Source organism: Saccopteryx leptura, chromosome 6 (assembly GCF_036850995.1).
Source record: "Saccopteryx leptura isolate mSacLep1 chromosome 6, mSacLep1_pri_phased_curated, whole genome shotgun sequence".
NCBI lineage: Eukaryota > Metazoa > Chordata > Mammalia > Chiroptera > Emballonuridae > Saccopteryx > Saccopteryx leptura.
In genome coordinates this window covers 114,008,722-114,080,810 of record NC_089508.1, presented here as the reverse complement: position 1 = coordinate 114,080,810, position 72,089 = coordinate 114,008,722, and the positions used below count along the sequence as shown (strand labels likewise).

Sequence of the window (72,089 nt, the reverse complement as noted above, 5' to 3'; positions counted from 1 at the left end):
TCCTTTGCTACTGTTATTCTCCATCTTCTCCCCCCCTTTCTTTTTGTTGTTGTCACAGTTTAAATTTGGTTTTATTGTGTTCTTCTTGGAGCTTTTACTTGTGGCTCTGTTTTTTTTTTTGTTCTTTGTATCTGATTGGAGAACCCCCTTTAGTAATTCCTGGAGTGGGGGTTTTCTGATGATAAATTTCCTCATCTTTTATGTATCTGTGAATGTTTTTATTTCTCCTTCATATTTGAAGGATTGCTTTGATGGGTATAATATTTGTGGCTGAAAGTTCCTCTCTTTCAGGACTTTTCATATTGGAGTCCACTCTCTTCTAGCTTGTAGAGTTTCTGCTGAGAAACCTGATGATAATCTAATGGGCCTTCCTTTATATGTTGTATTCTTCTTTTCCCTGGATGCCTTGAGAATTTTTTCTTTGCCATTGGTTTGTGCCAATTTCATTATGATGTGCCTTGGAGTAGGTTTGTTGGGGTTAAGAAAACTTGGAGTTCTGTTTGCTTCATGAATTTGAGGCTTTAGTTCTTTCCACAGGCTTGGGAAGTTCTCATCTATTATTTGTTTGAGTATGTTCTCCATTCCATTTTCTCTCTCTTCTCCCTCTGATATACCTATTATTCTTATGTTATTCTTTCTGATGGAGTCAGATAATTCTTGTAGGGCTATCTCACTTTTTTTAATTTTTGAGTCTCTTTCTTCTTCTCTCTGTTGTGCCTCAAGTTGCTTGTCTTCTATTTCACTAATTCTCTCTTCTATCTGGCCTGTTCTATTAGCTAAGCTTGTTTCCTCGTTTTTCACCTCGTGAATTGAGTTTTTCATCTCTGTTTGATTTGTTTTTATAGTTTCAATTTCCTTGGACATATATTCTTTGTGTTCATTGAGTTGTTTTCTGAGCTCCCTAAATTGCCTTTCTGTGTTTTCTTGTATATCTCGGAGGATTCTTAGGATTTCTATCTTGAATTCTCTGTCATTTAGCTCCAAGGTTTCCAATATATTAAATTTTTTCTCCATAGATTTTTTCTCATCTAGCTGTGTTACCTCTCTTTCTTTTGTATCCATGATATTCGATTTTCTCTTCCTTAATGGCATCTGAGGGTGGTTTTGTTGATAGTATTAATGAGATTTAATAAAAAATAAAAAGTTAAAAACATAAAAAATCAAAGAGTTGTTTTTTTTAAAAAAAAATTAATAATGAAATAAAGAAAAATAAAATAAAATAAAAATTTTAAAAAAAAGGAAATTATTCTTCCCCTCCTTTTTTCTCTCCTCTCCTCTCCTTTCTTTCTTGAGAATATCTTGTGGTGAACTGTGAATTATAACAAACAATGCCTGTAATGGAGGGCCTGAATTGGGGAAAAGTAATAAAGGGGCAAAAAAAAGAAAAAAAAAAAAGAAAAAAGAAGGGGGTATGGACCCACAAAAAGCTAATAAGGAAAAAATTTGCATGAAGAATAAAATGATTTGCTTTTAGGTGTTGATGAGAGTTATGATGAGAGGGATAAGAGGAAAACAGAAAAATGGGAGGACAAATTAAAAAATTACTATTGTATTTAGTGGATCAAGAACTAGATAAAATGGAGAGCCAGGGATGGGAGCACTGCTAGTGAGTTAAAAAGGTGAAGTAAAAACCCCCCAAAATGCCACAAACATAAGTTTGAGTCCCAGATAAGATAATTTGTTTGTTATTGAAGTTTGAATGAGAGGAGATGTAAAGGAGAAAGGAAGAAACTAATATAGAGGGAGAAAAGAAAGAGAGAGAGAAAAAAAGAGGGAACCACTAAAAGAAGAAAAAAGAAAAAAGAGGAGAGAGAGAGAGAGAGAGAGTTAAGGGTTTTGGAGTGCAACCCTCATAGATAGAAAGGAAGAGGAGAGAAAAGATAATGGGAGATGTAACACTTATGGGTAGTGTAGTTCAAGGAGAGGAGAGAGTAAGACCGGCAGAGAGTTAAACAACCAAATTGGAGGAGGAAAAAAAATATCAAGAATGAAGATAAGAGAAACAAATGAACAAATATAATAAAATGGGATAGGTTATAAAGTCTGCAGATTATTCTTGATTTTGAGAGGTTATCTTCTTGCTTTTTCTTTTCTCTCCCTCTTCCTGGTCGGTGACTCTGTACCCCGGGTTCTGCCCCTTTGGCATGCTCAGATAGAGGTTTGCAGTTGATAAGTCTCTATGGCGATGTCATGTATTGTGCTTTAGTCTCGTTGGCAGTCGAGGCTCATTAACATTTATAGGCTCTGCCAGTGAGAGAGTCCGTGTTCCTGGAGCCTTTCTTTTAGTCTTTCCTTCCTCAATTAGTAGACTGATAATCCAGCTATGGGGTTGCTGCTGCCTCTGCCTGGATAGTAAGAGGCTCAAAGAGCTGGCAACTCCCCCCTCTATTTCCACTCAGCACAGGGCTCTGGGTAAGGCTCAGTCAGTCAGAGCTGCTAGCATAATCAGGCGGGGTTTCCGCCCACTCAAAGACCTCTGGCTTTGCCACTCTGTCTGGTAACACAGGCGGGCGCCCACTTCCGGGGCGCTTGGAGGAATCTCTCGCTCACTATCTGCACACGCAGACCAGGATATGAGGCCGGCCGTGTTTCCTCTTAGTGAATCCCCTACCTGCACGTAAAAGTTCCACAGTTGGAATTAGTTCTTGCTCCCTCCCATGTGAGGCTTTCTCAGAGCGCTGGGGCTGCCCAGAGATTCCGTTTTCGGCCCACAGAAAGGCCTCTGTCTTTCTTTGTTTGGGTTTGGCACTAGTGTTAGCTTGTATTGCCTGGGTTGCCACAAGATCAGTTTTTCCTCGGCTTGGATCTCCATGCCACAGCCTGGCTCAGCCCTTTGTGCCGCGGCCTGGATCTATTCACCCCCTTTGCCCGCCTCAGTTTCTATATTCACGGATCTCAGAGAAAGCCGCCCTGTTTAGGTTAGTGAGGAAGGCGGAGCATTTCTTACTCCCTATTTCCTTCGGGGTTTGGTTATATATTTAGCCAATTTTTCACTCGACCATACCTTCGGGTGTATTGCGAAACATCTGGAGGCTCCAAGGATAGGTTTTTCTGTTTCTGATTGAAGATATTGTTGAGTTTTGGGGGAGATTTATCGGTATCGCTTCCTACCCCGCCATTACTCTCCAGAATTTTCTTGAAATGAAAAACGTCGAGCATCCTGAGTTAGCTAACACTGAGTGGCTCCTGAAGTTCTACTGTCTCGTGGACATGACTGAATATCTGAACCAGCTCAATGTGAAAATGCAAGGCGTTGGAAATACAATCTTATCCCTTCAACAAGCAGTGTTTGCATTTGAAAACAAGCTGGAACTCTTCATTGCTGACAGTGAAATAGGTAGTTCGTTTACTACACTTTGAAAAACTGAAAGAGTTTAAAGATGCATGCACAGCAAGTGACCCTGCTCAACATCTTGATCTCCAGCAGCTAGCAGGCTTCACATCTAATCTCCTGCAGTCATTCAAAGCGCGCTTTGGAGAATTTTGTGAGCTCACTCATCTTTTTAAGTTCATCACCCATCCACACGAGTGTGCAATGGACAGCACCGACCTGAGTTACATCCCTGGTGTCTCCGTCAGAGATTTTGAGCTACAAGTCACTGAGTGAAGATTTGGAAAGACTTGCATGACAGCAAGCAGAATTGGTGAGCAAACACAAGTGGGGAGAAATGAAAAAACTTCAACCCGTGGACCAGCTGATTGTCAAAACTTGGAATGTGCTGCCCGTCACATACCACACACTGCAGCATGTGAGTATTGCTGTACTGACAATGTTTGGCTCTACTTATGCATGTGAGCAGTCTTTCTCGCATCTAAAGAACGTTAACACCAACCTATGATCTCATTTAACGGATGGAAGTCTCAATGCCTGCATGAAGCTTAACCTCACCATGTATCAACCGGACTACAAAGCCATCAGCAAAACCATGCAGCACCAGAAGTCTCATTAATGGTAAGAAGTACTTTATTCATCATTGGTTAGCAATAGCATAACAACGTTATTAAAAAGAATTCAGAGACTTTTTGTACTTTAAAAGTGTTGGTCTTACATAAAATGCACACATTTACTTTTATTTAGTGTTAAACATATTGCATGGCTTTCACGGAATTACATTTTAAAATATGTGGCATCCATGGCTCTCTCAGACAAAAAGGTTTCCGACCCCTGATCTAGAACCTCTTTGAAAATGCTGAACAAAGAGAAAACTTGCGTTTAATACCCAGTAACATAAAGAGTAACACAAAAGTCACTACAAATGTTACTTATTTTTTACTTATTTATCCCATTAATACAAATAAAATTGAATTCATACTATAGATAATTATGTATCGTTCTTAGTTATGTATCACTCATGAACATCTCCCTAAGTTATTAAATATTTATTCAAAGTAAAAATCTTTAAATAATTGAATAGCATTATTAGATTGGGTATCTGAAGGGACATATAACTTGCCTTTCCAGTTCATACAGTATCAGGCCATATGGAGCCAAATCCTAACGAGTTAAAAAATAATGTCTATAATCTGATAATCAGGGTGCTGATTAAACCAGTGACTACATTGTTCCCTGGATTGGCTCATTTGGAGAGGAAATGAGTTGGGTTTTTTTAAGTGTAGTATAATAGAAAAACATTATATATATATTGTTTTTGTCCTGGTTCCTGGCATAGAGCTCCTAAAACACTTATAGTTTCCTAAGTGATAAGAACACTGGGAGCCTCTCTTATTCTAATATTTGATTTGAACTCGTCCCTTACACAAGGCTTCTAAACCTTGTGAATTCCTAAGTGGTAAGAACCCTACAGGCACCTTTATTCTAGTGTGTTGACTCCCATGAGCTGCTGAATAGCTCCTGGGTGGGAGCGGGTCACCAGAAAGACCAAACCATGATTAAAAACTTGGAATTTTCAACATCACTTTTATCTTACAAAAAGAGGAGAAGGGCTGGAAATGAAGTTAATTGATCACAGTTATAGGATATATTATTGATAGATCATCATTTTTATTGGTAAGTATTATTTCATTGCATGACTATACCATATTTTATCAATCCATTTATCAGTTGATGTTATGTCTTTATTTTCATTCATACCAAAATATTTCCTAATTTTCTATATTAATATTAATTTCTTTTTTTTTTTTTTTTTTTTTTGCATTTTTCTGAAGCTGGAAACAGGGAGAGACAGTCAGACAGACTCCCGCATGCGCCCGACCGGGATCCACCCGGCACGCCCACCAGGGGCGATGCTCTGCCCACCAGGGGGCGATGCTCTGCCCATCCTGGGCGTCGCCATGTTGCGACCAGAGCCACTCTAGCGCCTGAGGCAGAGGCCACAGAGCCATCCCCAGCGCCCGGGCCATCTTTGCTCCAATGGAGCCTTGGCTGCGGGAGGGGAAGAGAGAGACAGAGAGGAAGGCGCGGCGGAGGGGTGGAGAAGCAAATGGGCGCTTCTCCTATGTGCCCTGGCCGGGAATCGAACCCGGGTCCTCCGCACGCTAGGCCGATGCTCTACCGCTGAGCCAACCGGCCAGGGCTTATTAATATTAATTTCTAATATATAATTTCTTCTTGGACCCATTAATTATTTCAAAGTAGACTTTTCAAGTTCAACAAGTTTGTGACTTTCCCAAATTTTGATCTGATTTCTCTGTTTTTCTCTTCTCTGACATAACTTTGGAGTATAAATTGTTCTGTGCTCTGATCCAATTAAATTTTACACCATTGTAGGAGTAGCCTTTAAAGCCATTCTATGGGATTTGTTCTGACCTCAGAGGGTTGTTCTTAGCTATATTGTTCCCTGGTAATGATTCTCTCTTATAATCTTGATAGGTCATAGTTTAACTCAGTGATTTTCAACCAGTGTGTCATGGAGTCATACAGGTGTGCCACAAGAATTTTGAAAATATGCAATATCTGACTGTTTAGTCAGGTACATGAACCTCTTTTCCCTTATATTGTCAAATAAAAAAGACAACAACTGCCTGATGAGGCAGTGGCACAGTGGATAGAGTGTCGGACTGGGAAGCAGAGAACCCAGATTTGAAACCCAAGGTTGCCGGCTTCAGCGCGGGGTCACTCACTCTGCTATAGCCCCCTAGTCAAGGCACATATGAGAAAGCAATCAATGAACAACTAAGATGCTGCTATGAAGAAATGATGCTTCTCATATCTCTCCCTTTCTTTCTCTCTGTTCCTATCTGACACTCTCTCTGTCTCTATCAAAAAAAAAAAAAAGAATTCTACTTGCTTGATCAGGTGGTGGTGCAGTGGATAGAGTGTTGACTGTTGACCTGGAACGCCGGCTTGAGCAAGAGGTCACTGGCTCAGCTGAAGCCCCCTCAATCCTTCAAGGCACATATGAGAAAGCAATCAATGAACAACTAAGGAGCTGGAACAAAGAATTGATGCTTCTCATCTCTCTCCCTTCCTGTCTGTCTTCCTTTTCTGTCTCTCATTTTCTGTCTCTGTCACCAAAACAAAAAAACCAAACAAAAAAAAAAATCAAGACAACAATCAACACAGCAATAGCTGTCAGAATAAAAATTGTATCTATTTTTTTTTGTCAGAGTTGCAAAAATATATTTTTTGATGAGCCACAAAATTTTAGTAATTCATATATGTGTGCCATGAGATAAAAAAGGTTGAAAATCACTGGTTAGCCTTGATCTCATTGAGCTACCAGCTTGCTCTTAATTGCTTATATTGCTTATATCTCCACTGTATTTGCGAATGCCCATAGGCTTGGATGTCCCCATACTTGTTTCTAATACAGTCAATTCCTTTGAGAGTAAGCTTCAGTACATTCTGTTCTCATGGCATCTTTTCCCTCAAGCAAATTTTGTCCACTGTTCCCAAGCAAAGGGCAGGACAGTATCCAGCTTTTTTTGAGTAACATCCCTGTTTTATGAGCAGGGTGCTGAGTGGAATTAGTATCACCTGTTCTCCCCAGCTTGCTTCTCCTCTGCAGAAACTTCAACTCCTGAAAAGTTGGAGTGAGGGTCATTTGACCCCAGTACTATTGGCCTGTGGTGCCTGAGGTAGATAGAGTCTCAGCCCTGTGAATGAGCACATAGCGGAATAAAAAACCCTGAGACATCTTGGTCAAAACCACTTGGAATTTAGCCTCTGTGAAACAGAGCACAGAAGATGAGAAATGCTGGTGACATGCTTTCCTGGTGACATACAACAGCCATTCACAGATGCTAACAAAGAAGGAGCCATGTCTCCTCGCTCACATCTTCTAAAGTACAGATTCTGTCATGCTGACCTGGAGAAGCAGAGAGAGAAGATCATAGCGCAAGACTAACAGACTAGCAGTTCTAACACGATTTAGTAGATTTTCATGATTAAATGTTTCTTCATCTAGATCTATTCCCTTGTCACAATTTTCATAGATTTTAAGTGGTTGTTTTTTTTTTATTTACTTTTTATTATTTTTTCATCAGCTAGAGTGTTTTTCATTGGGGAGCAGGTCTGCAGATCTACTCTTGATGCCATTCATAATTAAGTCTTTCTAGAAATATTTGTTGAAGATTAAAACTAGAATATATTTTATATGATTTGACTTGCCTTAGATTATTTGGATGACATCATTCTTCATTGACATTTCTGCCATGTATGCTTGGAAAGAGTAAGTTTAATGCTCAAACACAGTGTATTTCTTGTTCTCATAGTATACTTAGCATAGTTAAATTATCCTTTTATGATTTAGATTTATTTAGTTTTTCTACTTTGACAATGTTATTGAAAGTCTTTTATTTTTTAAGGCATGCATCAAGTCTAGTTATCTGTGGAGGGCCAGTTTGAATGAACACAAATATATTCTGCTGTTAATTCTAAATGTGTGTTTATCTTTTTTCATGATTTAGATTCTCTTTCATGTGTCAGTTCAACAGCCACACTGTATGAAGAAACTATTCTTTATGTGTCATATTATTTCAATTCTGAGGAAAAAACCCTACATTTCTTTTTCTTGTTTTAGCAAGAAAGAGAGAGAGACAGACAACAGGTATGGACAGACAAGAAGGGAGTGAGATTAGAAGCATCAAATCATAGTTGCGGCACCTTAGTTGTTCATTAATTGCTTTCTCATATGTGCCTTGATGCGGGGAGTCCAGCCAAGCCAGTGACCCCTTGCTCAAGCCAGTGATGCTGGGCTTCAAGTCAGTGACCTTTGTGCTCAAGCCAGAAACCTCGAGGTTTGAACGTGGGTCCTCAACATCCCAAACTGATGCTCTATCCACTGTGCCACTGCCCTGTCAGGCAGAAAATATACATTTTCTGACAGTTAATTCCCAGAAGAATGTAAGTTAGGATTTTCTAGGTAAACATTTATTGCTTCATTTCTTTTTCTCCAAAGTGGAGATAATTGTTCAATGTTATTGTGAAGATTAAATTAATACATGCAAGATATATAAAAGGAGTGCCTGGCAGATAGTATGCACTCAATAAATATCAAATTTTGCTGTAATTATTGTTGTTATTGTTCTGAACTAAGATAGCTTGGCAATGAAATGCACATTTTCTAATAAAATATTGTTGTCAATATGAATTGATTTTAAAAGATGAAGAGAGCTTCATTTTCTTTTCACTCTAAACATTAGTTAAGTTTCCTGAGAGAATAGAGATAAAAATTAGCATTAGCTCATATTCTTTTCCTCACAAAGAATGATTTTTGGTAAACTCACTCACTGAATTAAAAACTCACTTAAATTCACAGGACTGTAGTTATTTTTTAATTTCAATTCACATAATGAGGTAGTTGTTCATTTTTTTTAACTGCCATTGCTTAGCTTTGGAGCACAGTTAAAACTTCTTTTACCACCCTGGCCAGTTGGTTCAGCTGTCTAGTGTCAGCCAGGCGTGTGGAAGTCCCAGGTTCAATTCCCAGCAGGGACACACAGGAGAAGCACCCACCTGATTCTCCACCCTTCCCCCTCTCCTTCCTCTCTGTCTCTCTCTTCCCCTCCCACAGCCAAGGCTCCATTGGAGCAAAGTTGGCCTGGGTGCTGAGGATGGCTCCATGGCCTCCACCTCAGGTGCTAGAATGTCTCTGGCCGCAAGGAAGCAATGCCCCAGATGAGCATAGCATCACCCCCTGGTGGGCATGCCGGGTGGATCCCGGTCAGGGGCATGCAAGCATCTGTCTGAATACTTCCCACTTCTAGCTTCAGAAAAATAAAAAATAAAAATAAAAAAGCAAACAAAACTTCTTTTACCAATACCACTTTTTTCCGTTTCTGAGGTAAAACAATCTTAAATCAAAAGACTTATTTGTTTGAGTTTATAGAATAGACTGAAATTATTTAAGAGTCACAGTCTTTTTTGTACTTAGTATTAGAAAAAAATATTCAGAAAAAAACTCACTATTACAAAGTGACAATGCGGACATCAAAGATGATGAAAATTTTGATAATACTCAACTTTGATACTGGATTTTACATAAGATACTTCTACCCTCATTTCCTTTTGCACAACTACTAGCTATTTGCCAATATAGATAAGTTATAAACTGAGGGGGTATTTGTTTAATAAAAAAGTATGATTTCATGGGACAATAGATTTCAATAAACATTGACATTTATGTGCAAGCAATGTATTAACATTTTCAAGATTATAATAGTGATGTAAAAAAAATCACTATGGTTATGGAGAGAAAACCTGAAATATATTTCATGATCCAATTATGAATTATAATAAGTGATCACATAGTTATACTAATTTTTAAAAAGTAAAATTAGATTCAGGCCCTAGCCAGTTAGTTGGCTCAGTGATACATTTCAAACTGGTGTGTGGAAGTCCCAGGGTTGAGTCCTGGGCAGGGCACACAGGAGAAGTGCACATTAGCTTCTCCACCCTACCCCCTCTCTTTTCTCTCTATCTCTCTCTTGCCCTCCTGCAGCCAAGGCTCCACTGAAGCAGAGTTGGCCTGGGCACTGAGGATGGCTCTATGGCCTCCACCTCAGATGCTAGAATGGTTCTGGTTGTAATGGAGCAATGCCCCAGATGGGCAAAGCATCGCCACCTTATGGGCATGCCAGGTGGATCCTGGTCCCACACATGAGGGAGTCTGTCTCTGCCTCCCCACTTCTAGCTTCAGAAAAATACAAAAAATAAAAAATGAAATGAAATGAAATGAGGTTCAAACAGAACATAGAAAACATTTTAGGGGTAAGTTTACCAGCATTTTAAGAAAATCTCAAGTCTAAAAAGCAACCTACTTATTACAAAGGAAGTTACAAAAACGTCACTTTGAATTGTGAAATACTATCTTCTTTCAAAAATTTCATGAAGCTCAATTGACAAAAATCATTACAGACTGAAATTCTTTAGATGCGGATCCTTGGGGAAACAGAGACTGTGGCAAACTTACATACTAAGTTCTTAATGAAAGATAAAAATCTCAGAGCAGCAAGGTTGAATGAAAAAAGGAAATAAAGTAAGAAATGATGGAAAGCAAATACATGGTATATGTTCCCAAGTTGGCCAGAGCTTAACAAGAAAATGTGGCTGCTTCTTCCTCACAGTACAGATGGAACCACTGGGCTGTGGAACAGTTCATCAAGGACAGGAAGAAATAAAACTCTGCTAGTTTCTTCTCATCTTCATATCTCATCCCATCCCCCAATTATGTTTATAATATTTGTTATGTTCTCCTTTGACCACCTACTACAGAAGCCAAGTTTTTGTCCCATATTAGAATAATTCATCATAACCCAGAAGTGAAAGAGGACATTAGCTTCTCTGAGCCTGATATGGTCAGACATTCTGCAGATGCCCGGCCATCACTAGAAGTGTGGCTGAGAGCCAGCAGTGATGGGAGGTAACACAATAAAGGTAGTAACCAGCAGGTCTCAAAGAAACCGCCAAGGCTATGGGAGAAGATGAATTAAGAAAACTGAAGTGTCTCAACTGGGTCAGCTATATGAAATTGTACAGAAATTAACTTAAATAATTATAGATGTAGCAATTTAACAAACACTTTGCTGACTTGCCGTGTGTTGCATATAATGTTGAATTTTAGTAAAATCAAAAATAATTAATGCCAAGCCTTGGCCTCAACATGAATTCGTTCTGAATCCAGTTCTGATGATGGTTGGTTGAAGTAGGGTTCATGTATGGTGTTGTATAAAAAACATTTTATTGAACTCACATTTGGGGAAGCTTAGGCTTTGCTGTAAGATTTATTTGAAGTTGAAACAGAAGGTTGTTCACAAGTTCCCAATGTCTTATCTCCATCTGTCCCACCACAGAAAAAGATGCAGTCTATTCTTCAATAAACCTAGCATAAAGATCAAAGTTCAGATATTCTGCAACTTGGTTTACCTCATATCAAAGCTTAGTCCTGTCCTGGTGCTGCTCAAAGCCTGTACTTGGGAGATGGTCCAGTTGCCAGCCCATGCAGCATGGCTGCAAACATGACTAGTACATTTCTCTCAGCACAAAGGCAGAGAGGAGGGGGCAGAAAGGGTAAATAATGGTCAGATCTCTGTTAAGCCCATGTTGATGTTTTCAGGCTGGGAAGGACTAACTTTCCTTAAGCTAACCATCAATTTCTTTAAAATTTTGTGAGCTTGCATTCTTTGGTCCCACTAAACAATCAGCTGCTTCTTCTAGCCTAGATTGACATGACAAGCCTCTGTGGTCACCATTCTGGCCCATTGGATGTGCCTTAAAGTGGAACACAGAAGCACCTCCCCCAAGCACCTGACTGACAGTGCCTTGGGGAGCTTTTTCCTAAATGACTAAAAGTTGAGTCTGAAGGCTCTGAGGGCATAATGGATTCCTGAAATGTGCTATTGGGCCTGTAAATACTTCAGCCTTCTAGCAAGCTATGCTAAATAGAATGTTGATGCTACTTATTGAAGCAGGTTTTCCAAGTTTTAATAAATATAATGCCGAATTCTCTTTGCTCTCTTTCCCCATCAATATATAGCTACCTGCCTATGTTAACATTCTCCCCTGAGACCCTTAGGCCCTTTGTAGTATTACAAAAGTAAACAGATGAAGGTCTCATCTTCTGTAGTTGCTTCTTGCTGTCAAGGGGCAAAATCCTGCCTACTTCCAGGGCCAGAGACTCTTCCTATCTGATAAAGAAAGAAGAGCATGAAAAGGAAAAAGAGACTTTACATGAGGTGGAGGAGTTTGCAAAGCCCAAGTCAGTCTGTTGCTGTCTTTAGAAGGTGACATATTCAATGTCTAGAGGTAGGTGATTCTAGACAAGCTGTCATTCATGTTGCATTCTAGAGCTGACAAATTTGACAAGGTTAAAAACATGGTCCAAACATAAGAAAAACCAATAGCAATTAAAGGTCTAGTGAAAGGAAAATATTGGGTGATAGAGGAAAATTTTACAGTGTTCCAGGTTAGGTTGAAACAGGAGCTCCCCTGCAAGCAGGGTTTTGCTATTCGAACTAGTTGGGCAGAAAAGGGAAAGCAGTTCCAAGGGAAGCTGATGGTCCACTTTACACTTCACCGACTCAACCATCTAGTCCCGACCAAAGTCAGTCCAGCCAAACTGCTGAGTCTCATTTCAGGAAACAGCAATGCAGACGGGCATCTCAGGTGAGGTCTCTACCATGTGAATAAGCAGTCATAAGCAAATACCTTATGAAAACAGAAAAAATACAAAGGTTAATGAACACAGCAAGCCATAACCCAGTTTCTGAGTCTGTAAGACTATCTGTTGAGAAACCTTCCAGAGGCAAGGTTTTATTCTTTTATTTTTTTCTGTAATTAAAGCAAGCTGTTGAAATCTAATCGATTCTTCCCTGGAGTTTGAACATCTCTGCTGATGTTATCAGGTTCTTAGGAAAAGTCTGTGCGGTGTCTACAGACACAGCATTACAAAAAAGTTTTAGTTGAAAAGCAAATTTTGAAGACAATTAACTGAACTAAAATTTAATATTTATATTTGAGCATTATGATTTCTATTGAGGCACAATATTTCTCCTTAAAATCACTCTCATTTTTATTAAAGGGATTCTATTAAGTCCTGTTTAGATTTGGCCTGATTATTTGCATAAACAAAGCAAGAATAGTAATTATCTACAGGCAGTCCCTGGATTATATACAAGATGGGTTATAAACAAATTCTTAAGTTGAATTTGCATGTAAGTTGGAACAGGTGCATTGACTTATTAAATGCAACTTGGATAGATGTTTGTCTTAACATAGTATTTACTTTTACCTCTCTGTGCATATAAATACTTTTACATTTTCAAAAACCACCTTAAACTGTCTTGGATGGTGCAGAAGACGACGGACTTGTTGGAGAGGGTGGGACTGGTGTTAGAGTCAGGGTCTGATTCCACTGCTGGAGCCAGTTTCTGGAAGAAGGCATCAGGAAGGTTTGTACAGAGCTTTTCTTTTTCTCATCATAAGGGGTCTTGTAGCATCTCAGGCCTTTGGTAACTGTATGGTAAACTTTGGTGAACTTCTCTGTATTAGGATCTTGCTCCTCTAACTTTGCCATTTCTGCTTCAATGAGATAAAAAGCCTCAGCTAACTCTTTTGTAAAAACTTTTTCAGTCCTAGAGTTTCTAGGTCACTTTTTTCTTCCCTAAAACTATCACCTGCTGCTCTAGTTCTATAAAGTTTCTATTGGTTAGTTCTTTTCCTTGGGAGTTGAGTGACTCTATGATATTATTTTCACTCTGTCCAACTGCAGTTGATTCCCAAGAGCCCTTATAATGCTCCATTTGTAAGAAGCAGTTATAAGTAGGATGTTTGTGACTTGGAGATTTACTGTACAGAGGCTTTTTAAAATCTGCTTTGCTGTAATCTGGTGAGGAATCTTTAGATTGAGCTTTTACTTAGACACTCTGGGTAAAAAAAGTCAAGATGCATAGTTGTCCTTTGTCTTTGCCTGTAATAACTATAGGTTCTGGTAGATTCCTCAAGACCTTGAGGTCCCCAGAAGCGTCGTGAGGTTCCTTTCTTGTCATCTTTCAGGACAGAAACCTTTGTTCCTTACCTGGAATTTGTCACAAGCCACATGAGTAAGCAAGGTATCAGGCCATTTAGTGTGGATCATTACCAGCTTCAAAAGACAATCTGAATTCCTTAAACCTTTCTTGTGTATCCAGAGTTCAAGTATGTCCTTCCAGACATGGCATTTCAGTCAAAGTCTTGTTTAAGAAACCCATAATTGGAAACTGACTTGTGTGCTGTATTCAAAGAGAACAGATTCTTTTTAATTTTTATTTATTTTTTAAATTTTTATTTATTTATTTATTTTTTACAGAGACAGAGAGTGAGTTAGAGAGAGAAATAGACAGGGACAAACAGACAGGAATGGAGAGAGATGAGAAGCACCAATCATTAGTTTTTCATTGCGCGTTGCAACACCTTAGTTGTTCATTGATTGCTTTCTCATATGTGCCTTGACTGTGGGCCTTCAGCAGACCGAGTAAACCCTTGCTGGAGCCAGCGACCTTGGGTTCAAGCTGGTGGGCTTTTTCTCAAACCAGATCAGCCCGCAATCAAGCTGGCGACCTCGGGGTCTCGAACCCGGGTCCTCTGCATCCCAGTCCGACGCTCTATCCACTGCACACCGCCTGGTCAGGCCAAAGAGAACAGATTCTTAATGGATTTATGCAAGCAAACATATTGACGTGACACACTTATTAAGAATTCTTCAACTCTAAATAATAATAACAACAATAATAAACCTTGGAGAACCAGCTTCTGTAAGAAGCATCCTCATTTGATTTAGCTTAAATTGTTAGAAGGCTAAAGTATTCACAGGCTCAATTGCACATTTCAGGAATCCATAAATCATACTACAAAAGCCTAAGCTTCTGTAAATGCAAGTTCAATAAAATTCATTTTATACAACATCATATACAAACCTCACTTCAGCTGATATCAGAACCAGATTCAGAACTAATATAGAAAAGGCTCACATATTTTTGAAAATGATAGGCATCAAAACAAGTTAGTACTGAGCAATACCAGAAGCCATAACAAAAATATCATTCGGGTCATAGTGATGTTAGAAAAGTAGAATATCTAGGTGTCAAAGAGGAGAAGGCAATTAATATAATTCAAAGAGGGTGTGTATAAATTTTCCAAATTGAAAAGTATAATAAGTAACACAAAGTATTCCTGGTCAATCTGAGTTCTAGTCTCAATTTTGTTATGTTAGGTTTTAGTCTTAGGACCTCAGGGAAAGAATTATTCTCTCATAGACTCTTTGCCTTTCTTGGATTAGAAGAAATCTAAAGTCAATCTAGCCCCAAAAAATTAAATTTCTTTCTGTTTTAGAAATAACCTTTTTGTAATTTATGGTTTTGATTTGCATCTACTGCCACCATACTGCACATTTTTATTTTTCCCACTTACATTACCTTTGAAAATATGGTAATTTATCAAAAGAAGATGTTTTTTCTTTCTTTTTTTTTCAGTGTTGCAACTAATCACTTTTTATTATAACCATTCCTTGCTGTGAGTCTCTAATTCTGTATCAGCTTTTCTGCCTTGGAGCAGGGAATTTACCATTTGCCTACCTGACCTTTGACCAATGTCTATATGAGTTCCTAAAATACTCCTCAAATAAACTGTGCTTTCCTTCATTGCCTTGTTTGGTCTTCTTATAGGTGATCTTTTACTCTTTTATCTCTTTGTCTTTCAAATTCTAATTTCAGCTCTTGCACAGCACTTCAGGAAAGAGGGTTTATTTCTCCTTTGAGAAGTTGCTGTCTTGATGATGACTGAGTTGTATTTAGATTAGTAGTTATTACAAATAATGTTAAAATAAGGTAGTATCTATATAGGGTGAGATGATTTGGTTTACTGACAACTTGATTTTTTTCTTGTCTCTCAAAGGTAAAAGGACCTGGTTTTAAAATAAAGCTATATATGACGTCCATGATAAAAAGTCAACACAAAATTTCTACGTATGATATTTAGCTACAAAGTCTTTGAATTTAGCAAGACTGGCATATGTGTTCAGCATCATCAAGCTATAACGGGCATCTGTGGTCTGGAAATGAATTGCTTCTGAAGACCATAAGGTGTCTGACAACTGATGTACAAGAACATTTTTTAGTTCACATTTGGTGAATTATTTTATGAAATTCACTCAGTGATTGATTGAATCTCTCTTGGCAGGAGAAAAAGTGAATACTGAATTATAATGTGCAGTTTCTCTGAGCTGCTTCTTTTGGAAGTTATTTGCTTTTATATGGCATTTAATTATGAAACTTAGGAGTTGAAACCTTAGGGTATTTAAATGAAAATTCTTGATGTTAGTTTTCTTAATGTATTCAAACAAAGAACAATAGGATTTTAACAGTGTGTGTGTGTGTGTGTGTGTGCGTGTGTGTGTATGTGTGTGTGTGTGTGTATAAGTCATAACAATAAAATACCTCATTACATTAGATATCTAGCTTCTGGAGTTAGATATTGCTAGATGCACCCTAGCATATAGTAGGTTTTGATATATACTGATACAACTTTGATATAGCCATTATGAATAATAGTATTCTGGTTCCTCAAAAAACTAAAAATAAAACTATTTATATGATTCAGCAATCTCACTTCAGAGCATATACAGGTAGAGGTAAAAGTAAATTTACAGTTGTGAGTAGGTATAATACAGTTTATTCTTATATTATCAATTTATTAATTAATATATTATTTTTTATTATTAACTTACTTTGGTCCACCCCCAAGCTGAAAGGAAATGAAATGAATATCTCAATGAAATATAGGTACTTCCGTGTTCACTGCAACATTATTCACAATAGCCAAATATGGAAAGAACCTAAATGTCCTTCCGTGGGTAAATGAATAAAGGAAATGTTCTCTACACCACAGAATATTATTCAGCCATTCAAAAAGGGAAATTTTACAATATACAGCAACATGGATAAAATATTTTAGCCTTGTGGTAAACAAAATAAGCCATTTGTAATTAGATCAATACTGCATGTTTCTACTTATATGAGGCATTTAAAATAGTCAAAATTCACGGAAGCAGAGAGTGGATCTGTGTGTGGCACAACACTCAGCCACCCTGGAGGTGCCTTGTCTTTCTGGTTTCTTTCTCATCATCTTAATCACATCACTGCATACAGGTGACTTCATCACTAGCAGATGAACTCAGCCAGAAGCATGAAGAAACACTCCAAAAAGCAGATGGGTTACATGGCAACCACGACCCTCTCCTTGCAAACCCATTCCCATAACTATTTTCCAGTTCACAACATCTCCCTCTCCTATGAAAAACAAAAACCAATATGAAATTTAGGAACTCCAGAATTTGTTTTTTTATTTTTTCATTCTACTTTTCCTCCCTGAGATCAACATATTATAAGCACATTGTTGCTTGCATCCTTAAATGCACACAGTACTAACTCTTACAACTTGGGAGGGATCTGCTCAAGTGTGTAAGCATGTTCTTGTATCTTCTCTTTTCTTTCTCCCTATCCTTCTCTGTTATAGTCTGTCCCAGCAGATACCATCACATCAGGATTCCTGCCCAACTACAGAACAGATGCCAGGATTCTCAGTTTGAAAAGAAAGAAATAAAATTTTTTTTGTAGATGACATAAAAATATGAAAAAATCAACAAAAATACTTCTTGGAATAATAAGCAATTATAACAAGGTTGCAAGATACAAGCTTACTACCCAAAAGTAAAACACTTTCCTATATATCAGCAATGAACAAGTAGAATTTGAAAATAAAAATACAATTCCTTTTTCACTAGGACCTCCAAAATAGAAAAACTAAGGTATCGATCTATCAAAATGTGTACAAGATCTATGTGAAAAAAAAAACCTGTGATGAACAAAATTAATGAACTAAATAAATGAAGAGATAGTCCTTGATTATGGGTTGAAAAACTCAATATTGTTAAGTTGACAGTCTAACATTGGCAAGCTGATTATAATAAAGTTTATATGGAGAGACAGAAAGATTCAAAACAGCCAACACAATATTGAAGGAGAATTGAGTTGGAAGACTGACATCACTTGACTTCAAGACTTACTATAAAGCTACAGTATCAAGACAGTGTGATGTTCATATAAGGATAGACAAATAGATTAATGGAACAAAAATAGCCTAGAAATACATTTACATAACTATAGTCAACTGATCTTTGACAAAGGAGCAAAGGCAGTACAATGGAGCAAGGCAATCTTTTCTATGAATGGTATTAAGCAACTGAACAGCTATATGTAAAGAATTAATCTAGGCAGAGACCATACAGGCATCACAAAAATTAACTCGAAGCAGATTACATACCTATATATAAAACACTATGAAACTTCAAGAAAATAACATGAAATTTAGATGACCTTAGGTATGGCAATGACTTTTTAGATGCAATATTAAAACCATGAATCATAAAAGAAATAATTGATGAACTGAACTTCATTAAAATTAAAATTTTCTGCTCTTCAAAAGATAATATCAGGAAATTCAGAAACAAGTCACAGAGTGGGAGGAAATATTTGTAAAAGACACATCTGACAAAGAACAGTTATTTAAAATATTTAAAAAAACTTCAAAAGGTAAGATTTTCTTCTTTTTAATGGCCCCATAGTATTCCATTGTATATATGTACCACTGCTTTTTAATCCACTCGTCCACTGACGGACACTTGTGAACAGTTGTGTTCACCTATTGTGAACAATGCTGCCATAAACATGGAGGTGCATTTCTCCTTTTGAAACAGTGCTATGGTGTTCTTGGGGTATACAAAATAAGCAAGCAAACATATTGACGAAAGTGGGATAGCTGGATCAAAGGGCAGTTTGATTTTTAATTTTTTGAGGATTCTCTATACTGCTTTCCACAGTGGCTGCACCAGTCTGCATTCCCATCAACAGTGCAGGAGGGTTCCCTTTTCTCCACATCCTGGCCAGCACTTACTCTGTGTTGTTTTGTTGATGAGCGCCATTCTCACTGGTGTGAGGTTATATCTCATTGTGGTTTTAATTTGCATTTCTCTAATGATTAGTGATGTTGAGCATTTTTTCATATGCCTATTGGCCATCTGTATGTCTTCTCTGGAGAAGTGTCTATTCATTTCTTTTGCTCATTTTTTATTGGATTGTTTATCTTCCTGTGTTGAGTTTTACAAGTTCTTTATAAATTTTGGTTATTAACCCCTTACCAGAAGTATTGTCAAATATGTTCTCCCATTGTATAGTTTGTCTTTTTATTCTGTTCTTATTGTCTCTAGCTGTGCAAAAGCTTTTTAGTTTGATATATTCTTATTTGTTTATCCTGTCTTTTATTTCACTTGCCAGTGGAGATAAATCAGCAAATATATAGCTGCTAGAGATGTCAGAGAGCTTACATGGAAACTATTATGTTAAGTGAAATAAGCCAGGCAGAGAAAGAAAATATCATATGACCTCACTCATTTGAGGAATCCAAGGAACAATGAGAACTGAGGAATGGAATTGAGACAGAGGAGGGATCAAAGGGACCAGAGGAAAAGAAAATAGAGGAAAAGGGGATGATAGGATGGAATAAACCTGAAGGGAAGGGGGGGAGGGCACTATGGGGAGGAGGGCAAGGGAGATGTTGAATATGGGGGAGGAGGGATGCATTTGGGGCAACACTAGAATCTATGTAAACACAATAAATTAAAATCAATAAAAAATTTTAAAAAAAAACTCTTAAAGTTCAACAATAAGAAGATCTGATTAAATAATGAGCCAAACATCAAAGTAGATATAGAGCTGTCAAGCAGGTATATAAAGAAAATGCTCCACATCAAATGTCATCAGGGAAATGCATATTAAAACAATTGAGATACAACTGCAAACTTATTAGAATGACTTAATTCTGGAACACTGACAACAACAAATTCTGGTGGAGATGTGGAGGAACAGAAATACTTATTCACTGTGGGTGGGAATGCAAAACGGAATAGTTACTCTGGAATGCATTTGGCAGTTTCAAACAAAACTAAACATACTTTTTCTGTATGATCCAGTAATCCTATTTTGGAGCTGAAAATTTATGTCCAAAGAAAATAACCTTCACACAAATGTTTATAGAAGCTTTATTTATAATTACTGAAATAGGTAGCAGCTAAGACATCCTTCAGTAAGTAAATGGGTAAATAAACTGTGATACATTCTAGACAATGGAATATTATTCAGTTCTAAAAAAGAAATGAGCTGTCAAGCACTGAAAAAACATAGAGGAGTCTTGCATGCATAATACTAAGAAGAAGGAGCCGACCTGAAAAGTCTACATTATAATTTTAACTATAAGGCATTCAAAAAAAGGCAAAACTATTATTATGATGATATATTGTTCAAGCCCACATAATGTACAATACCAAGCATAAACCAAGGAAACTGTGGACTTCAAGTTATTATGATTTGTCTGTGTAGTTTGTCAACTGCAATAAATATACCATTCTGGGGTATATCTGTTTTATAAAATCATTGCACTGTGCATTTTTCTTTGTTTATTATATTCCAGGTATTTACTTGAAAAATTATTATGCTTGCATGGTAGTTGAGAAAGCAGGTTCTATTAGTCAAATAAACCTATTCTATAGTTTACTTGCAATTTGTGTAATCTTGGGCAAATCACTTATTCTTTTCTTTTTAGTCTCCTTATATTAAAAATGTGCACCTACTATTTAAAGTAGTTAGGAGGAAAAAAATGTGAAAGTTCATGAAAGATTCTAAGAACCAGAAAGTAAATTATATATTTAAATATTATTATAAATATGCTAATTGTGCCATATGTATATATTTATATATTTTTTAATTTTTCTTTTATTAATTTTTTTAGAGAGGGAGGAGCAGGAAAGCATTAACTTCCATATGTGCCTTGACCAGGCAAGTCCATGGTTTTGAACCGGCGACCTCAGCGTTCCAGGTTGACACTTTATCCACTGCACCACCACAGGTCAGGCTATATTTATATTTTAATGAAAAAATATACAATCTCCATAGCAATTTTTCTTTTTATTTATTTACTATTGTTATTTTTTGTTTATCTTAATAAGTTATAATCTTATTTTTAAGACTTTATTTTTCTTTTGCAATTATGTACATAAAAATCTGGTATTAAAATATACATAGTTTATGAGAGTGCTGTGAGGAAAAGACCCTTTATTAGACCAAATAACACTCTTTATTTCCTTTTGCAGACATAATACTAAATTCTCTGTAACAACCTAGAGGATAATGTTGTGTCATTTTTAGTTTTTATACCTGGGGGATTAAGCTATATTATCTTTATAAAATCCATCTTTCCTACTTATAAACAATTGACTGGCTTGCTATCCTACAGCAAAACCAAATGTTCTTAGCATATTATGTATTATTTATGACTACTGTGGAGATTGGGCCATTAGCATTAAATTAGAAGAAAATAAAATACCAATGTCAAGCTTCAGAACAATAAATTGGTTCTGAGAGTTAAGGAATATGACAGAGCAAAAACAGGAGAGTTTGATGATGCATGCCCTACCCCACCCCTAAATCCTGGAGACTACATCCTGGGTAAGAATTCAAGTTAATTTTATATAGAGTGACCATATAATGTTTTCAACTAAACTGGGATATTCTTGAGGATAAAGTGAGATGTCATTCTTAAGTTTGCAAGGATATCAAGAGTAAGTGAAGATTTCTCTTGGCTAACTAGATGTTGGGCCATCTTAGTTAAAAGGTTGTCTTTGAAGAGAAATTTAACCACTGGGTTGAGTTGGGGAGTGGATTATGCTTGTGGCAGGAAAAACTGCAGCCTAAACTCTGATTGGGTCTGAAAACTTAAGGGGTTCCAGATCAGGCAGCACAGATGGTTCCTACTCCAGCTCACATAGTCCAGCTACAGGTACCATCTCACTTGATGTTACATTTTAACGAGTTCATGAGTCTTTGTGCTTTTTAAAAGACAAAATAGAAATAACTTTGAAACAACAGGCTCCTCCACTCATACTATGCACATTTCTCTCACACTTTTGACAAGATCTTTCAACTATTTATTTCTGTGTCTCTCTGATTTTTCTTTTAAGTCTTTTGACAGTACAGATTATGTCACATTTACCTCTGTACCCAAACAAACAGTCCAGCCCCCCAATGGCAGGTAAACACTGAAGCTTTATTAAGTACTTGATTAACATTTGAATAAAGCTTTGTACTTACAAAGCACTTTCACACCCATTTATTCCAAATAAGAATCTTACAAATAAAGTAGATGTTTGACAAACATGTTTGAGTTGACTTTTTGTTATCTATTCAGAGTAATGCAAAAGCTTTGCTAAGTTTATGGTTAAGTCTCTATTATAATATATAAAGTGAGAATTTAAAAACTAGTTTATTTACTCACTATTATTTTAATGAAATAGATGAAAAAGTCATTCAGAATCATACATGTCTGGTAGAATGACCATCTCAATGACAATGATTGATATATTTGTTCAACATATTTGAAAGTGTTATAGCACAACAGGGAAAGAACACCCAAATTTAGTGAACTCCATTGTTGATCTTAAAGTTTTATACATGATTGTTTAGCTCATTCCAAAAACATCAAAATTCATTGCTGGCCACTGATCAATGCATTCACCCTCAACTGAGAACTTTACAAGACCTCCTAAACTTTATCGTCGCATTTAATGTACTTTAGCTGACAACATCCCAGTGGGAACTGCTGTCCTAACTGTTTCCATTGTTTGCTTTGGAATATTGGTTTTCTTATGTGTCCTCAGTGGAAGCTGAGCTTTCAAACTTTTAGATTTCTTTCTGCATATAATTTCCAATCAACCATATAAGTGGATAGAGAAACGTAACTTATTTAACCTAAGACATCTTTATTAAGTTCTAAAATTTTATTTTATACTTCATTTCTAGCTTATTTTTCTGTTATGTAGGAAAAATTTAAAAGGCTTAGCAGAGAAGTGATTTAGCCATACACATAGCTTTAAGCTTGTCCTCAATATATGTGGTTTCATTCTTAGCTTCTCAGTTATATTTGCCCTGGTATAGCCCAACTGAAACTGATATAATTTGATGGGTGGAGCAAAAGTAAGTTTGCAATTGTTCATATGGAAACTAATACAAAAATTAATAATAATAATATGATAATTAACCATGTTTCATATACTCACAACTGTAAACTTACATTTGCTTTACTCTATAGAACAGATAATAATCAAATAAATGTATTTGATTCTGCTTATACTACAACTAAAAATAGTTTCCAGATCAGAAACATTAAATTCTATAATTTGTATGTCAATTTAAGATAATATACTCAAAGCCAAGTTCTTAAAAATAAAACTTGAAAATTAAAACACAGTATTAGCCCTGGCTTGATAGCTCAATTGGTTTAAAGCATCACCCAGATGGTCAGAGGTTGCTGGTTCCATCCTTGGTTAAGGCACTTACAGAAACAAATTGATGTTCCTGTCTGTCGTCTCTCCCTTCTTCTCTTTCTAAAATTAATAAATAAATTAGAAAAATACAATGTCATTTACTGATGACTTTAGTAAATATTGAAGATAATCTTAAAAAAATGTATTCATTAACTATTGCAATAAAATTACAAAAAAATCCTGAATTAATGCATTACATAGTATTCTTTGACATCTACACTGTTTGCATTTTTTCTTTAACTGTCAGAATTTTGTAACCTTGTATGACACCACACCACTTTTCTGTTTTACTCTTCCCATTAAGAAATTTCTATTATGCAGTTTGTCATATATATCATTATCTGAAATACATTTTGATCAATTTCTCTTTATGCTAGAAAATTGGTTGATCAGTTCAGGGAAACCAAAGATGTTAAAAAATCCCACAGATATAAATGAGTATATGTAGGCCATACTATAGCTTCCCTTTCTATACTCAAAGCTAATGGTTTCTGAATCTGCCAGACATAGTCATGGAGGTTTCCTTTGACTCCCCTCCCATTGAGATGGACCATAAATATGAATCTGAGCATATTTAAAAATACAGCAGCTGGATAAAATAGAAAGTGTTTCCTTGCAGACCAACTGTGGGTCTATGCATCTAGATTTTTGATACCTTTTAATATAAAATAGTCATAATAATATATGCATATTTCTTCAATATATAAAAACATACAAATTAAATAACATATATGCTGAAATTATTTCTTTAATTTAGTTACTATTTGGTTAATATTCACTATGTGTTTTACATATCTTGTTATTTTGTTTTTAAATCAGGCATTTGCAAAACATGGTAAAACATGCGGATTTGCCTCTTAGTGCCAATGAAAATTTAGCAAGATATTTACAAAAACAAAGCTGTGCAGCAAACACTGACAGAAAATAGACATGACTAATCAGCCAGCTATACTAGACATTTTTAAAGCTCACTGAGTTAATCAGTTCCATTTTAGTACAAGTTGCAAAAAGACACACTGATTCATTGAACTTACCCTAGCTGAAATAATACCCAGGGAATGCTTTAACAAGAATCAGCAAGAAAAGCAACCTTCATTACTGAGCTGCTGAAGTTGCAACGTAAGGGCTCTAAGGAAAGGTTTATTTTCACAGAATTAAGATTAAAAAAAAATAAGTGTGCAGAACTGTGTGAAAAGAATTAGACTAGCCTGTATGATTCTGGTTAATAACCTGAGGTTCAAGTGAGATTATTCCAGTTTTAATTTCAAACCTAAAAGAAAATTACTATGTTAATAATTTTCCTAAAATTCAAGGTATTTATTATTCATTCAACTTTCTATTTCAATTTCAATGTCACCCAAGTCTGCTGAACTTAGTAATATGTTTTTAAGTTTCAGTTTTTGAGAACTATATATATATATATTTTTTAATTTATTCATTTTTAGAGAGGAGAGAGAGAGGTAGAGAGAGAGAGAGAGAGGAAGAGAGAGGAGAGAGAGACAGAGAGAGAGAGAAGGGGGGAGGAGCTGGAAGCATCAACTCCCATATGTGCCTTGACCAGGCAAGCCCAGGGTTTCGAACCGGTGACCTCAGCATTTCCAGGTCGATGCTTTATCCACTGCGCCACCACAGGTCAGGCGAGAACTACATTTTTTGTTTTTATTTTTACTCATGATTAACAAATATTTTTCAATGACAGATTATTTTATATTTAGATTGAGAATAGATAGAGAGAGAGAAAGAGGGAAGGTGAGAAAGAGGGGGTGGTAAGCAGGAAGCATCTACTCATAGTAGTTGCTTCCTATATGTGCCTTGACCAGGCAAGCCCAGGGATTTGAACTGGTGACTTCAGCATTCCAGGTCAGTGCTTTATCCAGTGCATCACCACGGGGCAGGCAATGACAGTTTATTTTAGATAAGCCTTTATTAAGCATTTTTACTTTAGTGTTCAACATTTTCTTATATAAAAAATTCTGAGGGAAAAAATCATGAATAAAAATTTACCATTTTGTTTCATGAGGGAATCTAATTAGGATGATTGTTTATGGCTGAAATTGTAGCACTAAATAAAGAATGAGTCTGACAATCTATGTTTTACACTAGACGTGATGGAGCATAAAGAGAGGGAGAAAATGGCTCTGGCCGGTTGGCTCAGTGGTGGAGTGTCAGCCTGGCATGCGGGAGTCCCGGGTTCAATTCCCGGCCAGGGCACACAGGAGTAGCACCCATCTGGTTCTCCACCCCTCCCCCTCTCCTTCCTCTCTGTCTCTCTCTTCCCCTCCCGCAGCCAGGGCTCCATTGGAGCAAAGTTGGCCCGGGCGCTGAGGATGGCTCTGTGGCCTCTGCCTCAGGCGCTAGAATGGCTCTGGTTGCAGCAAAGCAGATGGGCAGAGCATCGCCCCCTGGTGGGCATGCCGGGTGGATCTCGGTGGGCACATGCGGGAGTCTGTCTGACTGCGTCCCTGTTTCCAGCTTCGGAAAAATACAGAAAAAAAAAAGAGAGGGAGAAAAAAAGTAAATAATTAGGCTAATACATAAGTAGGTAGATAAGTAGAGAGAGATAGGTAATAATTCTACTAGCTACAGTGTCAGTTTCTGTAACAGATGCTTTATATCATTTAAAGACATGTATTGAAAATGCACATTCATTCCAAGATGGCTCAGCCAACATTTACTGGTTGAGAATAATAGAATGCATACAGTATAAAAGAATCAAAAGGGCCCTCCCTAAATTTTGTTTCAAAAAGTTTAATATTGAATGTCTAAATGATATAATGATGGCCACTCTTTGTTGAAGTTTAGAGTCCCAGTCTGCATGGTGTATAGGCTATATTTAAATGAATGTTTAAATAAGCATTTAGGAAAACTGTCCTCTATTATGATCAAGATTAGGTTTATGCTACTTCCAAAAATTGTTTGTTCCTCTTAACATTATAGTATAGTAATCCAAAGTAGATATGAATTCATACTGAAAAGTAAACAGCATATAATAAATTTTTATATTTATAATGATGTAGTTACATACTGCAGCTTTTCTTCCACAAATATTAATTTTTAATAATTCAAAATTTTAAAAAATATTGAAGTGGATAAAACTAAAATGACAATATACAGATTAACTATTCTTACTAGAAACCTATGCTGCACAACTAACTCATATAATTATATTAACATTCAAGTCATGAGTCTTCACTTGTTCATAAGTATTTGATATAATGCCTTGCCAGAATCCAGATGTGCAATGTCCACTTCATCTCTCAAATCCTAACATAGGAAAGAACCAGTTTGTTTGAAGTGACTAATGCCAGAGTGATTTTTTCTTGTCATCGATCATTAATTTAGTTTTTCCTTCCTGCATTAAATTTAACCTTTAAAAGTTTCATGTTTCTTCTCTAAATATTTTGGGAACTTCATCTAATTTTATTCATAGGAATGGTTCTCTTAGATTAGTCTTATTTTATTTTTATTATTTCATGATTAACCATTTTTTTCTTTTCTAAGGGTTTGGATAAACATTTTTGGTCACAATGTAATAATAGTTTTTTCTAAATTACGAGACAAGGTACTGAAACTTTTAATTGTTTTATTATCCTTAGATTTACTCCTACTAAATCCTGGATATATCATATATATATATATATATATATGATATATATCAGTGGTGGAAAAAGGTAGGTTTATAGTTGTGAATATTATTTATTGATTATCATATTATATATTTTCCACAAGAACAACTGTAAAACTACTTTGGTCCAACCACTGTATATATCTCATATCTCTCCATCTACTTTGAGGTGGTCTTGACCCTCAGTTACTTTTAAAATAATTGATTCCTTCTATGATCATTTTGCATCATTAATGTCTCTCATGAATACTTTGAAAGAATTATTTAGCTCTTTGGCAATTTTAATGCCCTTGACTTTGTAGGGTGCCCTTGTCATTCCTCAGTAGACTCATTTCTTTTCTTCTAAAAAAGAGTTATAATATTCTGTCGAGATAATGACCTTAAGTTTTAAATTCTAATAAAAATAAATAAATTTTTGCCATAGAATTAATTTAATGATCACTAAACCTCAGGAATTTACGAAAAGTTTAACCTATATTTTAAAAAAATGGTATAAATTTGAGAATATGTTTGAAGACCTCATTCATGACTATTTAAATTGATTTTTATTTTTAATTTATGAAATAAATTAAAAATAAAATAAAATTTAAATATTACTCTCTCCCTTTAAACTTTATAAATCTAAATAATTATAGAATAAATGATTGATAATGTTTTGACCTTTTTAAAAATTTACACTCACCTGAAAGTGAAAAGGTTATTATAAATATTGATACTTTCTTAGTAGAAAGAATAGTTACAATATCCTGTCATTAAGCACATGAGTAATGGTAATGATTATAATAAATATCTAATTCATTTTCATAGACAATAAAATTCCACTGGTAGTATAATAATTAGTGTACTTAGAGAATTTTTAGAACTGAAAGTATATTGGAAATTAAAGATTTAGTCCTTTGTAGTCAGGGAGGCCACACATATTATTGAGTTATAATAAAGTTATAATTCTATGGAAAATAATGAGTTTGTGTATTAACATCTATGTTATGTAATAGTCATTATTGAATTAAAGTTCTAAGATGTGTGGTAGGTTATCCTGCTGTTAAGACAAGAATTTGGATTTAATTAGTTTGAACCTAACACATGAAATCAAATCTTTTTGATGGTGAATACAACTAGTCGACTCTTCAGTATTTGCATGTCAATGAAGTTATGATGCTGTCTATTGAATATACAAGACTCTAGTGAGGTGAAAGAAGAAACCACCATATTCATTTCCTAGGGCTTCTGTAACAACTTACCAAAAACTGAAGGCTTAAAACCACAGAAATATATTTTCTCACAATTCTGAGGGCTGGAAGTTTGAAAACAAGGTTTTAGCAAGGCACACTTCCTCAGCAAGCTGTTAGCCTGGATCCTTTCTTGCATATTCCTAGCCTTTGGTGATAGCCAACAATCTCTGGCATTCCTTGATTTGGGACTTTTGCAACAATCTGTCTCACATGTCCATTTTTCATGCGTATCTCAGTCTTCACATAGCTTTTTAATGAAGAACATGTGTCATTGGATTTAGGGCCCACTCCAATCCTGTGTGACATAATTTTGACATGATTACATCTACAAAGGCCCTATTTCCAAATAAGGTCACCTTCACAGGTTCTAGGGGTTATGACATCAACATATCTTTTACTGGGGAGGGGCACAATTCATTTCACAACACCACTAAACTGTGTTTCTATGAAAAATGAACCAGCCAAGTAATTCACCTACTGTAATGTGGACCAAAAAAACTGATGATTTTTAGCTATAAAATAAAGGCTTTGAATAATATAAAATGTGCAATATTAATACATCTTTCACACACACAGAGCAGAATCTTTCTTGTCCAGAATACATAGCTATAATATCTCCTTCCTGGTTACAGCCCTGAAATTATTTTACAACCTGATTTTAGGTGCAGTTTGTAGATTTGGTATATAATTGTCAATGTCTATTTATATTTACCTGTATTATCTAGATTTTTTTAGATAAAATCAAATTAACTAGACCATTGCAAAGTTGTCTTAAGATGACTGTCATCTCTGTAACACTTCTGCAACTCTAGATACCACTTTTACATTTTGTGAATAACATATGTTCACAGTTATTGCTCCTTATTGATATGCATAATCACTGTCATACTTACCATGGGGGTTGTTTTCTAAGTGTGTGTTGCAAAGTTTTGGAGTGCTCAGGAAGGCACATGCTCACTGAAGCTGTGTAATTTGCATCTCAAGAGTCAAACCTCTATCACTTGGAAAATATTCTCCCACTAAATGAAAGAAAAATTGTAATTTAGTAACAAGCATTTTCTTCCTGAAAAATGTCAATAACTCACAGTGACTAAGGAAGGAGATTAAATATAGATGTCAACCAAATTGTTAAAAGCCTCAATGCATAATTTGTAAGAATTTGTAAAGATTAAAATATATTTAGGGTTTTCTATTCCCATGTTTTATATGAAATGCTTGTATTAGAGAAGTGGATATCTCTGAAAGATAATGTGTATAGCAATTCTCTTACTTGTTTGTAGTGGAATAATCCATTTCATGACCTTGCATGGGAACACAGCCAACAAGAAAAGAATGTTTTGCCAAGAGAATTGTTTTGTGATTCGAAGGCGAGTCACTGGAACAAGTCTATGTGATCAAAAGCAGTTGCTAGACTGTCTTCTCAGTAAAACATTCTCATAAGATTTTACTGTTCCCTTCAAGGCTATTCCTTGAGATAAAAGAAAGGAATGTTATGGGAACCATAGAAGCAATAGCAGTTAATGCCTTTTGATATTGTATTGTTATTAAGCTATCATGCAGATGTATTCCATGTATCTTTAAGTAAAAGTTATGCTTGATGCTATGCCAATTTCTAAGTAAACAAGATTTTTGAAATCTTGTGAATAAAAATAGGACACAGCACAAACTCAGCACCATTTGCCTGAGCGAGCAGTGGTCCTTTGCTAGTTCATGAATATTTCATCTGCTGATCTCTCTCTCTCTGTGCCCCCGACTCACAACAACACTTATTAATTTTGATTATATTTTTCATATTTTATTAAGCTTTTTTTTGAGAGGCTCATGAAATTTAAAAGGGACCACTATCAAATTCCAACCATGCTTCACAAAATAATAATAGCTATTTTATATTACAGTTACCAATATAATGCAATTATTGCTTTAAAATCATCTACAGCCTGGCCAGGTGATGGCACAGTTGATAGAGTGTCAGACTGGGACTTGGAAGACCCAGGTTCAAAACCCCAAGGTCACCGCATGAACATGGACTCAAAAGACATGACCCCATGGTCACTGACTTAAGCGTGGGATCATAGACATGACCCCTTGGTCACAGGCTTGAGCCCAAAGGTCACTAGTTTGAAGCCCAAGGTCACTGGCTTGAGCCTAAGGTCACTGGCTTGAACAAGGGGTCACTGTCTTGCAGCCCCCCAGTCAAGGCACATAAAAGAAAGCAATCAATTCATGACTAAGGAGACTAAAAAGCCAAAACAAAGAATTGATGCTTCTCATCTCTCTCCATTCCTGCCTGTCTGTCCCTACCTGTCACTCTCTTGGTCTCTCTCTGTCTCTGTCACAAATAATAAAATAAAACAAAACAAAATAAAATAAAATAAAAATCTGCAAAGAGAGAGAGAGAGAGAGAGAGAGAGAGAGAGCAACCAAACTTGGGAGGATATATGCTTATTCAAATGCTTGAAAAAGAAAATTTACCTGAATATCAGGTCATGACTGATCTCAAGTGTAATGTTTAAAAGCTTCACAGACATGAATATTACAATCTTCAGGTCTCAGGACTTTTAATCTGAGAAAGTTTAGAGTTTGGTTTGTTTTTAAAATTCACTTTCTAACCAAAACAAATAATAGAAGTACTCAAATGTTTACTATTTACAGCTCTCAACCTACAGTCTAAAATGGCATAACAGGAATTCTCTTATTTACACTGCGGCATTAAAGGGCAGGCACACTGTTCTCCTGCTACTCCATCATCGTCCACTCATTAATTTCATCTTTTTCTTTGGAATTTTAATTATATTTTTAAACAGAATGTACCCACTCACAAATGACAGATTTTGTTATTTACCTTTACAGTCTTAAAAATCAGAATGGGTGAATATTTTTGGTCTTTTGTATTTCATGTTTTGATCAAAATTTTACATTTTAATTCTTTAAGCATCTGGATAAAATAAACACTTTCAATATTTATCATCTTTCTAACTTGTTCAGAATCTACCAGAGTGTCCAACATATACTAGGAACATAAAAAAAAATACCTGTTGCATAGCTTTCTTAAAGAGTAAGCTATAGTTTTTCTAGTTGTGATTTATGATTGAAACTGTACAAAGGGAATTGATGACATTTTTAAAAAATCTTATAGTAAAATACTGGAGTAAATGTTTTTCTTTATTCCCCCCTATAGAATATTTTTTAAAAGCTTATACTTAACAGAACAACATATTTTGCAAATAGACTGCTATCTCATTAATAAGTTTATCAAAAACTTTTTATATAAACTTTATAATCTCTAGGTCAATGTTACTCAAACTGTTTTCTCAGTATATCTTCATTGAAATTGTTTGAGTACTTATTGAAATGCAGATAACCAGGTACATCCCAACCCTCTGTAATCAGGATCTAGGAGCAATGTCCAAACATAGTATTTTTAATAAACTTCACTGATGTGTTTTATATACTCTTATTTTAAAAATAAACTCTTCTAATATGATTTATGCATGTGTAAGAAGATGATGTCAAATTTCTAATTCACTGCTCTTTAGATGTGAGTGAGAGTAATGGAGAAAGTAACTGCTAATGCATCTGGGTTGGAAGAATCTAACGTAGCAAAAAGCTATCTCTTTGGATGTAGGCTCACAGTTCAATATAGGATTACTCAATGTATATGCTGTTCTACAGGCATGGAGCTTCGGGTATAATTCATTATAATGTCTATCATTTTCTATGGGGAAACCTTATTTTTAAAGATAAACATGGTAGTGGCAGCCTCAGTGAAAGATGGTACAATTCTGAGTCAGCCAAGCTTAGATATCAAGAACTGGAAAAGTCAGTCTATTTATTACAGGAATCATACAGTGGCTAGGGAATGTGGGGAGCAGGATCTTGGCACACCATGTACAGAAACCAGGGTAAAGACCTATAAGTTCAGTCATTTGGAGGTCTAGATCTTATCATGTACCTCTCTGTCATTTAGTAAAAAAACATGAAATAGTGAGATCAGCCTGCCTGTGGTGGCACAGTGGATAAAGTTGACATGGAATGCTGAAGTCGCCTGTTTGAAAAACCCAGGCTTGCCTGGTCAAGGAACATATGAGAAACAACTACTACAAGTTGATGCTTCTCACTCCTCCAATTCCCCCTTTCTCTCTCTTTCTTCCTCCTATCTCTAAAATCAATAAATAAAATCTTAAAAAAAATAGTGAGATCCAGAAACCTAACAGATGTCCTGATTTTGTCTTAACTGACTTAAAAAATCTTGGCAGTTTGGTATTTGTTTGTGTTCATTGTAGATCTCACTCCACATTTTAAAAAAGGAGAGAGACAGATGTAGCGGGGACTGGCACTATTTCTGCAAACAGCTGAGGCACTATTCTCTGTAGCAATGGAAACTAATCTCTTCCTCAGAAACAGTAACTGAGAGATATTTAGCCCACTTACATGCTTTTTGAGACTAAATGTGAACGTCCCTGAATTCTTACTGTCTTTACACATAGGTCTATAGGGAAAACTTATTTTTCCTGGTGTTCACAAGCTTTTCATACATTTTTTATATATATTTAAAATTAAATTTTATTGGGGAGATTCTGGTTAACATAATTATACAGGTTTCAGGTACCCTGTTCTATAATACATCTCTGTACACCATATTGTGTGTAAGTACTTTGTGGCTTTGTGAATGATAAAGTACAGGAGAAATGTTTGGATTCCTTTCAGCCCGTGACAGTAGGGTGTGGAAGTGTTCACCTCTCCCCAGAGCATTGCCACTCCTTTGCATATTGGATTAACATGCACTACTAGATAAAGATCTGGGAAACATGTTCAAGAAAGTCGATGTAAGAGATGTAAGCATGAGCTTCAACAAAGTCAGAGTGTAGACCAATCATTCAGATCTGGCAAGAGGGACCTAGGAAAATCCTCTTAAATATCAGAATTTATGGAAAATTAGCAGTCTCCACTTTGGTAAGCCATAAGAAAGGTCATATGTTTTAGTAATGATAGATGCTTTAAAACTCAAATACAGAGGTGAAAGGAGTGTTTAAAGAGGAGATTGAAAATACAATGGAGTCCTGGCCCTTTGGCTCAGTGGTAGAGTGTTGGCCAGGCATGTAGAAGTCGTGGGTTCAATTCTGGTCAGGATACACAATAGAAGCACCTATCTGCTTCTCCACCTCTCCCCTTTCTCTCTCTTTCTCTCTTTACCCCTCCCACAACCAAGGCTCATTTAAGCAACTTGGCCCAGCCTCTCCCAAGGCGCTAAGAAGAGCTCGGTTGCTGAGCAACATAGCAATAGCCCCAGATGTGCAAAGTATTGTCCCCTAGTGGGCTTGTTGGATGGATCCTGGTCAGGATGCCTGTCTCTCTGCCTCCCTACCTCTCACTAGAAAGAAAGAGAAGAAGAAGAAGAAGAAGAAGAAGAAGAAGAAGAAGAAGAAGAAGAAGAAGAAGGAGAGAGAGGGAGAGAGAAAGAGAGAAAGAAAGAAAGAAAGAAAGAAAGAAAGAAAGAAAGAAAGAAAGAAAGAAAGAAGAAAGAAAGAAAGAAAGAAAGAAAGAAAGAAAGAAAGAAAGAAAGAAAGAAAGAAAGAAAGAAAGAAAACAGAAGACACAGTGTAGTTTAAAAAATTGATGTTTCAGAAGAATTAAGGCAGCAGTGGTTAAAATTTGACATTACAGTAGAAAAACTTGTGTACTATTTCTAGCTTTGTCATTTTCTAAATGTAAAACTTTAGGAGAGTTACTTAATTTCTCTGAGTCTCAATGTTCTCATTTTTGAAACCAGAATAATATATGTAATAAGTTTGTTGGGAAGGATAAATGAAAATTGCTGATACTGGATTAATACACAATAAATAATAGCTACATAACAATAATGTTGACAACTTTATTAAAAATGTCCTTGCTGTTAATTGATACATGCTGAAATATTTAGGCATAAGTGATAATGATGACTGTAATTTACTTTAAAATGGTTCAGAAATATATTTTTCTATATAGAATATAGAGTATATATAGGTATATGTATATTCTACTCATATACATATATTATGTTAAGAGAGAAGATAATATTGGAAAAGTTAATAGGCTAATCTTTACACATTGTATGTTTTTAATTTTTTTTATAGATTACAATAATTTTGTATAAAAACTGATTTGGGAAAAATAAAACAATATGATCTCTATGATTTAAAAAATCAATCTAGCTATTGTGTTACAATAAAATTTTAGGAGTCAAAAAAGAGAGGTTAATTAGGTGACTATTTTTTTTTTTTTTTTTTGTATTTTTCTGAAGCTGGAAACGGGGAGAGACAGTCAGACAGACTCCCGCATGCGCCCGACCGGGATCCACCCGGCACGCCCACCAGGGGCGACGCTCTGCCCACCAGGGGGCGATGCTCTGCCCCTCTGGGGCGTCGCTTTTGCCAGGACCAGAGCCACTCTAGCGCCTGGGGCAAAGGCCAAGGAGCCATCCCCAGCGCCCGGGCCATCTTTGCTCCAATGGAGCCTTGGCTGCTGGAGGGGAAGAGAGAGACAGAGAGGAAGGGGGGGGGTGGAGAAGCAAATGGGCGCTTCTCCTATGTGCCCTGGCCGGGAATCGAACCCAGGTCCCCCGCACGCCAGGCCAACGCTCTACCGCTGAGCCAACCGGCCAGGGCCTAGATGACTATTTTAACAATTCTAATGAGGTCAGCAAGTGGCCTGAGAGGTTGTAGATTATGGGTTTATTTGGAAGATAAATTTGGGGGAAAATAAAATTTAAAACAAATTTTTTTACCCCATCCAGGAATCCTCTGCACAAAGGTAGTAGAGAAAAGAAAGTTTTATTATTGAATAAATATTAAACTAGAATGTGGTGCACAGCATAGGCAATCTGCTAAGAGATTGCAAACAAAAGGAAACCATGCTCTTCCCAGAGAGCTCAGCTGGTTAGAATGCCGTCTAGAAGTGCAAAGGTTGCCATCTGATCTCTGGTCAGGGCACGTACAGGAGCAGATGGAGTTCCTGTCATCTGTTTGCTCTCTATCTCCCTTCCTCCCTCTCTGAAATAAATAAAAATTTAAAAAATAAGGAATCACACTCTTTTATGTAGTGAAGTCAACACAACCCATACTCACATGTTCTCAAGACAATAACTATCCACAGCACCATTTGCCACATATGGCTCATTCTAAATGTACCCAGTCATTTAGGTAGCCACCATTGTTATCTCATCAGCTGTATCCAGAGGAGAAAGAAAGTTCTTTTAGCTTTATGACAAGAGCAAAGTGTTGTAAGTGCATAGACACTTTATTTCTTTAATATGACCTTTTCTTCTTTTCTTCTTTCTTTTATTTTCTTCTCTTTTCTTTTCAAACTGGCCTTGTCCAGCACCCTGACTCACTTGCCTTCTTCTCCCATGCACATCTACTCCCTTAAATCATTAAGCCCTCAGGAAAATGACGTCTGGTCAGCATCAGCTAATATTAGGAACAAAGTTTCAGGTTTGATGACTCCAGAGACAGAGTTTCAGTCAAACTAGAGACAGCATCTAAGCCTCAGCTGTATTTCCGCTCCAGGCCCAGAAAAAGCGGTGAAACTAGACTGAACGATACCATGACTGACATCAGGACCAGAAGCACTGACTGCCCTCCCCCTTAGTGTTGATCAATCAGTAGAGACCACAACCCTGAGACCTCCACCTTAACTCCTCTAGCTATCATGATTAATGACTTTCCCCTATATCACCCACTGCCTAGAAGTCATTGGTGCTGGGTCCTTGAGCATTAGCTCACCTGTGACTCCAGGCCTGGGCCACATCCTCAAGTGATAAGGCTTAACTTTTTTTGTTGTTGTTTTTTGCTCTGAGCTGTGATGTGCACGGGTACATGGTCCGTTTAAATTCGTTAACAGTGTCACTGAAGTTAGGCTCCTACCTTCCTCCAGGAATCTTTACATTTCAAAGAGATGGTTCCAAAGTCCAAAGTGAGATATTCCTGGTCATAAAAATAACAATAGAACTATGTAGTTTTTAATGTGTAGTATATACACATTTCATGGAAAGTACTTAAAATTACAAGTTTTCTAAAGTAGAAGTTCTAAAAAAAAAAAAAAAAGAGGAGTCCTCTCTTTACTTTCAATAGGAAGAATCAATCCTCTTTTGTTTAGTTTTCACACATTTTCCAATAGCTAACAGACTTTGCTAATAGATACGATGTAGGAAATGAGGGAAGGGAGGCAGTAAAGTTTTAAGGCTGAGCAACTGAAAGAATAGATTTAATTATATGGAGAAAACAAGGAGAAATGGGGTAGAGGAAGCAATATCAAGAATTGAGGTTTCTAAAAAAAAGAATTGAAGTTTTGGTGTATTAAGTAGGAGATGGCTTTTGTACTTGCTAATTGTTATGGTAAGCAGGCAGAGAGCTATATAAGTTTGAAATTCAAAGGAGAGGTCTGGGTTGGAACAATAATTTTTGGAGTCTTTGCTGTACAGACAGCATTTAAAATCGTAGGAGTAAAACCAATTGACCACATTATCTATATTCATTAAAGATTCCAGAGAAGAGATTCTAAGCCCTGAAGCATGACAAAGGAAATGATTAGGGAGATAAGGAGAGATTTCATAAACTATGAAAACAAACAAACAAACAAAAAACATGAATGTGTGTGTTTTGTTTGGGAAATGAAAATATTTTAGGGAGCAGATGAGGTAAAGCCAGACAAAGACTGGGGAAAAAGTATTGGATTTATCATTGTGGAAGACATTGGTGACATCCCAAACAACAAAGTTTGTGGAGTCTTGAGGATGAAAGCCTAACAAATGAAAGTTGAAGAGAGGAGGGACAGAAAAACGTGAGATAGTAAAGTAGGTGCAAAGATGTGAAACCATAGTTAATTGGAAATGGGTGTAAAATAGACACTTTGTAAGATGGAAGAAGTTACAGGATATGTAGATGCTGATAAAAATGATCCAGTGAAGAGAAGCAATCAAGAATACTTGAGAGAAAGGAATTGCAGAACAATTCCCTTGGGTAAGTGAGAAGACACAAACGGAGGAGTTGGTCTTACACAAAGACAACATTAGTTCACCCATAGAAAGGAAGGAAAGGAGACAGAGGCTGGTGTTGGGGCAAAAAGCAAACAAACAAACAAACCAACAAAAAACCCAAAAACTTTTCATTTTTCTCTTCTAGGTTCTTTGGCTGGTCTAATAATTAAAATTGACGTAAAACAGATTAATAACAGAGGCCCTGGCCGGTTGGCTCAGTGGTAGAACATCGGCCTGGCTTGCAGAAGTCCCGGGTTTGATTCCTGGCCAGGGCACACAGGAGAGGCGCCCATCTGCTTCTCCACCCCTCCCCCTCTCCTTCCTCTCTGTCTCTCTCTTCCCCTCCCGCAGCTAAGGCTCCATTGGAGCAAAGATGGCCTGGGTGCTGAGGATGGCTCTGTGGCCTCTGCCTCAGGCGCTAGAGTGGCTCTGGTCGCAACATAGCGACGCCCAGGATGGGCAGAGCATTGCCCCCTGGTGGGCAGAACGTCCGCCCCTGGTGGGCGTGCTGGGTGGATCCCGGTCTGGCGCATGCGGGAGTCTGTCTGACTGTCTCTCCCTGTTTCCAGCTTCAGAAAAATACAAAAAACAAACAAACAAACAAAAAAAAACAGATTAGTAACAGAAAAACAAATTTAATTTTGTACAAACAGAAACCCCAAAGATATGAGACTCAAGATCAAGTCCAGCAATTGAGGCTTATAAGCCCTCCTTAGCTAGGAAATTAAATAAGGGCCTGGGGTTTCGAAGAGAGTGTGTGTGCATGAGTGGGTGTGTGTGAGTGTGTGTGTACATGTGTGATGGGGTAGCAATTCACAGGAGGTTAAGACGAGCAGATGTTTAATAATCAGAAGTTGGTCCTGCCATGCAGATAGATTTTTCAGATAGAAAGTTGTCACTGTAATACCTCTCTTTCTGGTGCAGGCTCCTATCTAAACTTTTTAGGTAGTTCAGGAGAGGTAAATTGTTTTGTTTTGTTTAGTCTAATGGGTCTTGACTGCCTTCAGCTCACAATAATCCACATGCCAGGGTGATTTATTATGGGGTGACACATTCTGCTCTCCTTCATTGGTTAATTGGTAACTATAATGGTAGGAATTTAGAATACTCTTTTCTGATTATCCTATATTCTCAAAAAAGTTGGAAGGTGATCAGAATGGGGCAGGGAAGGTATAAGCAGTTTAAAAATAAGGTAGAAAATATATAGTTTCCTACAAGAATAGAAGAATATTAGACCAACACTATACAGTATGTTTGTTGGGCAGCCTTTAGAGAAGTGGTCTCCAACCTTTTTTGGGCCACGGACCGGTTTAATGTCAGAAAATATTTTCACGGACCGGCCTTTAGGGTGGGACAGATAAATGTATCACGTGACCGAGACAAACATCAAAGTGAGTCTTAGACGGATGTAACAGAGGGAATCTGGTCATTTCTTAAAAATAAAACATCGTTCAGACTTAAATATAAATAAAACAGAAATAATGTAAGTTATTTATTCTTTCTCTGCGGACTGGTACCAAATGGCCCACGGACCAGTACCAGTCTGTGATCCGGGGTTTGGGGACCACTGCTTTAGAGCCTCTTTGATGTTATTGTCTTTGAATGTAAAATACAAATAATCAACATGGCCATGTGTGTGAGTGGGGGCTATGTGTGTTTGTGTTTTCAGCTTGTGTTTGTGTTTTCATCTTAGAGGTTGTAAGTACAAACCATAGATTGAGTTTTGCCAAGCAATGTGGCAAAAAGAGAGCAGGACCAGAAAGTTGAGATATTGAAGGGAACTATTTTGGTAATTGACCATGGAATTTAAACTGGCTTATGAGGGAAATGAAAATGTGATAAAAATCAATGGGTTGTAGTTATTAATGACTATGCCATCAGAGGGTAAAAATTTTTATATAGCTATAGACACCTTACACTTCTTCCATAAAGGACTCTACAAAACAAACCACATAACTAATGTATCCTACAGGCACACTGAGCACTTCTGAGAATCAAAAGATTATTCAATGCTGAAATAGTTAACAGTTCAATTTTTTTAAATTAAAAAATTACGAAATATAAACTTCTATATTTATTACAGTTTAACAGTTGATCCTTCACTTTTTGTATTTGAATAATGCATTCTCTGCCCATTAACAGTTTAATATAATGAAGAAACTTCTGTCAACTGAGACTTAACTATAGCAATTTCAGTTCTAGAGTTTGTATTTGGTGTCATTGTTTAATTTTAATTTCACTGCTATTTCCTATGGTGTCATTCTTGTGAATATGTCTTCTCTTGAGCATAGTTATAAGAACTGCTTTAAAATTCTGTTTCTTAACCACATTTGAGTGATCTCATATTTGGCTTCATTGACTGTTTCTCTTCAGAGTGAATCATGTTTTCTAGTTTCTTTGTAATTCAAGTAATGTTGGATATTATCTTAAACTTGGAGAATATTGTGTATGGGTGTTTTCTCTTTTAAATAGGCAGTGAACTACACTACAACCTACAAAACTCACTCTCCCTTGTGGTAGGTAGAACCTCAAATTCCAATATATTTAGTATTTCTTTTAGTCTTAGGTGCCTGTAGCATACCTCATATGCATGGTGTGATAAGCAGAATAATAGCCTCCCAATGATATCCATGTCCAAAGCCCTGGAACTTGTGGATATGATATCTTACATTAAGAGAGAGAGAAAGAGAGAGAGAGAGAGAGAGAGAGAGAGAGACTTTATGTATATGATTCAGTTAAGGATCTTGAGATGGAAATGGTACCCTGGTATCCAAGTATGCCAAATCTAATCACATGCAGCCTTAAAAGCAGAGGATATTTGCCAGCTGAGGTCAGAGTCAGAGGAAGATGTGACTATGGAAAAATAGTAAAAGAGTTGCAATATTTTTGGCTTTGGAGATGTTGGAGAAAGAGGGCCAAAAAATAAGACATTTAAACAGCTTCTAGAAGCTAGAAAACATAAGCAAGTAGATTCTCAAGGTGGTTTGCCAACACCTTGATTTTAGCCCAGTGAGACACTTTTCAAACTACGACTTCCATAACAATGTTAATAAGTTTGTGTTGTTTTAAGCTTGTGTGGTGATTTGTATAGTAGCCCTTGGAGGTTGATAGATGTGGTCAGTTATCAGCCAGGTATCAAGATAGAGTTTAAATACAGATTTTGGTGTTCCTGCTCCCTGGCCCTCTCCTTCTGCATTCTCTCCCTTACACTCCAGTGGTCACGTTTTTCCAAATCTTTTCTGATCTTTAAGCCAATAAGACCACAAGATTTTCATTGGAGGTTTAGATATCCCACATAGCACAGACTAGAAACTGCCTTCAGAATAAAATAGGATACTTAATTCCTGTCCTTCCAAAGAATAGGTTATTTTCAGTATCTACTTTTCTTTGTTTATTCTCTAGTACTTTCAAGTATTTGTTTTCTATTTTTTTCCCAGTATTTATGGCTGTTATCTATAGAAAGTTGGACCTGTAAGAAGCTTAATAAGTCACACTGGAAATGGGGCTACCTTGTACTACCCACGTAGTTGAAAAAAAAAACAAATAAACTAGAAATTGTTGGAAAGAAGAAAATAAAAAATTATAGGGTTTAATTATTTTATTATTCAAATAGTTACTTCATATTATGCAGAATATACATAATTTGTTTAATCATATTTTATTAATGACCATTTGAATTTTTAAAAAGTATTCAAAATAATAAATATTAGTTTTAGAGATATTTTAATAAAATAAGGGACAAAGGAATTGTGGAGTAAGTCCCTTGAACTACATTTTTCAAGTAACATTTTATTGGGGAACTATATGAGTGATTTTATAGCTCTTAATATATACAACAGATTTACTCTCCTAAAAGACCAAGGCAATTTACTATCAACATACAAACATACCTATTCTCTCATATCACAACACTAAATTATATATATTTCATTTTTATTATTTTCATAGGTGAGTAATGAATGACCTTGACCTTTATAACTTTGAGCTATCTGGTAATCCTTCTCATTGTTCTAGTACGAGCCAGATATTTTGCAGAATCAATCTTCTTTTACTCTAAGTCCACATGGTTTGAGAAGACAGACCTACCAATGGCTCTTTCCTAAACATTAAACATTGACCTAAGGGCTAAAAATGACTTCAGCAGATTCATCTTAATAGATGGCACACTCTGGTAAGGTTGTGCTTTAGTTCAGGATTTAGATCCCCAGAGCTGCACTGCTCTCTGCTTTTACTGAGCCTCTGTCAGCAACTTTTCCTTTAAATATACATCTATTTGCTTGTGTATACAAAACAATAATTCTTTATTTACTTATATTTGTTAGAGTAACTTTTGATTGTTTAAAACAAAATTACCCATTTATAAAAAGTGATATCCATATACAGATATATGTTTTAAATACATAGTCAATTATATTTTTATATTTTGGGAGATCTTCTCCGCCCCCGCTGCCAGGCGCCCTCTCTGCGGCCGCTGAGCCGGAGCGGCCGAGCAGCACGCTCCTCAGCAGCTCCGTTTCCGAGGACCTCAGCTCTCGCGTGGGCTCTTGCGTGGGCACTAGCCAGTCCCGCACTAGCACCGGTCCACCGGCCCACGCGGTCCGCTCTCCGTGCGCCGTCTCCATTGTGCTCCGTGTCCTGTCTCGCCGGGCTCGAGCCTGAGCTGTAGCCGGCGCCATGTCGGTGGTGGGCATAGATCTGGGCTTCCAGAGCTGCTACGTGGCTGTGGCGCGCGCCGGCGGCATAAAGACCACAGCGAATGAGTACAGCGACCGCTGCACGCCGGCTTGCATTTCTTTCGATCCTAAGAAGCGTTCAATTGGAGCAGCAGCCAAAAGCCAGATCATTTCTAATGCAAAGAACACAGTCCAGGGATTTAAAAGATTTCATGGCCAGCATTCTCTGATCTATTTGTAGAGGCAGAAAAATCTAACCTTGCATATATTGTTCATTTGCTCACTGGATTAACAGGTATAAAGGTGACATATATGGAGGAAGAACGAAATTATACCACAGAACAGGTGACTGCCATGCTTTTGTCTAAACTGAAGGAGACAGCAGAAAGTGTTCTTAAAAAGCCTGCTGTGGACTGTGTTGTCTCAGTTCCTTGTTTCTATACTGATGCAGAAAGACGGTCAGTGATGGATGCAACACAGATTGCTGGTCTCAATTGCCTGAGATTAATGAATGAAACTACTGCAGTTGCTCTTGCATATGGAATCTACAAGCAAGATCTTCCTGCCTTAGAAGAAAAACCAAGAAATGTAGTTTTCGTAGACATGGGGCAATCTTCTTATCAGGTTTCTGTATGTGCATTTAATAGAGGAAAACTTAAAGTTCTGGCCACTGCATTTGACACAACACTGGGAGGCAGAAAATTTGATGAGGTGCTAGTAAAGCACTTCTGTGAAGAATTTGGAAAGAAATATAAGCTAGACATAAAGTCCAAAATCCGTGCATTATTACGACTATCTCAAGAGTGTGAGAAACTTAAGAAATTGATGAGTGCAAATGCTTCAGATCTCCCTTTGAGCATCGAGTGTTTTATGAATGATGTTGATGTATCTGGAACTATGAATAGAGGCAAATTTCTAGAGATGTGTGCTGATCTCTTAGTTAGAGTGGAGCCGCCACTTCATAGTGTTTTAGAACAAGCCAAGTTAAAGAAAGAAGATATTTATGCAGTGGAGATTGTTGGTGGTGCAACACGCATCCCTGCAGTAAAAGAGAAGATTAGCAAATTTTTTTGGTGAAGAGCTCAGTACAACACTCAATGCCAATGAAGCTGTCACTCGAGGCTGTGCACTGCAGTGTGCAATCTTATCGCCTGCTTTCAAAGTGAGAGAATTTTCTATCACTAACGTAGTTCCATACCCAATATCTCTGAGATGGAATTTTCCAGCTGAAGAAGGGTCAAGTGACTGTGAAGTCTTTCCAAAAAATCATGCTGCTTCAAAGTACTCACATTTTATAGAAAGGAGCCTTTCACTCTTGAGGCCTATTACAGCTCTCCTCAGGATTTGCCCTACCCAGATCCTGCTATAGCTCAGTTTTCTGTTCAGAAAGTCACTCCTCAGTCTGATGGCTCCAGTTCGAAAGTCAAAGTCAAGGTTCAAGTAAATGTCCATGGCATTTTCAGTGTGTCCAGTGCATCTCTAGTGGAAGTGCACAAGTTTGAGGAAAATGAGGAACCAATGGAAACAGATCAGAATGCAAAGGAGGAAGAGAAAATGCAAGTGGACCATGAGGAACCACATGTTGAAGAGCAATAGCAGCAAATGCCAGCAGAAAATAAGGCTGAGTCTGAAGAAATGGAGACTTCCCAAGCTTGATCGAAAGACAAAAAGATGGATCAACCACCTCAAGTCAAGAAGGCAAAAGTGAAGACCAGTACCATGGACCTGCCAATTGAGAATCAGCTGTTGTGGCAGATAGACAGAGAGGTCCTCAACTTGCACATTGAAAATAAGGATAAGATGGTCATGCAGGATAAGCTGAAGAAGGAGAAGAATGATGCTAAGAACGCAGTAGAAGAATATGTGTATGAGATGAGAGACAAGCTCAGTGGGGAATCCGAGAAGTTTGTGAGTGAAGAGGATTGTAGCAATTTTACTTTGAAACTAGAAGATACTGAAAATTGGTTGTATGAGGATGGAGAAGACCAGCCAAAGCAAGTTTATGTCGATAAATTGGCTGAGTTAAAGAATCTAGGTCAACCTATTAAGATAAGATTCCAGGAATCCGAAGAAAGACCAAAATTATTTGAAGAACTAGGGAAACAAATCCAACAGCATATGAAAGTAGTCAGCTCTTTCAAAAACAAGGAGGACCAGTATGACCATTTGGACACTGCTGACCTGAGGAAGGTGGAGAGCACAAATGAGGCCATGGAGTGGATGAACAAGCAGCTGAATCTGCAGAATAAGCAGAATCTGACCATGGATCCAGTTGTCAAAGCAAAAGACATTGAAGCTAAAATCAAGGAGCTGATAAGTATCTGTAGTCCTATAATTTCAAAGCCCAAACCCAAAGTGGAGCCTCCAAAACAGGAGCCAAAAAATGCAGAGCAGAACAGACCAGTGGACGGACAAGGAGACAGCCCGGGTCCCCAGGCTGCTGCGCAGGGCACAGACTCAGCTGTGCCTTCGGATTCGGACAAGAAGCTTCCTGAAATGGACATAGATTGATTCCAACAGTTGTTTATATTAAAACAGATTATTATAAAAAATATTTTGAATTACTCATAAAGTTATAAGTATACTTTATAATTTAAACTTGTAATTATTTAGTCAATTCAGTGATAGTGACACCATATTCTAATAATCTGAAGGGATAAAATATTAATATTATATAAATTATGTATAAGGAAGCTTACAAAAAACATTTGTAGAGTCAAGTATACAAATATTTAACAATACTCTGCATTTTATCTGAACACTTCTTTTTCTACTTTTCAGATATAACATCCATTATACTAACATATTTGGATACACTTTTTATATTTGGATAATGGCTATACTCTGTTGTGTTTGTAACATATTTTCTTTTTTTTAAATATTTGTTTTCATTATATTTTATCTAGAATATCATAATACTGTATATAACCTTTTTTACCAGAATATCATAATGTATAACCATCCTTCCAATTTATTAAAATATTATATGTATCTTCATCTAGTTGCTATAAAATGCTTTTTTTATAAATTATCTTTAACATACAAATTATTTATTCATTCACCATACACTAGGACATGATAGAAGATCTTTTACATTTTCTTTATTCTAGTGTTTAATTACACTAATGTTGGCTTAATAAAACACATTCTAATTATTCATTTACTTTTAGTTTTTTGTAATATTAGTTTGAATTAATCTCTGGCATCTCAAGTTTTTGAAAAATATAGATTATCATTTCTCTATTCAAATTTTGTATCACACATGTTAAGTCAAATTTACAATGCACTTAAAATTTTTGAAGGGCAAGTTTACCAGCCATACCTTAAAAAAGTTTGTTCACTTTACCAATTTACTTTTTTTTTAAATTTATTTATTCATTTTTAGAGAGGAGAGAGAGAGGGAGAGATAGAGATAGAAAGAGAGAAGGGAGGAGGAGCTGGAAGCATCAACGCCCATATGTGCCTTGACCATGCAAGCCCAGGGTTTCAAACCAGCGACTTCAGCATTTCCAGGTCGACGCTTTATCCACTGTGCCACCACAGGTCAGGCCAGTTTACTTTTTTTGATGAAAGTTTTATGAAATACCCAACAGGGATGTTAACTAGAACACACCTGTGTTTATCTAGGAATGAATGGGTAAAGATGGTGTGGCATATATATACTTTGGAATATTATTTATCCATAAAAAAGAAGCAAATCCTGCTATTTGCATCAACATAGGTGGAACTAGAAATCATTATGTTAAGTGAAATAAATCAGACAGAGAAGGACAAATATTGCAAATATTGCATGATGTCACTTATATGTGAAATCTAAAAAAGCAAACAAACTTGAAGAAACAAAGACTAGAATAGTGGTTACTAGGGTCTGCAGGGTACGAATTTGAGAAACGTTAAAGGTATAAACTTGCAAAAGAAAAAAGGGATAAGTTCTAGATATCTAATGCACAACACAATGATTATAATAAATAATACTATGTTATATATTTCCAAATTGCTAAGAGATTAGATCTTAAATGATCTAATTTAAGAAAAAATGATAATTATGTGACATGATAAAGATGTTAGTTAAAACTGTAGTAAAAGACATATTACAATATATAATTGTATTAAATCAACATGTTGTAACATAGTGTAACATGCAAATTTTATCTCATTAAAACAAAAGGAAAAAAAAGTTTCCAACCATTATTCCAACATTTTCTCAAAAATATACTATTGGACATATTTTGAACTACAGTCAAATTTAACCAATCATTAATTTTTTCTCATCCAAGAAATTTGAACAAAAGTGGTATTTAATGTAATAGAAGTGTTGATACTTTTTTCTATCAGCATAATGATACTCTTCAAATATTTTTGTATGTTGTCTTGCAGACTGTTTTGTAGTAGGTAATCAATGAATATCAAAGACATTTAGAAAGGTCAAAAACTGTTCCTTCTTTTTACCTTAGTTTTAAAAGTAGCCTACCACCCCTAGATTCTACCCATTTTGAGAACAATGTCATAGAAAGATCTAACATATGTAGTACACAATAGCAACAAAAATATTTCCTTCCTGCACAGGAAACTGAGGCACTTTTTAAGTAAATAAATCCCAACCTATAATAGTATTTCATTAGACTAACATCTAGAAAATCCATATTATCTTTAAAAATAAGAGGTGTGTTATAGAGGAGTATCGTAAACAGAAATGCAAAGAGTTATGACCACCCATGCTATACTTAAAACATTTTTTTTTCAGTCTGTAAATCTACAAAAGTAACATAATTTGATCCCCCCAGAATGGTAAACTATGAGGCAAGATATAGTTTCTCTTTCTCAGGTTCATTTTAATATCGCAAGAAGCAGAAGATGAGGATTTTAAAGCACTCATCAAAAACTCACAGGTACAGCTCTGGGAGCTGGACAGCCCGTAGCAAAGGCATGAGCCACTTCATTTAAACCCTATGTCTATGCCATGTGTCAGTTGAAGTTGTAGGAGGCAAAAAACAGGGTCACTGAATATGCCTTCATCTGTTTCCTTCTATAATCTAGGTTCTAAACAGTAATAAGTCAGGTCTGGACATGGGCCCACTTTATTTTCTCCAGGAAAGTTAATAACAAAGGAGATATGTTGGAACCTAAGCCAACAATCTCAATAAACAAAGTGGGACATTGGTACTGGGATTTCAATACATTAGGAAAACATATGGATAGAGGGATTTAAAATCAAAACCACTCAAGTGAGAGAACAGATTAAACTCATTTTAGACATACCAACTCTCAACAAGACTCACCACGTAAATTGTTTCTAAATAAGTTACTAGAAGATATGTAGCATAACATGGGAGAAAATCAAGAAAGAGAAAAAGCATAGGACGAGAAATAGTGAATCCTTGTCAAAAGTCTAGTGAGTAAACATGCAGAGCCCAGTGTGATACAGAATAATTAAAACAGTCTTGATTACAATTATCCTTAATCATCATTATTAAGACATAATAGCAAACAGTGATTGTCCACTTAGTATAATTCCAGACACAACTTTTCATATGTTAACTCACATATTCCCGTAAGGTATATACTGTTGAGGATAAGGAGCTTGCCTTATCTGAGGGGGCCAGGCCACCAATCCAGGCAGTCTGATGCCAAAAGGCACACTCTTCTCTGCTATGTTCCTGAGCCCCTCCTTCAATATCATCTAGTAGCTGGCATGTTATTTAAATTAATCAAAGTCATCTGGGGTAAATAAGAACCCTAAGAAAAAGGAATACTAAACAAAATTAACTTATCTAAATCTAGTATTAAAACTGTTTTATAAATCTGGTTTGGCTAACTAGAAAAAAAAGTCATTACACTGAAATAATTTGCTTATCCAACTATGCAAATAAGTTATCAACAGGAAAAAATGTTTCTCTCATTGCTGGTCCAAGTTTCCTATTTCAGGCTGTTTTCAGTACTTGAAGCTTCACCACTATGCAGGGCTAATCTGTAGGATGGCATTATGAGTGTATTTTTTTAATCACCCAACCACTAAATAAACATCTGTGTACATTCAAAGAGACCAACCTTATGATCTAATGATAAATATCTAGAATATCTATAATAAAACATCACCTATAAGTGGAATGATAATATTTTTATTGATTGCATATAAAATTACAGAAAATATAACATGTGAGTCTTATTTGTGGTGCTTTATTTTAATTTAAAGTTATTATCATGAAAGACCCAGTTGATTCTATACAATTTATTCAGAACTTAATTTATTTTTCAAATAAGTTAAAGTGGTCTATGCAAATTCTTGAAATATAACATTATATTAAATAAGAATGGATAGCTAAGAAAATTGGAATAAAGTTAAAAAGGACAGTAGAAAAAAAGTAAATGTAATACATTACAGCAATGTTTATAAAAGGGCAGAACTCTCTTCGCTGTTGATCACAGAAACACAGCTCAAGCTACATGAATCGTGAGGGCTATTACTACACCAGAGTGGGTCAGAGACTCAAGGAAACTGGCATCATGACGCTTTGGGATAAGGGCAGCTCTAAAATTGTCAGCTAACACTTTAAAAACTTGACACTTATGTTTGTTTCTTTTGCACTGATTTTTTCCCCCTGCTACAATAGTATTTCTCATATATTAGAAGAATGGCTCTAAGTGGCCAAGAGTTTACATCCTCACAAATCCACAACCAGAAGGTAAAGAAGGTTTTCCTACAAGTTCAATTAAAACAAAATTAGAGAAAAGACTCTGGCTTAAGTTGGGCCATGTACCCAATCATAAATCCAACCCTGTGACTGCGGGGGTAAAATACATATGTTGGATACTTTGAGTCAGATGTTTCAGCAATTTCTTTTTGCCACATGTCCTATCTCCACGTCCAATTCCCGTGGCCACTTATTTTGTCTGCAGTACTGGTAGATAGTTCTGTGCAAGTTTAGACTTAGTCTGGAACTATCCCCCTTTGAGTAAAATCTTTTTTTCCCCCTGCTTTTGTTCAGGACCTTCCATGAAGCCATAAGATCCTGTGCACAGGTGCAGCCTGGTAAGATGGCACAGGACAGCAAGGGAGGGTGGCATCAATGTCCACGGAGCAATACTTCATCAAAAGGGAATGAGATGACTGGATAAAGAAGATGTGGCACATATACACTATGGAATACTACTCAGCCATAAGAAATAATGACATCGGATCATTTACAACAAAATGGATGGATCTTGATAACATTATATAGAGTGAAATAAGTAAATCAGAAAAAACTAAGAACTGCATAATTCCATACATAAATGGGACATAAAAAATGAGACTAAGAGTCATGGACAAGAGTGTGGTGGTTACCGTGGGGAGGGGGGTGAGGAGAGGAAGGCAGAGGGGAAGGGGGAGGGGACGGGCACAAAGAAAACCAGATAGAAGGTCATGGAGAACAATCTGACTTTGGGTGATGGGTATGCAACATAATTGAATGACAAGATAACCTGGAGATGTTTTCTTTGAACATATGTACCCTGATTTATTGATGTCACCCCATTAAAATTAATAAAAATTCATAATAAAAAAAAGAGGGAATGAGAGCTGGTGAATAAATGCTCCAGGCTTCATTGGTTAATACCTAAAATCCAATTTCCCATAGTGATAATTAGATTGCTAATGCCCCTTTTGGGTTCATCTTTCCCTGCGTCATTCTGGCTTTATGATCACCTCCCAGATAAATCATCCCCACCTAATGCTTTTCTTGTGCTCTGCTTTCCAAAGAACTCACACCGAGGTGCCCATAGCCTGATCAATTATTTTATCCAAGAAATTCATTCTCTTAGATCTTCTCCACAAAAGTTCTGCTTGTTTCTTTTATTCATGAACTCTAAGCTTTGATGTGGTATCCATGTTTTCTCTATTTATCCAGACTGTCTGGATGATTTTATGTAATCTCTTGTCTTTAAAAGTCATTCGTGCTCTACTGATTTCTTCTGTTACTGTCACTTACTTCCCTGCATTCTGCCACACTAACCTTCTTTCCTTGAATAAGTCAAGCTATTTCTCCAGAAACCCACATCCTTCAAAGCTTCACTTCTTATATGTGCCCAATTAAGCCACATTATCAGAGAAGCCTTTCTTTTATTCTATTAATTAATTAATTTATTTTACTGTGTTGACATGGTTTCAAGTATAGAACTCAATATAATACCACCTACACACCACATTATGCTCCCCTATACCCCGTGCAAAGGCAAAGTCTCTTTCCACTCCCATTTCTCCCCCTTTGCCCACTCTCCTTAACTCCACCCTTCATTTTCCTCTGGCTATTGCTACTCTGTTATATGTATTCATGTGTTGTGTATATATATTTTTTGACTAATTCCTTCACCTTCTTTGATCCATTCTTCTCATCTCCCTTTCTTCTAACGGCTCCACCTATTCCCTGTGACCCTGCCTCTGTTTCTGTTTTGTTCCTCAGTTTATTGTGATCAATTGATGTCATATATAAGTGAGATCATATGGTATTTGTCTTTCTCTGCCTAGCTTATTTCACTTAGCATAATAGTCTTTAGGTCTATCCATGCTGTTGCAGAAGGTAAGATTTTCTTCTCTTTTATGGCCACGTAGTATTCCATTGTGTAAATATACTACTACTTTTTTATTCACTCGTCTACTGATGGACATTTGGAGTTTTTCCAGATCCTGGCTCTAGCAAATAACACTGCAATACAGTAAACTTTTCTTAAATACAATGTGTTACAATCTGCCATGTTCGTTGAACCTCTTTAGTAAATGTCATTGCACTCATTATCACCTGACATATATATTTACTTATTTGTTTATAGTCCTTATTCTCTAATCTTTAAGCTGTACAAAGGGAAGGGATATTCTGCTTATCCTTCTTTGTTTACTTCCCTAGCTGCAAGACCCACAAGAAGACTTGACATATAAGAGGCTCCCAGCTTATATTTGTTTAATGAATGAAGAAAAGGAATAAGAAATATTACAGTTATAGTTCATGCAACATCATTAAATTAATGAGCTACTGAGAAAGAGGAGATTCTTTTTTTTTTTGACAGAGACAGAGAGAAATTCAGAGAGAAGAATAGATAGGGACAGACAGACAGGAAGGGAGAGATGAGAAGCATCAATTCTTTGTTATGGCACTTTAGTTGTTCATTGATTGCTTTCTCATATATGCCTTGACTGTGGAGCTACAGCAGACTGAGTGACCCCTTGTTCAAGCCAGTGACCTTGGGCTCAAGGTGATGAGCTTTGCTCTAACTGTATGAACCCACGCTCAAGCTGGCGACCTCAGAGTTTCGAACCTGGGTCCTCCGCATCCCATTTCGACGCTCAATCTACTGCATCACCACCTGGTCAGGCGAGGAGAGATTCTTTTCAATGGAACCTGGAACATGAGTGATTTGGGTAACCAATGGGGAATAATTTGAACAAAGCAGTGCACTGACTCCCACTGGTATATGCTATAATCTTTTACTATTTCTAGACCTGAGTTAGAAATGTGACTATGTTTTTCAGGGACACACATACACATACATATTACACTGTGTTGATGAGGTAAAAAAAAAATTGAGAGCTTTATAAAAAGTACAATTAATTTTGGCTTTAAGAAATGTTTTACTCTGAGACCAAATAGAGAAGATACTATGTTGTCTAGTAAAGAACAGCTCAGCCTAACCAGGCAATATTGCAGTGGATAGAAAGTTGGAGTGGGGTGCAGAAGACCCAGGTTTAAAATCCTGAAGATGCCTGCTTGAGCACGTGCTCATCTGGCTTGAGCACAGGCTTACTAGTTTGAGAATGGGGTCACTGGCTTAAGTGTGAGAATGACTCCATGGTCGCTGGTTTGAGCTCAAAGGTCACTGGCTTGAAGTCCAAAGTCACTGGCCTGAGCCTAAGGTTGCTGGCTTAAGCAAGGGGTCACTCAGTCTGCTGTAGCCCCCTCATCAAGGCACATATGAGAAAATAATCAATGAAAAACTAAAGTGCTGCAAGAAAAAATTGATGCTCTTATCTCTCTCCTTTCCTGTCCATCTGTCTCTCTCTCTCTCTCTCTCTCTCTCTCTGTCACAAAAAAAGAGAACAGCTCAAAAATCTAACTGCTGTAACACAACAGTATTTTCATTTATTTATGATATGTTTGTTGCAAAAATGCAATGTTTCCACATGATTTTAATTTTGAAAGTTTTTGGTTAGTTTTTAAAAATAAATGTATTTCTTATAACTCATATAAATTAAGAATTGATCATTGATAAGAAGATATTAAGGAGAAAACCTAGTAGCCAATGACAAATGTACTGAAGAAACTTATAACTTTTAAAAGCTGTAATTTGAAAATAAATCTTTTTTTTATTATATTTCTACATTCCTTAAGTCAAAATGCTGCAATCAACCCATTGGATCATTATGAAAACTGGATTAAAATCCATCCATCTCTTTTATTACAATTCAGCAGTGTTTCTCAAACCAAGCAAAATCTAATAAATCATCGCAGGACTTAATAAAAGAACAGAAGATTTATATATCTAATAAAAATTCATTCTGTTTCAATTGTATTATTGAATTTGTTTCCATATGTCTTCTTATCACTTATTACATATCATTTTGTTTCTCAAAATACAAAAAATAGAAAATGCTTCTAAATTACTTTTTAGAGAAAAATTGTATTGATTTTTGAGGCATTCCATATGTCTATCCTCTTAAATGTGGTAGATTCAAGAGTACCTTGACATAGAAACCATCAAGGGACAATCTTCTTGGTGGCTCAACTTCAGATTAATTTTGTGATTTTAATGGTCTTTTTTTCATAACTCGTATAGGGTGTTCTCTAAAGAGTTTCAGAGAATAAAAAAAGAATTAAAATGAAGCAGTCTGAATGTACCTGAAATTTATTTCTGTAGCTAAACGACAGACTTCAAACCTTAGCTTCTTTTTATTTTCAGTAGCAAAGAGGCTACTTTACTGATGGATATTTTATAATATGTCTAACTATGTTAGAATTATTCTTTTGTCAAAGAGAAATAAGTGTAATTCTCACCTAAAAGCTCTTTTAAGTTTTTATATATAGCCCATAAATTAAGAATTAAGACCAATTTAAAAATAATGTACAAGATTATCCATTTGCTGGTAATTGAAATGTGCCTACAGTGATTATAAGCGCTGAAGGATTTAAATAATGGCCTGGCTTTGTATCATAAAGATAACATTGGATGACAGTGGTAATATGAATTTCTCCTGTCAAAGTATATGCTTCTTTTGAAGACCCAAAGAGAGATTTTAACAATGATTTGGTTCTGGCCAGTTGGATCAGTAGATAGAGCGTTGACCTGACCTATGGATGTCCCAGGTTTGATTCGGTCAGGGAACACAAGAGAAGTGACCATCTGCTTTTTTCCCCTCCCTCTATCTCTTCTCTCTGTCTTTCCCTCTTGCAACCAGTGGCTCCATTCTTCAAGCATCAGCCTCAGGTTCTGAGGATAGCTTGGTTGGTCCCAGTGCATCAACCTCAGGCACTAAAAATAGCGCAATGGATTTGAGCATCAGCCCAGATGAAGGTTGATGGGTAGATCCCAGTTGGATCACATGTGGGAATCTGTCTCTCTCTCAATTTCCTCTCCTCTCAAAAAAAAAGTGGCATGGGGCACAAAATAAAACAGAAGTCAGTACTGGCATAAGCTTTCTTAAGAGGCATGGGATGTATTCCAGCACTTATAAAGAGCTTCATGCAATAACTACCTGAGCACCATATTAGGAAAACTTTACTCTAGTCCTTTTTCCCATTTAACTAGTTATGTAACTCTTTTGGGGGCCTCATTTTTCTTTCTTGTAAAATACTAAAAACTTGCACCAAAACACATTTTGTACATGTTTAATATTGTCATTTGTTTCAAAAGTATAATTCACATGTTTCCTTACCAATACTTAATTTCTAAATTACCAAATTAAATGTACAGTGTTGTTAATAGAAACACTTTTCATATATATTAAGCTCAAATTATCATAGGACAGTTGGTGTTTGTCAGAATATAATTACACTGGGGAACAATTTTTTTTTTCATTTTCTGTTGCATGAGGTTTTAGAACTGTTTCTATATATTTCTGCATTGCTAATTCCAAATATGAAATCTGTTTTTAGGTGGATGCTCTAGTTTTTATGCAATTTTAATTTCTCTTTGTTACAGTTAATGGCATGCATTGGTTTTGAAATTGGAGTTAAAGGGCAACGACTCTTGGATTGAACATAACCACAAGGCAATTAATGTTTTACAAACATCACTTTTACATAATTGTAGTTGTTTTTAAATGTAAAAAAAATTATTATCTGATAAAAACACCCTCTTATTTTGTTTTAAGATTGAATTATGGCTTCTTCAAGTAGGTGTAAATGTAAGAATAGTTCTGACAACTTCTGTTATATATGTGGCTGTTACACACTTCAGTGTCAAAGGTGCAATATTTCATCATTTGTGACACGTGCATATATTGCCTATTTTCAAGTTCCCCTTGGCGATCAAGACAAGAATTGGGCTCCTCATATTGTGTGTCATAATTGTGAGGAAATGCTTCATGACTGGACAAAAGGAAAATGCAAAGGAATGCCTTTTGGTATTCCCATGGTTTGGCGTGAACCTAAGGACCACAGCAGTGACTGTTATTACTGTCTGATCTATACAAAGGGTATCAGCAAGAAAAAAACGGCGTATGATCGCATATCCTAATATTCCTTCAGCAATACGACCTATCCCACACTCTGAGACACTCCCGGTTTCAGTTTACAATGGTTTTATTTCTTCTAGGAACGAAGATAATAAACATGGTGATCAAGTGTATTTTGATAAGATGCATGAGGAAATGGTTGTAGAATCTGAAGGGTCTTCTTCTGATGCCAAGCAGTCATTAACCCCTCAGCAGTTTAGCCAACTCAAATTGAATGACTTAGTAAGAATGACATAAAAATTGTCCTTGACTTTCTGAAGTATGAGGAGCATAACTGGGTCATTTGTATGGATCTTAAAATGATAAATTTCCTGTTAGGACAACAAAGAGGTTTCACAAAGTATTCTTGCTTTCTGTGTTTGTGGAAAAGCCGAGCTCAGTAGAAACACTGGACACAGAAGGAGTGGCCAAAACGTGAAGCCCTGGAAGTAGGGATGCAAAATATTGTGAATGAACCTGTAGTTAATTAAGACAGGATCACTTTTCCCCCACTTCACATAAAACTTGGCTTGATGAAGCAGTTTGTTCAGGCTTTCAATAGAGAAAGTGAATGCTTTCAACATATTATTTCTGCTTTTCCTGCCTTGTCTTTCGAGAATATAAAAAACAGGTGTATTCGATGGACCTCAAATTCAAACCTTCATATGTGACATAGAATTTGCCAGGAAGGTAAATAAGGAGGAGAAAGCACCATGGCAGTCTTTTGTGGCAGTTACAAAGAACTTCCTTGGCAACAAAAAAGCAGAAAACTATGAACTTCTGGTTCAAAGGATGCTGTTGGCTTTCCGCGACATTGGCTATAACATGAGCGTTAAGATTCACTTCCTGAACAGTCACCTTGATAAGTTTCCTGAAAATCTTGGAGCTGTTAGTAATGAGCAAACTACTGCTGGAACATCAAACGAGATTGTCCTCAACAAGTACACAAATGCAAGAGCTACAAATGCAAATTTTTGCCTGAATTGAATTTAAATAAGTTTTGCGCAAATATTATAATTAAAATAAGTGTTTTAATATTTTCTATTTAGAAATTGTAGACAAATTCTGATGCAATCATATCTTTTAGTATATTAGTGTATTTACTGCATTATAAAAATTATTATATTTTCACAAAGATAATGCCCAAGAAGACATTCTACTTCATTATGTTAAACTAAATGTTGAAAATTTTACAATAAGATAAAACCCTAAAATCTTAAATCGCAAAATAACTGTAGCTTACAGAGAAAAACTAATGTCATATTTGAGATCAGCACACTCGAATTAGGTAAGAACAAGTGTTTTTGTGGATGCAAAAAAAATTTTGTTCCCTTTGCAATAAACTTTTATAATTCATAAATAAAATATTTGGAGTATACATACTCAAATAAAGTACTGAGTATTTTTATCCTATATGTTAGTATGTACATATTATGATAATACCAAGATGACAAAAGATAATTTAAGGAAATCTAAATATTAAGATAGCAAAATATTGTAGTTGGGCCACAAAACACTATTTTTTTATAATAATTGAGTTTCCTTTGAATTGAATGTATCTTATTTGATTGAATTCTATCTTTTCTTCATTCACTACTAAAGTAAGTTGTGAGAAATATATAATTTCCCTAATATTTATATCTGATCTTTTCTAAAGACAAATTTTAAGTCAGAGTTTATACAGCAACCTCACAATATCATTCCCTTTCTCTTATCACTACATTCTCCAAAGCCAATAAATAGGGCCTCACTATAAGGTAATAGTGCATTGTTTAGATTTGTTTATATAAGTTGCATTAATAAAATCTTCTAGCATGTATAAAAGCATTTTCTTCTCTACTCATAGTGCTCAGATGATCAGCAGTTATGAAAAGAAAAAGTCTAAGAAACAAAAATATAGCAAAAGAAAAGTATATATCTTTTTTTAATTTTTATTTTTTTTATTGTGTTGACATGGTTTCAAGTGTCTCATTCAAATAACACCTTCACATCCCCCCACATCATACCCACATGCTCTATGCAAAGTCTCTTTCTATCTTTATTTCACCTTTTTGTCCCCCTCACTATATGTTCATTCCCCCCTCTGTCTAGGACTTGCTACCCTGTTGTCTGTATCTATGTGTTATGTACATATAATTTAGCTAATCCCTTCATCTTCTTTGATCTCATCCTTTCTTCCCCCTTCCCTCTGACAGCTGTCCAACTGTTTCTTGTGAATCTGCCTCTGTTCCTGTTTTTTTCCTCAGTTTATTGTGCTCATCAGATTCCACATATAAGTGAGATCATGGTATCTGTCTTTCTCTGCATGGCATCTTTTAAACTCATTTTGTATTCTCAGTATGATGAAAAACAAATGCAGGTCAGAGAACCAGATGGACAAAAAGGTTGAAAAGAATTTTAAGGTAAACATATCTAATGGTGTTTTCATATATCTAGTGTTCAGCCATTATAAATTAACCTAACTTTATCCTTTGCAGTATTAATCTTCCAACTTAATATTTTTATGAACAAAATATTTCTTTGCTTTAAGTATTGTACCATATTAAAGTGAACAAATTATATCCTTACCTAAGTTCTATCCAACAGAAGAAATTTTCTCCAGGATTTTATTTTTTTAAGAAAGTGAACAAAATAAAACCCTGCCCCTATAGAATGTATGTTTCGGGGGAAGGAAGGGTGGAAATGGATATGTAAACTTAACATTAATTTTTTCCTGAGCTTCACTAAATGTCAAGTGGACTTCTTTCTGCCTATGGAGCCCCAACTTCCTTCTCACTCATGCCTTACAGAATCCAGGTGGCCTGCTTATTGCAGAGGCCTGCTCCTTTTTCTTAGAGTGTTTTCTGTAGAAAATTTCTTATTTGTATTTTTTTTTCTCTTTCACTTTAATATGCACATCTACTTACAAACCCTCTTGCCAATTTTTCAACCAAGAACTGTTCTTATTTAAGGACCTGGGAACCATCTCTTTGAAATGTCATCATAAAGGATGATAATGACTCTATCTTCAGAGTCCATGAGAAGTCAGAAGCCTAAATTCAGTTGGCACATTGCTCCAAGTTTTAAACTGCCTTTTGTCATGAATGTTGAAGAAAATTGACTTCTCCATAGGGTAAGGCCAATTAGCAAACACAGGTGACCTAAGACCCTTTCTGTCCCAGCTCTTAAAACCTCTCCAGCCCTTTCTTTCAGTATGGATTGTGGGTCTCTCTCCCCTATTGAAATAGCCATTAATGTAGTCTTTCTAACTTATTTTTTCCCCAGTGCAAATTTTTCTCTGACAAATTTAAGTATGTTCAGTAAGAAAAGCAATAAAGCAGGATCGAGTGTACAAGTGTTGTGCAGAGTGCTGTGGGAAATTGCAAATAGAGTGGTGGATAAAAAAAGACCATTCCAGCAAACACTGGATAAAGATTTGAAGGTAAGAAACCATCCTTATGAGAGGAGACAGTCAATTCAAAGGCCCTGAGGGGTGGAGGAATAACTCATAGGTGACGGAGTGGTCATAGTGAAGTGACAAAGGGATACAGGTAGAGGGATACAATATGAAATCACAGAGGTCACATGGCTAATGAGATAAAACTTTGTAAATCATTTCAAGGATGACTATTCTTATCCCAAGATAGAAAAAAAAGGGTAGTCACTGGAAAATTTTGAGCAAGAGGAGGTAATAATTGGAATTATGTGTTTTAAAAAAAGATCATTATTATATTAACAATAGATATGCAATCAGAAAAAAGTAGAAGCAAGTGTACCAGTTATAAACTTGTTGCAATAATTTAGGAAAGAGAAGAAGAAAGAGAGAGAGAGAGAGAGAGAGAAGCACTCTTGAACCAATGTAGAGTGGAGAATATGAGAACTGATTGGGTATTTTGCTTTTTTTTTTTTTTTTTTTTAATTTTTCCAAAGCTGGAAAAGGGGAGGCAGTCAGACAGACTCCCGCATGCGCCCGACCGGGATCCACCCGGCATGCCCACCAGGGGGCGATGTTCTGCCCCTCTGGGGCGTCACTCTGTTGCATCCAGAGCCATTCTAGCACCTGAGGCAGAGGCCACAGAGCCATCCCCAGCGCCTGGGCCATCTTTGCTCCAATGGAGCCTCGGTTGCAGGAGGGGAAGAAGGGGACAGAGAGGAAGGAGAGGGGTAGGGGTGGAGAAGCAGATGGGAGCTTCTCCTGTGTGCCCTGGCCGGGAATTGAACCCGGGACTCCTGCACGCCAGGGTGACGCTCTACCACTGAGCCAACCAGCCAGGGCTGATTGGGTATTTTGGATAGATTTTGAAGGTTGAGTCAATAGTATTCCTTTACCCTGGGTTATGCGAATAAGACAGATGTATGCATGGTTGGTTAGTTTTGATGTTTTATTTTTGTGTGTTCCTTCTTGAAGCTTTGAGTTTCCTTAACTAATCAGGTTCATTTGAGGAGAAATTTCAGGAGTTCAATTTTGAACAAGCTATGCTGAATTATATATTTGATTATCAGTACTGAGAATCCACAACCTGAATGAATAATAGAAGCATCAATTTCAAAACATTAGTTATGAGAATCAGCAAAGTTAATGTATAAAAAGTCATTAACTCTGTGCATGGCACTTAGCAGGGCCTGACAAGGGTTACTCTATTACATGGTAACCCATGCATGTGCAGTCACACCTGCTGCCGACGGTGACTACTCTATGCATGTGCAGTCACACCTGCTGCCGATGGTGACTACTCTGTGCATGTGCAGTCACACCTGCTGCCGACCGCTGCCAACTGCGACTACTCTGGAATGAAATTTATAAATAATAAAATCTACCTCTATGATTAAAAACATAATGCTCAAACTATACTTCAAAAATAATCCCAGATGATGTCAGAGTAATGGCGCGGTAGGAAGTGATACCAATAAATCTCCCCCAAAACTCAACAAGATCTTCAACCAGAAACAGAAAAACCTATCCTTGGAGCCTCCAGATGTTTCGCAATACACCCAAAGGTATGGTCGAGCGAAAAATTGGCTAAATATATAATCAAACCCCGAAGGAAATAAGGAGTAAGAAATGCTCCGCCTTCCTCACTAACCTAAACAGGGCAGCTTTCACTGGGAACTGAGAATATAGAAACTGAGGTGGGCAAAGGGGGTGAATAGATCCAGGCCATGGCACAAACGGCTGAACCAGGCTGTGGCACAGAGATCCAGGCCGAGGAGAAACTGTTCCTGTGGCAACCCGGGCAATACAAGCTAATACTCGCACAAAACCCAGACAAAGAAAGACAAGCGGGGCAGCCATTTTCCCCGATCTCCTGGTCAGCGTGCGCAGATAGTGGGAAAGAGATTCCTTCCAAAGCCCCGAGAGTGTGTGCCCGTGTTGTCCCACAGAGAGGCAGAGTCAGAGGCCTTTGTGTGGGTCAAAAGCAGAATCTCCGGGCTGCCCCAGCACCCTGGGAAAGCCGCACATGGAGAGGGAGCAAGAACTAATTCCAACGCTGGAACTTCTCCATGTGGGAGGGGGTTTCATTAAGAGGGTGAGGCGGCTGGCCTGATATTCTGGTCGGCACACACGGAGAGTGAGTGAGAGATTCCTCCCAGCACCTCAGGAGTGGGTGCCCATGTTACCCCACAGAGGGGCAGAGTCAGACGCCTCTGTGTGGGCCAAAAGTGGAATCTCCGGGCTGCCCCAGAACCCTGGGAAAGCCGCGCACGGGATGGAGCGAGAGCCAATTCCAATGCCGGAACTTTTCCGTGCGGGTGGGGGTTTCACTCAGGTGAGACTGCTGGCCTGATATCCTGATCTGCGTGCGCAGATAGTGGGCGAGAGATTCCTCCAAGTGCCTCGGCAGTGCACGCCCGTGTTATCCCACAGAGTGGCAGAGCCAGAGGTCTTTTATTGGGCAGAAGCCCCGCCTGATTATGCTAGCAGCTCTGACTGACTGAGCCTTACCCAGAGCCCTGTGCTCAGTGGAAATAGAGTGGGGAGTTGCCAGCTCTTTGAGCCTCTTATTATCCAGGCAGAGGCAGCAGAAACCCCATAACTGGATTATCAGGCTACTAATTGAGGAAGGAGAGACTAGGAGAGAGGCTCCAGGAACACGGACTCTCTCACTGGCAGAGCCTATAAATGCTGATGAGCCTCAACTGCCAACGAGACTGAAGCACAATACACGACATCGCCATAGAGACTTATCAACTGCAAACCTCTACCTGAGCATGCCAAAGGGGCAGAACACGAGGTACAGAGTCACCAACCAGGAAGAGGGAGAGAAAAGAAAAATCAAGAAGATAACCTCTCAAAATCAAGAATAATACGCAGACTTTATAGGCTATCCCATTTTATTATATTTGTTCGTTTGTTTCTCTTATCTTCATTCATGATATTTTTTATTCCTCCTCCAATTTGGTCATTTAACTCTCTGCTGGTCTTACTCTTTCCTCTCCTTGAACTACACTACCCATAAGTGTTACAAATCCCATTATCTTTTCTTTCCTCTTCCTTTCTCTCTAGGAGGGTTGCACTCCAAAACCCTTAACTCTCTCTCTCTCTCTCTCTCTCTCTCTCTCTCCTCTTTTTTCTTTTTTCTTCTTTTAGTGGTTCCTTCTTTTTTCTCTCTCTCTCTCTTTCTTTTCTCCCTCTATATTAGTTTCTTCCTTTCTCCTTTACGTCTCCTCTCATTCAAACCTCAACAACGAACAATATCATATCTGGGATTAAAACTTATGTTTGTGGCATTTTGGGGGGGGGGGTTACTTCACCTTTTTAACACACTAGCAATGCTCCCATCCCTGGCTCTCCATTTTATCTAGTTCTTGTTCCACTAAATACAATAGTAATTTTTTAATTTGGCCACCCATTTTCCTGTTTCCTTCTTATTCCTGTCATCATAACTCTTAGTCAACCAACATCTAAAAGCAAATAATTTTATTATTGACCCAATTTTTTTCTTATTTGCTTTTTGTGGGTCCATACACACTTTTTATTTTCTCTTTTTTTTTTGCCCCTTTATTACTTCTCCCCAATTCAGGCCTTCCATTACAGGCATTGTTTGTTCTATTTAGTACAATATAATTCACAGTTCACCACAAAATTTTCTCAAGAAAGAGGGGAGAGGAGAGGAGAGAAAAAAAAAGGAGGAGGGGAAATAATTTCCTTTTTTTTTAATTTTTATTTTATTTTTCTTTATTTCATTATTAATTTTTTTTTTTCATTTTTCTGAAGCTGGAAACAGGGAGAGACAGTCAGACAGACTCCCGCATGCGCCCGACCGGGATCCACCCGGCACGCCCACCAGGGGCGGTGCTCTGCCCCCCAGGGGGCGATGCTCTGCCCATCCTGGGCATCGCCATATTGCGACCAGAGCCACTCTTGCACCTGAGGCAGAGGCCACAGAGCCATGCCCAGCGCCCGGGCCATCTTTTGCTCCAATGGAGCCTTGGCTGCGGGAGGGGAAGAGAGAGACAGAGAGGAAAGCGCGGCAGAGGGGTGGAGAAGCAAATGGGCGCTTCTCCTATGTGCCCTGGCCGGGAATCGAACCCGGGTCCTCCGCTCATTATTAATTTTTTTAAAGAAAAACAACAACTCATTTCAATTTTTAATTTTTTTAACTTTTTATTCTTTATTAAATCTCATTAATACTATCAACAAAACCACCCTCAGATGCCATTAAGGAAGAGAAAATCGAATATCATGGATACAAAGAAAGAGAGGTAACACAGCTAGATGAGGAAAAATCTATGGAGAAAAAATTTAATATATTGGAAACCTTGGAGCTAAATGACAGAGAATTTAAGATAGAAATCCTGAAAATCCTCTGAGATATGCAAGAAAACACAAAAAGGCAATTTAGGAAGCTCAGAAAACAACTCAACGAACACAAAGAATATATGTCCAAGGAAATTGAAACTATAAGAACAAATCAAACAGAGATGAAAAACTCAATTCACGAGCTGAAAAACGAAGTAACAAGCTTAGCTAATAGAACAGGCCAGATAGAAGAGAGGATTAGTGAAATAGAAGACAAGCAACTTGAGGCACAACAGAGAGAAGAAAGAGACTCAAAAATTAAAAAAAATGAGATATCCCTACAAGAATTATTTGACTCCATCAAAAAGAATAACATAAGAATAATAGGTATATCAGAGGGAGAAGAGAGAGAAAATGTAATGGAGAACATACTCAAACAAATAATAGATGAGAACTTCCCAAGCCTGTGGAAAGAAATAAAGCCTCAAGTTCAAGAAGCAAACAGAACTCTGAGTTTTCTTAACCCCAACAAACCTACTCCAAGGCATATCATAATGAAATTGGCACAAACCAACGGCAAAGAAAAAATTCTCAAGGCAGCCAGGGAAAAGAAGAATACAACATATAAAGGAAGTCGCATTAGATCGTCATCAGAATTTTCAGCAGAAACTCTACAAGCTAGAAGAGAGTGGACCCCAATATTTAAAGTCCTGAAAAAGAGGAACTTCCAGCCACGAATACTATACCCATCAAAGCTATCCTTTAAATATGAAGGAGAAATAAAAACATTCACAGATACAGAAAAGATGAGGGAATTTATCATCAGAACACACCCACTCCAGGAATTACTAAAGGGGGTTCTCGAATCAGATACAAAGAACAAAAAAATACAAAGCCACAAGTAAAAGCTCCAAGAAGAACACAATAAAACCAAATTTAAACTGTGACAACAACAAAAAGTAAGGGGGGGAGAGGACGGATATTAACAGTAGCAAAAGACAAAGGAGTGCAAAAGTACTCACAAAATAGTGCGCTACAATGAACAGGGTAGGAACCCTTTTCATTACTTAAAGGTAACCACCATTGAAAAAACCACCACAGAAGCACATGAGATAAAAAAAGATAGCAACAGAGGAAAGATGTATGGAATACAACCAAATAAAAACAAAAGATAGAAAAACGAAAGAGAAGGATCAAACAAGACACAAAACTAACAGAAAGGAAGATATAAAATGGCAATAGGGAACTCACAAGTGTCAATAATTACACTAAATGTAAACAGATTAAACTCACCAATAAAAAGGCACAGAGTAGCAGAATGGATTAAAAAAGAAAATCCAACTGTATGCTGCCTACAGGAAACTCATCTAAGTAACAAGGATAAAAACAAATTCAAAGTGAAAGGCTGGAGAACAATACTTCAAGAAAATAACATCCAAAAAGAAGCAGGCGTAGCAATACTCATATCTGATAATGCTGACTACAAGACAACAAAAGTACTCAGAGACAAAAATGGCCATTTCATAATGGCTAAGGGGACACTGAATCCAGAAGACATAACAATTCTTAATATATATGCACCAAACCAAGGAGCACCAAAATATATAAGACAGCTACTTATTGACCTTAAAACAAAAACTGACAAAAATACAATCATACTTGGAGACCTCAATACACTGCTGACGGCTCTAGATCGGTCATCCAAACAGAGAATCAACAAAGACATAGTGGCCTTAAACAAAACACTAGAGCACCTGGATATGATAGACATCTACAGGACATTTCATCCCAAAGTGACTGAGTATACATTTTTCTCCAGTGTACATGGATCATTCTCAAGAATTGACCATATGTTGGGCCACAAAAACAACATCAGCAAATTCAGAATAATTGAAGTTATACCAAGCATATTTTCTAATCATAAAGCCTTGGAACTAGAATTCAACTGCAAAAAAGAGGAAAAAACATCCCACAAAAATGTGGAAACTAAACAACATACTTTTAAAAAATGAATGGGTCAAAGAAGAAATAAGTGCAAAGATCAAAAGATATATACAGACTAATGAAAATGACAATACAACATATCAGAATCTATGGGATGCAGCAAAAACAGTGACAAGAGGGAAGTTCATATCTCTTCAGGCATATATGAACAAACAAGAGAGAACCCAAGTGAACCACTTAACTTTACACCTTAAGGAACTAGAAAAAGAAGAACAAAGAAAACCCAAAACCAGCCAAAGAATGGAGATAATAAAAATCAGAGCAGAAATAAATGAATTAGAGAACAGTAAAACTATAGAAAAAATTAATAGAACAAGGAGCTGGTTCTTTGAAAAGATCAACAAAATTGACAAACCCTTGGCAAGACTTACCAAGGAAAAAGAGAAAGAACTCATATAAACAAAATCCAAAATGAAAGAGGAGAAATCACCACAGACACTGTAGATATATAAAGAATTATTGTAGAATACTATGAAAAACTTTATACCACTAAATTCAACAAACTAGAAGAAATGGATAAATTCCTACAACAATACAACCTTCCTAGACTGAGTCAAGAAGAAGCAGGAAGCCTAAACAGACCTATTAGTAGAGAAGAAATAGAAAAAACCATTAAAAACCTCCCCAAAAATTAAAGTCCAGGCCCTGAAGGCTATACCAGTGAATTTTATCAAACATTCAAAGAAGACTTTGTTCCTATTCTACTGAAAGTCTTCTAAAAAATTGAAGAAGAAGCAATACTTCCAAACACATTTTATGAGGCCAACATAACCTTCATACCAAAACCAGGCAAGGACTGCACACAAAAAAAAACTACAGACCAATATCTCTAATGAATACAGATCCTAAAATACTAAACAAAATACTAGCAAATCGAATACAACAACATATTAAAAAAATAATATATCATGATCAAGTGGGATTCAACCCAGAATCTCAAGGATGGTTCAACATACGTAAAACGGTTAACGTAATACACCATATCAACAAAACAAAGAACAATAACCACATGATCTTATCAATAGATGCAGAAAAGGCTTTCGATAAAATACAACACAATTTTATGTTTAAGACTCTCAACAAAATGGGTATAGAAGGAAAATATCTCAATATGATAAAGGCCATATATGATAAACCATCAGCTAACATCATATTAAATGGCACTAAACTGAAGGCTTTCCCCCTTAAATCAGGAACAAGACAGGGTTGTCCACTCTTTCCACTCTTATTTAATGTGGTACTAGAGGTTCTAGCCAGAGTAATCAGACAAGACAAAGAAATAAAAGGCATCCATATCGGAAAAGAAGAAGTAAAGGTATCACTTTTTGCAGATGATATGATCCTATACATCGAAAACCCCAAAGAATCCACAAAAAGATTACTAGAAACAATAAGCCAATACAGTAAGGTCGCAGGATACAAAATTAACATACAGAAGTCAATAGCCTTTCTATATGCCAACAATGAAACATTTGAGAACGAACTCAAAAGAACAATCCCCTTCACGATTGCAACAAAAAAAATAAAATACTTAGGAATAAACATAACAAAGAATGTAAAGGACTTATATAATGAAAACTATAAACCATTGTTAAGGGAAATCGAAAAAGATATAATGAGATGGAAGAATATACCTTGTTCTTGGTTAGGAAGAATAAATATAATCAAGATGGCCATATTACCCAAAGCAATATACAAATTTAATGTAATACCCATCAAAATTCCAATGACATTTTTTAAAGAAATGGAGCAAAAAATCATCAGATTTATATGGAACTATAAAAAACCCCAAATAGCCAAAGCAATCCTAAAGAAAAAGAATGAAGCTGGGAGCATTACAATACCTGACTTCAAACTATATTATAGGACCACGACAATCAAAACAGCATGGTATTGGCAGAAAAATAGACATTCAGACCAATGGAATGGAATAGAAAACCCAGAAATAAAACCACATATATATAGTCAAATAATTTTTGATAAAGGAGCCAAGAACACACAATGGAGAAAAGAAAGCCTCTTCAATAAATGGTGATGGGAAAACTGGAAAGCCACATGCAAAAGAATGAAACATGGACTACAGTCTGTCCCCCTGTACTAAAATTAACTCAAAATGGATCAAAGATCTAAACATAAGACCTGAAACAATTAAGTGCATAGAAGAAGACATAGGTACTAAACTCATGGACCTGGGTTTTAAAGAGCATTTTATGAATTTGACTCCACAGGCAAGAGAAGTGAAGGCAAAAATTAATGAATGGGACTACATCAGACTAAGAAGTTTTTGCTCAGCAAGAGAAACTGATAACAAAATAAACAGACAGCCAACTAAATGGGAAATGATATTTTCAAACAACAGCTCAGATAAGGGCCTAATATCCAAAATATACAAAGAACTCATAAAACTCAACAACAAACAAACAAACAATCCAATAAAAAAAATGGGAAGAGGACATGAACAGACACTTCTCCCAGGAAGAAATACAAATGGCCAACAGATATATGAAAAGATGCTCATCTTCGTTAGTTATTAGAGAAATGCAAATCAAAACTGCAATGAGATACCACCTCACACCTGTTAGATTAGGTATTATTAACAAGACAGGTAATAGCAAATGTTGGAGTGGCTGTGCAGAAAAAGGAACTCTCATACACTGTTGGTGGGAATGTAAAGTAGTACAACCATTATGGAAGAAAGTATGGTGGTTCCTCAAAAAATTGAAAATAGAATTACCTTATGACCCAGCAATCCCTCTACTGGGTATATACCCCCAAAACTCAGAAACATTGATACGTAAAGACATATGCAGCCCCATGTTCATTGCAGCTTTGTTCACAGTGGCCAGGACATGGAAACAACCAAAAAGCCCATCAATAGATGACTGGATAAAGAAGATGTAGCACATATACACTATGGAATACTACTCAGTTATAAGAAATGATGACATCGGATCATTTACAGCAAAATGGTGGGATCTTGATAACATTATACGAAGTGAAATAAGTAAATCAGAAAAAACCAGGAACTGCATTATTCCATACGTAGGTGGGACATAAAAGTGAAACTAAGAGACATTGATAAGAGTGTGGTGGTTACGGGGAGAGGGGGGAGAGGGAGAGGGAAAGGGGGAGGGGTAGGGGCACAGAGAAAACTAGCTAAAAGGTGACAGAGGACAATCTGACTTTGGGTGATGGGTATGCAACATAAGTGAACAACAAGATAACCTGGAGTTGTTATCTTTGAATATATGTATCCTGATTTATTGATGTCACCCTATTAAAAATAAAATTATTAAAAATAAATAAATTTAAACAAATAAAATAAAATAATAATAATAATCCCAACATATAATCTCATCATAGCCTTTTATTATAATACTAAATAAATTCCAAGTAAATAAGCTATAATTAATATGAGATATTTTACAACAATGTTTATTAATAAAATTTAAATGAATCTCTGAGTTTTCTATGTCCTTGCTAATTTAAAAATAGCTTAAGTTTGTTAAAGCAAACTTACATTTCTTTCTTAAATATTTTCAATAAGATTTCTTATTTTGCAATTACTATAAACTAGACTGAAATCTTTTAAATTTTTATTTAGGTGCTAATACTATAATATATAGACTAGAGAGTATGTCCAAGTGAATATTCATTAATTTTGAGAAAATATTTTTTTTGCATTTAAGGCTTTATTTCATTTAAATGTTCCCTTTCATAACAAATGTCTACCATAGTCTTGAAATTTTTATAAAATATTTTAAAATTTCTTGTTATGGATTTATAGCAGGCTTTTTATAGAAAGATATTTGAAAGCAATGCTGGATAGAAGACAGTTTTCTGCCATGTGGTGTGTAGGACATTCCTAGTTCTGGCCCCTTAAACACCAGTAGCACCTCCCTCCATCACTGTGTCGGCCAGGATGCTCTCACACATCCAGGTGCCTTCATTGTGACCATTTATATAGAAGAACACAATAGAGGTCATTTGTCTATAAATAAAAGGAGAAAATTTAGCTAGTAATATAAATGATGGCCAGTTTTTTTTAATTGAATATACATTACTTTGACAATACAGAAAGAAAGGAAATAACTAGTAAAATATTTTTTACCAATGGTTGGCAAAAATATATTTTTCATTTTTAACTGGGAATACCAAGAATATATAGACTTATTATTAGTTTGTACAGAGTACATTATAAACCCAGCAGAATGTCTTTATTATTGTTAATAGTATTGGACCACAATAGTGTTCATACAAGCATAATGGAAGGTGATACTCTTTCATCAGGGGACAAAGAATGTAAGATTAATGTTAGTTATCATTTATAGGTCATTTAGTTTATGACAAATATTCTACCAGACATTTTCTATATTGTATCAGTTTTGGGAGTTTCATTATCCTGGTTGAAATCAGGGAGGTCATCTTAACAGTAACAACCCTCACCATATCCTTAGCCTGCAAAAACAACAAAATCAGAGGTGTTCAAGGGTGCTGGTGCCTCTTTACTTCTTACTGCTTCACTGAAAGAAAAGTTTCTGGTTTCCTTTAGGAGATATGCTGCAGAATGAATATGCAGAATGCAAATAATAAAATCCTTTTCTACATTTTTGTTTTTAAGCCTTTGGATTATTTCCTGTACATTATGCCAGGGAAGTTGTCATCCTAATCTTACTAACATTAGACTTGATTGACCTAAGGCTTCAGTCAAATAGTCAATCAAACTGCTCAAACTAATACATTAAAATCCAAACTTGCTATTCATGCGCCCTTAGCTCTATCAACTGGACAATCCAACATATCCTCTTTCCTGCTTAACCTAACATCCTTACATGCGTCCTTCAGGATTCTGCATATAGAAAATTATAAAATTATATAATTCTTCTATAAGTCATCTTCTTCTAAGTCAGACTCTGCACTTTATTCTCCTGTTACAGGCTAGGACCTATCACTAGTTATAAATCTAAAGGCAGTGAGAAAAAATGGGGGTAGGTGGTGGGGAAAATAATCTTTCTCCTGCAAGGTTACCACGTTGGTTCAATAATTATAGGTTCTTTAAGCAAAAGAAGATTGGCATACACATTCAGGAAGAAAAGTCTGGGCTGCTTCTGTGGAAAATGGAAGCTCAAGAAGGCTTAGCCATTTGACAATCCATTTCCTTCTAATACAACTATGTATTACTATCCCAAGCCTCATGATACCATGACTTCCTAATCAATGCCCCAACAATCAAAAGGAGACATGGCATTTAATTTCTTCAACCTGCACATTTAAAATATTGGTCTGGGCCCTGGCTGGTTGGCTCAGTGGTAGAGTGTCGGCCTGGCGTGCAGGAGTCCCAGGTTCAATTCCTGGCCAGGGCACACAGGAGAAGTGCCCATCTGCTTCACCACCCCTCCCCCTCTCCTTCCTCTCTGTCTCTCTCTTGCCCTCCCACAGCCAGGGCTCCTTTGGAGCAAAGTTGGCCCGGGCACTGGGGATGGCTCTGTGGCCTTTGCCTCAGTCACTAGAATGGTTCTGGTTGCAACAGAGAAACACCCCAGATGGTCAGAGCATCGCCCCCTGGTGGGCATGCCAGGTGGATCCCGGCCGGGTGCATGCGGGAGTCTGTCTGACTGCCTCCCTGTTTCCAACTTCAGAAAAATACAAAAAAATAAAATAAATAAAAATATTGGTCTGGCCTGACCAGGCAGTGGTGCAGCGGAGAGAGCGTCAGACTGGGACGCGGAGGACCCAGGTTTGAGACCCCGAAGTCGCCAGCTTAAGCACAGGCTCATCTGGTTTGAGCAAAGCTCACCAGCTTGGACCCAAGGTCGCTGTCTCAAGCAAGTGATTACGCAGTCTGCTGTAGCCCCACGGTCAAGGCACATATGAGAAAGCAATCAATGAACAACTAAGGTGTCGCAATGAAAAACTGATGATTGATGCTTCTCATCTCTCTCCATTCCTGTCTGTCCCTATCTATCCTTCTCTCTGACTCTCACTCTGTCTCTGTTAAAAAAAATCCGTCCGATTTTTAGCGACATGTTTACCATGGCTGCAAAAAAAAATTAGCTATAAATTTGAGACTCTCTGGTTTTTCTGATAAGACATTAACAGAGTTTAAACCCTCAACTTCTCATTTTCTTTTTAAAATATCTCTAGTGTAGGCCCTGGCTGGTTAGCTAAGTCAGTTAAGAATGTCATCTGGAAACAAGGTTGTTGGTTTTATACCTGGTCAGGGCACACATAGAAAGCAACCAATGAGTGCACAACTGAGTGGAGCAACAAATAAATGCTTCCCTTCACCCTCTCTTCTCTATCCCTTTCTCTCTCTGTCTCTTTAAAAGTCAATCAATCTATTAAAAATTAAATTAGACCCTGGCCGGATAGCTTGGTTGGTTGGAGCATCATCCCAGTTGCCAGTTTGATTTCCCAGTCAGGGTACATGGTCAGGGCTTGATGTTCCTGTCCGTCTCTCTCTCCCTACCTCTTTCAAACAAGAACAACAAACAACTCTAGTGTAGATAAAGACAGACATTATATCTTGTAGTCCTTACCATCAGAATTCCTACCATTATAGTTAAGTTTAGAGCAATTCACTTTCTCAACGCCTTGATTTTAATAGACACTCAATCCCAAACTACTTGTGGTAATAATTTAATGTGTATGATGATACCACATGTCAGAGATTACCATAATCAAATCCTATTTTCCATTGGTAAGGAGCTCATTTTTGTTTCAAGTTCTAAAACATAAGTAAACTAATACTAAAATCCTGTATTTGAGGGTCTGTCTCTCTGGAACTACTCTGGACACTACATATAAGAGTAGTTAAGGTTAGTTTAAAAAGTTAGCCACACTAGGTATTTCAAAAATAGATATCATGCACAGAATTGGTTATAGAAGTTTTAGGAGGCTGAAAGAGCAAGAAGGATGCTGAATTTATAGAGTACAGCATGAGACATCTATCACTTCTAGATCTGGGAGAACACAAAGAAGTGGCTGACCAGTGCCAGAAACACGATGGGACTGTTTCTGGTCCTGGTCCCTGTGTAGTCCTCTGGGGAAAACTGCACAGGGATGCTTGGACATGGGGACAGTCTGTGACCCACCAGATGCTCCTGTGAGGCTGTGTCATTCTAGGAAAGGAAGCATGTGCAAGGCTGCAGTCTGATTGACAAAGTGGTATAAGGAAAGATAAGATTGCTATAGTGATCGTGATGATATGTTATTGATGAGGACTTGAAACAAGAAGAAAATGTCTTCCTTAGAAGCAGTGCCATTGTTCCATTTCCTAATCTTGTGGCCCTTCCATTGGAAGAACCTAACAGGCGCGTGCAATTATTTGGCACAAAGGTGAAGAAATGTTCTTTGTAGAGTTCTTGTCTCAGCATCACAGAGCAGAGGATAAATAGTTAACCTGGAGCTGAAAGACAGTAAGTAAATTACCATTTATTAACTCATATTTTAACACATTTTACCACAACAGTATGACAGTATGTTCTTATGACCTACCTTTCACAGATAAAGAAACAAAGCAAAAGAGAAATTAAGATACCTGCCCGAGTTTATACCGCAGATAAGTACAGAAAGTGCTGAGATTTGATACCAAGCATCATGTGTTAAGATAAAAACACCGATATAAAATTATGATGTATATATTTTTGGGCACATGATAAAAAGAAATTGGGTCTAGTTCAATGATTCCTCCAAACCCTAGCCTCAATATATGCTACATCTTGGTTATACTTGCTTTAAATATTTTAATCTAACTAATTAAATTTATACAATTGAT

General features: G+C 36.7%; 1 pseudogene; it reads left to right on the top strand.

Annotated features, from left to right (window-relative positions):
* Window positions 1-41,781: 41,781 nt before the first annotated feature.
* Window positions 41,782-44,439, top strand: LOC136376919 (heat shock 70 kDa protein 4 pseudogene; annotated as a pseudogene).
* Window positions 44,440-72,089: the final 27,650 nt, after the last annotated feature.